Source organism: Cupressus sempervirens, chromosome 3 (assembly GCF_028749045.1).
Source record: "Cupressus sempervirens isolate cs-2001-9-10 chromosome 3, ASM2874904v1, whole genome shotgun sequence".
NCBI classification, from domain to species: Eukaryota; Viridiplantae; Streptophyta; class Pinopsida; order Cupressales; family Cupressaceae; genus Cupressus; species Cupressus sempervirens.
This window is the reverse complement of record NC_143120.1, coordinates 412,637,406-412,709,494: the sequence shown is the minus strand read 5'-3', so window position 1 is coordinate 412,709,494 and position 72,089 is coordinate 412,637,406. Positions and strand designations below refer to the sequence as shown.

The 72,089-nt window shown below is 35.1% G+C and overlaps 3 protein-coding genes across 3 annotated transcripts; all 3 read right to left on the bottom strand.

Moving 5' to 3' along the window:
* Positions 1 to 13,561: 13,561 nt before the first annotated feature.
* On the bottom strand, positions 13,562 to 14,908 carry LOC149566768 (BURP domain-containing protein 3-like). Its single transcript, XM_089820092.1, has 2 exons — positions 14,841 to 14,908; positions 13,562 to 14,718 (listed from the first exon to the last, which is right to left on the bottom strand). Exons 1-2 carry the CDS (start codon positions 14,871 to 14,873, stop codon positions 13,780 to 13,782), a joined length of 972 nt encoding a protein of 323 aa, XP_089676218.1. The 5' UTR covers positions 14,874 to 14,908; the 3' UTR covers positions 13,562 to 13,779.
* A 27,826-nt stretch (positions 14,909 to 42,734) lies between these two features.
* On the bottom strand, positions 42,735 to 44,081 carry LOC149566767 (BURP domain-containing protein 3-like). The gene is made up of 2 exons (XM_089820091.1): positions 44,014 to 44,081; positions 42,735 to 43,891 (listed from the first exon to the last, which is right to left on the bottom strand). The coding sequence occupies exons 1-2, from the start codon at positions 44,044 to 44,046 to the stop codon at positions 42,953 to 42,955; spliced, it is 972 nt and encodes a 323-aa protein (XP_089676217.1). The 5' UTR covers positions 44,047 to 44,081; the 3' UTR covers positions 42,735 to 42,952.
* Positions 44,082 to 68,924: 24,843 nt separating this feature from the next.
* LOC149566766 (BURP domain-containing protein 3-like) lies at positions 68,925 to 70,271 on the bottom strand. The gene is made up of 2 exons (XM_089820090.1): positions 70,204 to 70,271; positions 68,925 to 70,081 (listed from the first exon to the last, which is right to left on the bottom strand). The coding sequence occupies exons 1-2, from the start codon at positions 70,234 to 70,236 to the stop codon at positions 69,143 to 69,145; spliced, it is 972 nt and encodes a 323-aa protein (XP_089676216.1). The 5' UTR covers positions 70,237 to 70,271; the 3' UTR covers positions 68,925 to 69,142.
* Positions 70,272 to 72,089: the final 1,818 nt, after the last annotated feature.

Sequence of the window (72,089 nt, the reverse complement as noted above, 5' to 3'; positions counted from 1 at the left end):
AGGGGGCAAAGTGTCAAACTATATATGGAAATAGGTAGACATAATTCAACTTCTTTAGATCAGCCTCCATATAGTATGAAATATTTTCAGTATAGGCAAATACTTTAGCATTTGAGGAAGTAAAAGAGATAAGATAGTGACTAAGTTATCTTTAAAAGGTTGATAATGTACATAAGCAATACTAGCCAATACTTATGACATAATAGGTCTAGATAGTAAAAAGAAAATTTTGAGGAAAAAAAAAAGTTTGTTAAACAAATGGAACATAAAGATTCATGATTGTTACAATGAAAATGAGGCACTAAAATATCTATCATGAAAATAAAATAAATAATTAAAGTTCCATGTAGACTATAATTTAGGTCAAACTCTTAACCATAAGGACTAAGGAAATAGCAAAAAGAATATTTTATTTGAATTTTAGATCAGAGAAATCAAATTAGCACCTTTAGATAGAGTTAAGGATGTTGAGTTCATTTACTAGGATGTCAAACAATAAAAATAATTTCCACCTCGAACAGTTTAGGATGTTTAGATTGCAGTGAATGTAGTCTTTTACAAATAATACTAGGTAAGATTCCAATATTGTCCTTGTGGGATCCAAATTAACTAGTTTGATAATAGCTTATAAACCACCCCAAGAATATGGAAAAATGGACTTTATTTCTATTTCCAAGGTTCCAAGTGATCTTATCTTGGATGATAAATCTATATTCTAGAATAAAGTTCCAAATTGTTGATTCTTAGGGAGATTTCATAGTCCTTAAAAGTCCCACTAGGAAATAATACTATACATATTCCCTTAGTTCTATACATATTTCATCTTGAAGGTCAACAACAAGAATATTTTATTTGAATTTTAGATAAGAGCAACCAAATTAGTATCTTTAGATAGAGTTAAGGATGTTGAGTTCATTTACAAGGATATCAAACATTAAAAATAATTTCCACCTTGAACCTTTCAGGATTTTTAGATTGCAGTGAATGTAGTCTTTTGCAAATAATACTAGGTAAGATTCCAAGATTATCCTTGTAGAATCCAAATAAAATATCTTGATAATAGCTTATTAAACACCCCAAGAATATGGAATTCCAAGGTTCCCAGTGATCTTATCTTGGATGATAAATCTATATTGTAGAGAAAAGTTAAAAATTCTTTATTCTCAAGGAGGGTTTGTAGTCCTTAAAGTCCCACTAGTAAAGGGTTCTAGTAATGTTGGGAAACTCCAGCTTCTCTCGAGCTCCCTGCAAGGCATCCCAATGTATTTCCTATCCACTTTCAAAATCCCGAGCAAGTTCAAAGACATTATTGATAAAATCCAACTGAACTTCTTGTGTTCTAGAAGTAAAGATAAGTCAAGAATGAATTTGGTTAGCTAGGAGAAAGTCTGTCGACCAAAAGCTCTTGGTGGTATGAATTTAAGAGGAACAGGGAACTTGAACAAGGCCTTGTTAACCAAAATTGGCTAGAATTTGGTTAGCTCTCAAGGTAGCTGGTGCAACATAATTAAGGCTAAATACCTTGGGGGATTGTCTCCTCACCAATTCACTTGCGCATGTGATCTCCCCCAAGGCTCCAAGATCTAGAACTATGGTTAATAGTAGAAAGATCCTAAAAAAGGGGTGCCACTAGATTAGCAGGAATAGTAATTCTATTAATTTATGGGAGGAACAATGGATTCATGATAGTCCTCTCATGCACACTAAGTTCCTAGCTCTATAGGAGAAGTGCACCAAATAATATGGCCCTTGGATTCAAAACTTCATCACCCCTAAAAGGCAATGGGTCACTTTTTGGAACCTTGAGCCTGTTGGTTTGGGAATTGCTCCGAAGCTACAGGACCTTCTTCATACCTATAGGATCCCCCTTGGTTAGATTGAGGACTCCTTGGTGTGGACACTCACACCCTCGAGAGATTTTATGGTTAAGTCTTCTTATCTATGATGAATGGGGGAGATGGTTTCCCAGGCTGATTAGATGATTGGATCCTACCAATTATAAACTTCTTTTGGTGGGCATCTTTGCATGGATTGATCCTCACTGCAGATAAACTACAATGTAGAGGCTACCAACTCACCAACTACTATATTTTATGTCGTCAAGATGTAGAATCTATTCCACACCTTATCTAGTGCCCCTTTTCCACTATTGTGTGGAGGGAAGTTCTTGCCCTATGGGAAGTCCAATGGTGTATGGAGAATGAATTAAAATAGTTTATTCATTGAAATAGGCTAGCGATACATCCTTATCTCATAAACTTATGGTTGATTATCTCCCCATATGTTACTTGGCATATCTAGAAGAAACAAAATAATAGGATCTTCAGGGAACAAGCCAATACTAGTGTGGGGGTGGCCCACAAGGTTATTAGGATCATAAAAGAATGTAGTAGGATTTGGCATTGGAAACCCCCCAAATCCGTTGGGTGGTCTAAACATAGGATGAATTTTTGTCTTCCAAGAAACTTTGCGAAATTATGATGAATATGCAATGCTTTTTCATTTTTATCATTCAAGCTTCTCATTTTATATTTCATACCTGCAAAGAGGCTATGTCATCTAAAGATTTGGTTGTTGACCTGGGTGAAGACATGAGTGTTAGTGATCACATAGAACTAGTTTTTGTGGAGAAGGGCATCCATAGTAGTTAGGTAGTCATCGTCTACTTGTGGGAAGGTGACCTCTTACCATATATGGAGGGAATCAAGAAGCATGACAAGATTGTCTCAATGCAATTCTTCTAGACTTGGAAGGACATAAAGGTGACTGTCAATGGTATTGAATTTGAAATCTCTGAGGAAACCATTGTGAGGACTAGAGATTTTACTACAAAAGGAAAGAAATGGCAAAGGTGGGCTAAGGTTAATGAGGAGCCCAGTTTGTGAAAAAATTTCAATCTCAAGGAGGAACTAATGTAAATGTGCGAAAGATTTTCACGGGAAGCCCTCCCTAAGCCTTGGGACACCATCTGCTATGGGATTATGCGGTATATCACCCTTTAGGACTACTTTCAAGTAATCTATTATTACCACTTCCCTATTTTGAATCACTTCAAGAATATTGACCACATTTCCTTCATGTTTCTATTATTTCATTCACTAGAAGATTTTATTTTTAAGGCTAGCAGGAAACATGAGGAGGGTAAAACTTTCTACCTTATCCACCAAGGGCTTATGAACAAGTTGTATATCCAGCACGTAGCCCAGAGCCATCCTCTTTTGGTTAATCCTCTGGCCTTGGTGACCCGCCAAGTCTCCTTGGGCAATGGACTTGGGCCTAGCCATAAGAAGTTACAGAAAACCCATGGTCTGAAAGTCAAAATCAGCCTAATAGAGTCAGATTGGGATACTAAGAAGGGTATAAAGAGCACTAGGAGAACCAGTAAGTACCTCCAGTTAGATAAATTCATGTCCCCCCCTACTCGAAACCAAGATTCCACCTCTTAGTCTTCTGACAGTGATGCCAAACCCATGAGAAAGAAGAGATTACCTCAGTCTGCCCCCGTCCCTCTCAACCCTTCCCATTTCTATGAAACCCTAGAGGCTACCTCAGATAGAAGTGGGGGGAAGACATCACTTCCCCTAAGAAAGAACTCAACAAAGACACTAGGAAGAAAGGGAAGCACAACCATAGTAAGGCTTGACTAGAATGGCAAGAACATTGCATGACATACCTAGCTAATAATCAAACTAGTATTTGCCAGTGATTTGAAACGTTGGTGGAGTTTTCTACCAAAGTCATGCACTCTATAGCCACAACCTTATACTTCCTGCAAGCTAAAAAGGAGAAGAAGAATCTAGGAAAAGCTACTAAAACCACCCAATCCATCTATGGTTTTAAGGTAGAGGACTCGCTAAAGACAATCCTAGACAAACCATTTAAGGGGGAGGGGGAGAATGTGGCCAGGGATTCTATTGAGGAAAAGAAAGAGGACAAGCAAGGGAAAGAAGAGGGAAATCAGCCCTAGTTTTGGTGTTTTTTATGTGTAGTTTCTCATGAGTAGTGCTCTGAACTTGATACCCCATGGGGTTTTAGCTTTTAACATTATGTTGATTAAGATAAGCATTTTGTATAGGAGTTGCTAGTACATTTTAAGTTCTTTTATGGATATTAGTCTAAGGTATGATAGTACCATTAATAATGTTGTGCACTGATGTAGAGGGTTTATGGGATTCAATAAAACTCTCTATAGCACTACCAAGATCATCCAATGATCTAAATATAGTTTCCAATCCGTTAGACCTCCTAGGCCTAACCCCAAGGCTTGCCTCCTAGGTATAGCCTTACTTCCCTTGAAATCCCACAAACCTTGATATTGGATCATCACCATAGATGCCATGAATTTTCACTCCAATAAGTCCTCTTCATGTTCTTTAATGATCTATGCTTTCCATACAACTTTCTTGAGTCTTGCCAAAATTTCAAACAAGCTCTTTTATGCCTCTAGATAGACCCATACATAGACAGATGTAACTTTCGAAAAAGATCTAAAATTATCAATCCCACTGTTGATAATGAGAAACATTTGGTTTTCACCAACATAATAAAATTTCAGAAAGATCCAACCATTTAAAGAGTTTCTAGACTTCCACGACAGATTTTAAGTTTATGCTTCAAATGCTTCACCAGTCAGCATATATTTATAAACACCATACACCATTGGAAAGAGGACTCAAATAACTTTCCATAAAATATACCTATTGGTGTCTTTCTTTACACAAAAAATCTAAACCAAATAGATTTTCCCTCTCCGCAAGCTCATCCAACCACGGGGATCAGCCTAGGGCATCACCATAACTTTGCTTGAAAGCTCTGTAGAAACAAAATGAAGAATATAATACAATGTAAAAACTCCATTACCACTTCCCACCAGATATCAAGAAATTTCAATCATGGGAAGTGGCAATAGAGTCCTCTTTTTTGCAAGGCAATGCTGAAAATCAAGATTCTAAACTAGATGATAGTAATTTGCTATAACTTTTCAACCAGATTGATTCAAAGCATGAGACCAAGTGAAAATGAAAGGTAATTCAGAGAACTAATTAAATATTACAACAAGAAATAAAAAAACCTCAGTACACTATCTATACAATGCATCAAAACTCATAAAAACCTCAGAAAACAAGTTGTGACAGCACTTGTTTTGTACTTTCAATGATGGATTTATTCATTAATGCCAACCAACCAATGAAAAAATTATTCCTTGACTTATACAAGCCTTAGCACGTGTGTCTATGGTAACCAAATCCTCTTATCCTTTTAAAAATGCTAAGTATCCTTGCAAAATACTAAGTTGTTGACATCCTAGGAAATGCGGATCAGCACATTAGCATGTTTCTCACATTTTTAATACTAATGACTCTTAACCTAAACTAGATAAACCATCAATGAACTTGAGGTGGAATATATCAACCCCTTACACAAGCCAAAATAAGGTCCTAAGAGCATTTTTTACATAGTAGCTCAATTAGGCCTATTACAAACAAAATGGACTATGACAAGTCCTTTATTACAAACAAATAAACTTATGAGATTAACTAACTCATCTCAACGCAACTAAGCATAATTAAAATTAGAACTCAATTCAAACTCACTAATTAGACTTAACTATCCATTTATAGTGAGGTGTTCTGGACCATATACTCCCCTTAGATGAAAAACTAAAGTTCCTTGAGTTACTAGGTCAGCCAAGCGGTTGCCATGCTTCAAAATATCAACTTCAGTCATCCATACGGCCTCTTATTCAAGTTGGCCTGTACACTTGACAAGATACTCCTTGTATACTCCTTTCCTTTTCTTCTTGAGAACCTTGGAATCAAGAATGCATTCCAATGTGACAGGCTGAGGTGTGGGTAAGTCTTTGACCCAAGAGTGTCTTCATCTATTATACCCTTGAAAGGGTAAAGGTCTCCAACATCAAATATGGGAGAGATGCCCAAATTCGGAGGTAACTCCACCTCATAAGCATTGTTTCCATACTTGTGCAATATCTTGAGAGGTCCAATCTTTTTCATCAACAACTTGTGTGGGGTGCCTTTAGGAAGCCTTACCTTCCTAAGATATGCTAGGACTAAGTTACCCACCTTAAATTGAAGGTCTCTCTTCCCTTGATCAGCCCTTTCTTTGTACTTTTCACTTTGCTGTTGTAAATGTCTCCTTACTTTGTCATGAAGTGACTTGATATGGTCAGCAAACACTTCTCCTTGAGCACTTGTTTTGTCTTGCAAAGAAAGGTCTCTAAGCTAAAGAATGCCTCTAGGATGAGCACCATAAACTATTTCAAAAGGGCTTTTACCTGTACTTCTATTGCATGAATCATTATATGCATACTCCGCTTGCCCAAGAATAAGATCCCATGACTACCCATGCTGTTTGGTTAAGCATCTAAGAAGATTTCCCAAACTTCTGTTAACTACCTCTGTTTGGCCATCAGTTTGAGGATGATAGGCTGAAGAGAATGATAAGTTAGTTCCCAAATTCTTCCAAAGTGTCCTCCAAAAATGACCAACAAACTTTCTATCTTGATCACTAACAATGCTGATTGGTAACCCATGAAGTCTAACCAATTCCTTGAAGAATATACCTGCAACAAGGGAAGCATCATTTGTGTTCTTACAAGGGATAAAATGAGACATTTTACTGAACCTATCCACCACTACATAGACACTATCATAGCCTCTTGGGGTCTTAGGCAATCCCAATACAAAATCCATACTCACACATTCCCAAGGTCATTGTGGAATGGGTAGTGGCTGGTATAGTCCTTCATTACTTCTTGTTCCCTTAGCTCTTTTACATATGCTACATTACTCAACAAACTTTCTGAATTCAGCTTGTACCTTTGGCCAATAATAATATCGGGTCACTCTTTCTAATGTCTTATCAAGCCCAAAATGACCTCCCAAACTACCTTGATGTTTCTTCCTAATGATGTTCTCCCTCATAGAACTCCAAGGTATGCAAAGCAATGGTCCTTTGAATAATAAACCTTCCTACAACATATAATCAACATGATCAACTTTGAATGCCTACAAATATTGCTGACAAGTATTATAGATTTCTTTGAAATCTTTGTCTTCTTGGTAGAGTCCCTTGATATCTTCCATGCCTACACTTTGTAATCTAATTTCTTGGAGTGCCAAAACTCTCCTACTTAATGCATCTGCCACCTTATTTTTGACCCCTTTCTTATGTTTTATGGTAAAGGTATAGGCTTGCAAGTATTCAACCCACTTAAGGTGTCTTTGATTCAACTTATCCTGTCCATTCAAGAAACTAAGTGCATGGTTATCTGTGAACACAACAAACTCTTTTGGAAGAAATTAATGCCTCAATTTTTTGAGAGCTTGTACCATAGCATATAGTTCCAAATCATATGTGGAATACTTTTGTTTGGCATCATTCAAAATTTTAGAAAAAAAATCAATTGGATGGCCTTCTTGACTCAAAACTGCCCTAATAGCCCTTGGGCTAGCATCACACTCAATAGTAAACAACTGATTAAAATTAGGTAGCCTAAGTGTAGGTAACTCTGCTATTTTAGTTTTCAGTAACTCAAACCCCTTATTAGCCTCTTCTGTCCACTTGAACTTGCATTTCATTCCCCCCTTTATAGTATTAAGAATAGGTGCACACACATGGCTGAAATTTCTCACAAACTTCCTATAGGATGAAGCCATTCCATGAAAACTTCTAACATCTCCTATGCTTTGGGGATTTGGCCAATTCAAGATTGCATCAACTTTACTAGGGTCCATCTTTAAGTAACCTTGAGAAATAACAAAACCAAGGTAAACTAGTTCAGTTTTACAAAACTCACACTTTACAAGATTGATTTTCAACTTGGCCTCCTTCAACTTCTTCAACACTAGCTCTACATGCTTGAGATGATCTTCTTTGGACTTGCTAAATATTAAAATATCATCAAGATATACAATTACAAACTTACCAATGAACTCAACTAGAACTTCATTCATGATCCTTTGGAAGGTACTAGGTGCATTTGTGAGCCCAAAGGACATCACCAACCATTTGTAGAGCCCTACATTTTTCCTAAATGCTATCTTCCACTCATCCCCAGGTTTTATTCTAATATGATGGTACCCTGATTTCAAATCTAGTTTGCAATAACAAGCTCCTCCCAAGTTGTCCAATAGATCCTCTATTCTAGGCATTGGGAAACAATATCTTATTGTAATCTTGTTAATGGCCCTTGAGTCTGTACACATTCGCCATTTCCCTCCTTTCTTAGGTACCAACACTATTGGAACAGCACAAGGACTTAAGCTTTTCCTTGTGAAGCCCTTATCCATCAGCTCTTGCACTTGTTTACCAATTTCTTCATTTTGACTAGGAGTCATTTTGTAAGCAGCTTTATTGGGCAGATTAGATCCAGGTATGAGATCAATTTGATGATTAATATCCCTCATAGGTGGTAATGAGTCTAGTTTATCATCCCCTATAACTTCTTCATATTGTTTTACCAACTCTTGTGCTTCTTGTGGAATGCCCTTCATGAAATTTGGTTTTGCCTCTTCTTTTGGTTTTAGGATAATTGCATATCCTTTCTCTCCTACATGTTTAAATATTTGTAGAAATTATTTCCCACTCAACATCATGACACTAGAACCCACTTGTTTCTCTTCATGCTCATCAGGTAAATGATCCATTTGATACTTCTTTCCATCTTTGATAATAATGTAGCTATTCTTCTCCCCATCATGTGTAGACTTCACATCATGCTGCCATGGTCGTCCCAAAAGCAGATGGCATGCATCCATAGGAAGGATGTCACATAAGACTCTATCCTTGTACTCTCCAATCTCAAATTCTACCCATTGTTGTTCATCTACCAACACATGTTGTCCATTATTTAACCAAGACACCTAATATGGAGTAAGGTGTGGTAATCTCTTGAGCTTTAATTTCTCCACCATTTCAACAGAGACAATATTTTATGTAGACCCTAAATCCACTATTACTTTGCAGATCTTCCCATGTGACTTACATGTTGTTCTAAAAAAACTCTTCCTTTGTGGTGGTTCTTTCCTTTGAGGCATTTTTAACAAGGTTCTTTTCACCATGAGATTCTCTCCATCCATTGTAGGTCCTGCCTTACCAATGGTTATCATGGGTGATATTGTATCTTCCTCTTGAACTAAATGGGTTCTTCTTTCTCCAACATGTGAACTTGAGGCTCTCTCTGGACATCTACTGATGGAGTGGCCCACTTGGTTACAATGATAGCATCTGCCTATAAATACTGGGGTATTTCTGCCTCCTTGTCCCCATCTACCTCTAAAATTACTCCTTCCCCTATATGTGCCTCTAAAGGATCCTCTTGATGAGTCTCCATGTCCTTCAAATGGACTATTCTCCTCTGTTTTTGTAGCATTGGGACCTCTTCCAAATGTGCCCCTTCCTCTGAAACTCCTACCTCCTCTTTGCTTTTGTCGCTGCTCATGTCTTCTCTTGAACTTTTCTTTTGCCCTTAAGGACAACTGAAAACATTTGTGTTCACTATCAGGAGTGAGAATGCTGATCTCATCTTGGATATTGGTTCTAAGACCATTCATGTACCTTGCCAACTTTTCCACTTCATTCTCATGCTTCTTGGCTCTCAAACTCAGTTTATGAAACTCTTCTGTGTAGGAGCTTACATCTAACTCCTTTGTTTCAAATTATGAAGTTGTACTTCATAGCCTTTTGGAAGGAATTGTGCCTTGAGTTTGATTTTCATCCTTTCCCAAGAAACTATCTTCTTCTTTCCCTCTTGCAATCTTTCTTCTTGCATCATGTTCCACCAAACTAATGCTCACCCCTTTAGCCTCGACTTGGCTACATTGAACCTCTTTTCTTCTACCACCTCTTTGTAATCAAAATGGTTGCTCAAAGCATCTATCCACTCCAATAGCTCTTCCCCATTTAAGTTACCACCATAGCTAGGTATACCGTCCATGTTATCCCTAGAAATTGATTTAAATGCATCCATCATTACTTTTTGATCAGGAGCAAGTACTTCTTTCTCTTCCTTAGCTTCCTCTTCCTCTTCATCTGTCTCATCACCCCACTCTGTTTTCACTTTCATTTTATCTTTCTTGGGACTTCATTTTTTCTCTTTATCTTTTTCTTGGGTCTTCATTTCCTCCAACATTTGTGTCACCAGTTGCCTTACAGCATCCTGGTTCATTGCCTTAGGAGGCATTGAACTACCTTCAGATTCTTCTATGTCTGACATACACCACTTCTAGCCAATATCTGGCTCTGATACCACTCTGATGCAGAGGGTTTATGGCATTCAATAAAACTCTCTATAGCACTACCAAGATCATCCAATTATCTAAATATAGTTTCCAATCTGTTAGACCTCCTAGGCCTAACCCCAAGGCTTGCCTCCTAGGTATAGCCTTACTTCCCTTGAAATCCCACAACCCTTGCTATTGGATCATCACCCTAGATGCCATGGATTTTCACTCCCATAAGTCCTCTTCATTTTCTTTAATGATCTATGCTTTCTGTACAACTTTCTTGAGTCTTGCTGAAATTTTAAACAAGCTCTTTTATGCCTCTAGATAGACCCCTACACAAATAGATGTAAATTTTGAAAAAGGACCAAAATTATCAATCTCACCATTGATAATGAGAAAAATTAGGGTTTCACCAACATAATAAAATTTCAGAAAGATCCAACGGTTGGGTAAAACGATAGGGGCTCCACACTGAGCTGCATTTTAAGAGTTTCTAGACTTCCAGGACAGATTTTAAGTTTATGCTTCAAATGCTTCACCAGTCAGCATATATTTATAAACCCCATACACCATTGGAAAGAGGAATCAAATAAATTTCCATAACATATACCTATTGGTGTCTTTGTTTACACAAAAACTCTAAACCAAACAGATTTTCCCTCTCCACAAGCTCATCCAACCATGGGGATCAGCCTAGGGCATCACCATAACTTTGCTTGAAAGCTCTGTAGAAAAGAAATTTAGAATATAATACAATATAAAACCTCCATTACCACTTCCCACCAGATATCAAGAATTTTCAATCATGGGAAGTGGCAATAGAGTCCTCTTTTTGCATGGCAATGCTGAAAATCAGGATTCTAGACTAGTTGATAGTAATTTGCTTATAACTTTTCAACTAGATCGATTCAAAGCATGAGACCAAGTGCAAATGAAAGGTGATTCAGAGAAATAATTAAATATTACAAGAATAAATTGAAAAACCTCAGTACACTATCCATACAATTCATCAAAACTCATAAAAAACTTAGAAAGCGAGTTGTGACAGCACTTGTTTTGTACTTTCAATGATGGATTTCTTCATTAATGCCAACCAACCAATGAACAAAGAATTATTTGACTTGTATAAGCCTTAGCACGTGTGTCTATGGTAACCAACTCCTCTTATCCTTTCAAAAATGATAAGTATCCTTGCCAAATACTAAGTTGTTGACAAACTAAGAAATGCGGATCAGCACATTAGCATGTCTGTCACATTTTTAATACTAATGACTCTTAACCTAAACTAGATAAACCATCAATGAACTTGAGGTGGAATATATCAACCCCTTACACAAGCCAAAATAAGGTCCTAAGAGCATTTTTTACATAGTAGCTCAATTAGGCCTATTACAAACAAAATGGACTATGACAAGTCCTTTATTACAAACAAATAAACTTATGAGATTAACTAACTCATCTCAACACAACTAAGCATAATTAAAATTAGAACTCAATTCAAACTCACTAATTAGACTTAACTATCTATTTATAGTGAGGGTGCTTTGCACCATTCACATATTTTGTTTTTTGAAGTTTAAAGATGGCATAGTATCGATATACAACTAGGAGGTTATCTCTGGCTGATTGTTCATCCAATTTATTGCTTGGGGTCAGCCCCCTGTTCTTTTTTGGCTGCTATCTAATACTTCAACAATGTAGGTCGAAAAGGGCTAAATACATTCAATACTTTTACCTAAATTAGGTTCATGTATATAAATAATATTTAGGTGAAGGTATCAAAGAAAAAATAATCTATTATTTGTATAATTGTGGACAAGATCAAATTATCTCAGTTACAAGACAAGTAGATAGAGAATGCCAAAAAAGTTATAGTAGAGAAAGTTTGCATGTTTCGTAGGATGTGTGACTTTAAGAGAAAATAATACTTTGATATTCATTTTCTTTATAAAATCATCTTGAAGGTCAACAACAAGAATATGTTATTTGAATTTTAGATAAGAGCAACCAAATTAGTATCTTTAGATAGAGTTAAGGATGTAGAGTTCATTTACTAGGATGTCAAACATGAAAAATAATTTCCACCTCAAACATTTTAGGATGTTTAGATTGTAGTAAGTGTAGTCTTTTAGAAATAATACTAGGTAAGAGTCCAAGATTGTCCTTGTGGGATCCAAATTAACTAGTTTGATAATAGCTTATTAACCACCCCAACAATATGGAAAAATGGACTTTATGTCCATTTCCAAGGTTCCAAGTGATCTTAATTTTGAACAAGTTACCTAAGAAAAGATTAGGATAGAAATAAAAGATGAAATGATTAGTGATAAGATAACAAAGTGAAGCAAATATTTGTAAAATTCCATTTCCACAAAAACTTTGACATTCGTTGAGGCAATAAATCTTCCTCAAGGCCCCTCAAATTTCTTAAAAGACCACCTATCCTTTCCTTGTATGACTCGCGAAGTTCAATCAATTTTTTTGAAATCGAAATCCACTTCAACACATCAACATTATTAGAAAAGGCTATTTCAAAATAGGGAGCCCATCGAATGAATTTGTGGTGGTGGCCCTAAAAAATGGGAGGATTCCATAAAGCAATTTTTTGCGAAGATCGCAATCTGCAATCTAAGAACAAAATGTCCTAATCAAGGAAAGAGATACTAAATGGTTACTAAAGGAATCCTCCAACTACTTCCAAACTTTGGTACTCGAAGAAGCATTCTCATACCATCTCGTAAAGAGGCCATCTGAATGCAATAATCCTAAAAGCCTTCTAAGAAGGCAGTATTCACAATTGGGGTTTAAAGCCCTGCAGGCGCATAGTGGGGTTCTTCTGAAGCCACTAGATGAAGAATTTCAAAGGGAAAACTTGACAACGAAATTAGATATAGATGCGATGGAGGTCTCCTTTGAGCCTAAAAAAATTGGGAAGGGGGAGATCAGGATGATCGGGTAGCTGAGGGATCACAAGGTTGGGGTTTTCGTGGAAGAATCTTATTAGCTCACGTAGCTAGCAGAAAATTATCTCAACTAGTGGAAAACCCCTTAGTTTATCCTTTCGAGCAACTTTCCCCATACAACCCTCGAATCTATGGCGTCAAACTTACCATCCTCATTACACAAGGTTGAAGGGTTCCAGAGATTCCACCTTTTGGATCCTGAGAAATCGCCCATCAAAGCAGACTGGAGATGAGGGTTTACCATCGAGAATTTGCTGAAACAATTGCTTGAAGATATTTGCTTTGCCAAATAAAGTGGTAAAATAAACGTTGCTAGTTTATAGTTGCTGGTTGCTAGTTGAGAATGATAAATAGACACTAATAATAGATTTTTATAGTTTATAAACACAACATGCTGGTTCTCACTACAAACGACAGTACTAAAAGACAGAAAGAGAGTTACTGTGCCTCCTCGTGACAACAAACAAACTTGAAGCTAAGCATGTTCATCCTGCTCCCCCTAACGCTGCAAGTTATTAATTTATTTATACATATATAGCAAGTGTAGTTGCGCGGAGGCGTAGATCTGATCAGGCAACTTTGAGCCACAAAACATCACCTTGGGAAGCGAAGTGACAAATAGAAGTGGCATGACCAGGCTTTACGTTCAGGATCTTGAATGAAGCGTGGTCCGGATTCCATGAACTGGTGTCCATGTGACAGATGGCCGCCGCCTCTACCGTCTTCCCTGCATCTTCGCCCCTCACCGTAACTCTCGCCACCCTCGCCCCTCGCAGCTCGTGGCACAGATACACCGCGTACGGATACTCTTCGCTGTGGCAGTAATACACTGGCGCCGCCTCCTCCTTCCCCTCGTCTTTCACTCGCATTATCGTATACTCCTGCTTCACAGATTTTGACCTCTTCGAAACTTTTGTTGAAAGAACGGATAAACGGTCGTTCCCCATCTTTGACGTGATGAAGTCGATCATCGACTCCAACGACGTTGCGCAGAATTTGGTTTCGCCCTTCCCAGCAGGTCTCTCGCAGGCTTGTAATGTCTCATTCATGGCCACAGCCGCGAGGGAATCGGGCGCTACGTTGAGTTCCTTCAACGCCAGGGAGAGCTTGTCGGAGGAGAAAGGGAGTTTGTCCGCGGCGATGCGTGGAATAAAATGCCTGGGAATGCTTGCGGCCTGCACGAAGGTGAGTGACACTTTGGTTCCGACCACCAAGTCCTTCTCCAGCAGAAACATGCACAGCGATGGGTTTCTCAGCATTTGCGCCGTAGCTGCAGCATAAACATTGAGCTGGATAGTGCAGTGTGGCAAAACCTCCTCAACGCCTTTTCCCTTTTCATTATTTGTCCCAACGTACTTCACTGCTACTTTCTCATATGAGATGAGTTCCTTCAGAGTTTGTGGAATGGGTGTCGTGGGCAGTTTCTCCTGCCAGTACGCCATGCTTGGACTAGTCGGAGATAAAACCTTTTCACCTTGCAAATGCGCCGCACTCATTGCTGCTACTGCCTGTCAATTCCAAACAACCGAAACTCATAATTAGCAAAGCTAGCAAAATAAATTATAGTTACAAACTACGTGAACTATCTTGATAATAATTTTAAAAAAGAAAAATAAAAATAAAACCTTACAAAGAAAAGAATGAAACTAGTTAAACTCCCCATCCTGTGAAAGGCGGTAATTTCAGTGTTTCAGAGATACCAAGTGAAAGAGGTTCTCCGTCATATAAATATACTGAGCTTACGACTAGGGAAGCCGCGCGCCATCGTAGACGTAGGCACAGCATGCATGTCAAATCTCATATTACTTATATCATCTTGTTTTTAGTGGGGGACACTGCTGATATTTTCTAGACATATTTCAAACGCGGATATCAGATGAGATCGTACGCACTACAATCATATCTCGGCAACGTTAAAAGTATCAGAGTCGTTAGCAAATCCACTTTGAAAAGCTCTACAATCGTATCAGCTGGCGGAGTGGGTCATAAGGCTAGAATTCACTTGTTAAAGTGAGAAGTAAAGCTATCAAAGTTAAATTTCAATATTCGAGTAAGACTAATGGCAAACTATCTGAATTTTCTTTTTATTAGTCTACATAATGAGACCCCGTGACTCTCTTGTGAAAGACAGCCGGTTGCAGTGCTCGGGAGATACAATTGAAGGATATGAGATCACCTCAACTTGCGAAAATAGACGATAGCAGGTCAGATCGTGAGCACTTTCGTTAGAAGCTTCAATGCACAAAATTTAAAACCTATCAAGGTCAGCTTTGTCGTTGTTGCAGGCCGATATCAGATAAAACAAAGCATAATTAGAATTTTGGAGTTTTATAATCGTATTGGCATTTGCTGGGGGCGCCACCATATCAATTATGTAATCGACTCATAAAAATTTGATCCGCTACAATGCAATTTGATGGGATTTATCCGCTACTATACCGTATCTAGATTTCCTATGAGATAATTGTTTGAACTTGGGAAAACCCAAGTAATGCTACAGTGAATGGTTGGTTTTGTCAGAATGGAAAGACTATATCTAAACAAGAGCTGTGCGAGCTAAAGTCCCTGCCTAAGATCGGACATGAGGAGAATGTGTGTGACCTGGATATTCTTTTGGATTTTTTTAAAGATGGAGATACCATCTAGCCTAATCATTTAAACTAAAGTTATAGAATTGGTATCTCAACTAAAAGCTACCCAAACAAAATAAGTCACCAAAATAAATTATAAAGTAAAAGGTCACTATTGTACATACTATATGTAGGAATGAGAAGGAACTTGTATGCATACAAACAATTTAATTTCATATGTGTGGGCTGGAAGATAATTTCATTGCGTACATGTAGGTTGGACCAATTTTGACTTTTAAAATGGTGTTGCAATGAGTTCGAGGGCTAGAAAGAGCAAAAGAGTAGATACCATGTATTATTTGGCATGTAGAATGCATTTTTCAAATGATCACATAGAAAAATGATAATAGATCAATATGAATATGTTCAAGGTTAACTGGATTTGAGTCTAATGTCATGCATTAGTACACTATTGTTTATAATGGGGTTACTCAAGATTTTCATTATATAATTAATTTGGTTTTGTGCTTAATGAAATAGATAGCAAAATAAGCACTCAAAGTTCCATTAATTTCAATTTCCCATGATTCCTTGGCCCTATCTCTTCTTAAATATCAAAATCATTGCTAGCCGTGCTAACCCAACTTGCATGTGAACATTAAGGAAAATTTTAGTTTTTTAACATGAAGGAGATATTTTAAAGTACTTCTAATATGGCCAAGAGGCACCTTTGCAAAATAATACAGAATTCTATATATCTAGGTTGTAATGACAATAGTATAAAATTGAATTTTTTAAAGAAAATTAGAATTATTTATTCAATTTTTAGAATGTAATAATATAGAAGTTATATGTTGACAAATTTTAGAAATTAGATAGCAATTTTAAAGAAATCTAAATAACTTGCAAGTGGAAAATGTATTCAAGAGTATGTATAATATGTATTAGTGCATTATAAAAATTAAATATCTATTTTAAACAAAATCAAAAGAAAATATTAATAGATAGAATGTTTAAGAGTTTTCAAAAATTCTTGTTTATAGAGAGTTTTACACTAACGAAGAACAAGAAAATAAGATGATGTGGAGTCCAACTATGGAAACATGAAAAAAAGTTGCTCCATATTAATAAGCATGAAAATCAATTTTACAACAATAATGAAAGAACTTGAAGTTGGTTCCTATTGTTGAAAACGTGGACAATGAACTTGGACACGTAGGAAATGTGTTCTCCTTATTAATTTCATCTAACTATAAACATTTCTATAAGAATGGAGGAGAATAAATTAGTTTAGTGCAACACACTTACTTTTTCTTGCTAAAGAAAATTGTTGTTCCTGATGCCTCCCACATCATATTTGTCTTTGTCAAAATGTGTAAAAACATTTTCTCCTCTAAATTTAATGACACCAATGTCATAAAACTTAGTTACCTCATCTTTAAAAACACCTGTTGAAAATATTATAATATGACTTGAGAATGATGTGCTAACTAAAGCTTCCCAGATACATTTGTTTGTCAAACATCCCAATCCTAGCCTACTACCTTCCATCACTATTATGTTTGCCAAGCTAAATCGTGGATTCTTATAGCTACATTAGGCCAATGTTGGATTTTGATATTATCCATTTTTTCTTAGCAGAATGTAAATTAATTTCATCTTTCACATTAATATAACTTTGATGAACAAAATTATGAAATACAAAGGATGACACTCTGTAGTAGTTTGCTTTACTTGTACAAAATTCACTACTATTCTTGGAAAACTAACATTTGATTAGATTTTGATGAAAAGAAAAAAATTGAATATTCGAAAATAAGAATTCATTTCAATATTGGATCATTTCAATTATTGTCTACTTTCTAGAATTTATAAACAATGGTAAGAGACAAACAATGGTAGAATTTATAGACAATGGTAAGAGACAAAGGAGAAAAATAATAAAGGAGAACATTAAACAACCTAGAAGCATAGATAAAATAGAGATGAACACAAAAATGAAAAAAAAAAATTAGTAAGTTTTAAAATAAAAGCACAATTATCTGATACATAACATAAAGTTCTCTTTTCTGTTTTGAAAATATAGTATAAAAGAAAGTTTTATTCTTAAAATATGTCTTGTTGTTGCTACATCAATACAACCTACCGCACTATTCCTCCTTTTCTTTCTATATCTACATTTTTGCAACAAGAAGTTTATCAATAAAGGAGAATCCAAATTTTCTTTGACATTGGTATTGACATCAATTTAATCCATCAGATCATATGGAAACTACAAGAAAAAAAAAAAGATTAAATCAAAAAAAAAAAATCATCTGTGAAATGAGGAAGAGGATAGGGCAAGGTGGAAGAGTGAATTAGTGTACGTTAGAATGATGAAGAGGTCTACAGTGAAATAACTAAGATAGTTAGAAATTAACTCCAACAATTCATGCTCAATATGAATGGATTGAAAATATTATATACAAAGATTATATATTGTATAAAAAAAGTTAAAAAGTAATTTGTACAAATATTTCAAACTAAAAAATTATACTTTTATGTTCTATAATTTATAATAAATTTAATTAAATATTAGGTTGGCCTCTATGAAGCTAGTTGTGAACTATTATAGATTATTTGTAATAGTGAAGAACTCTAATACTGATGTGTTTCTCTAGATCTGCTCTAGATATACTTGCCCAACTCTAGTCTTTGTATAGACATGAGGAAAATTAATTGGCTCTTTATAAATTTGATACATTCTTTATCTAAAATGTTTTATGTTTCCTTCAACTCTTTCTCATAGTTCTCTATCTACATTTGGTATAGATTTTTTTTTTTTTAAATTATATAAAAATCATAAATAGAAAATTATTTACAAAGGCTGAATTATAGCACACCGCTAAGCATTTATACTAGAAAGCTAAATGTTATGCAATTTTAGCATGTTTGGCATTTAATGAGAGAATGTAACATGTATTCTTAGAGGAAAGATAATTTGACCAAGTAGAATATAGTTGAATCTCCTAGAAAATTATACTAGAAAGTTTGTTGGAGATGAAGGACCTTGATACTTGAGAGCCATTGGATCATAAGGTTTGACTCTTTTTTTTCTCCTCATCATATCTACTTGCATTACATTAATGGACAATCCTATTATAGACAACAACTGCACAAAGAGTAATAATATCATTTAATGCATGTGTGAAAACCATGTTAAAAGAATTTACTCATCGAGATAATTAGTATCATGTAAGAATTAACCTAATTACTAAATATACACTTTTAAGAAGGAACTATTTTATAATGTTTATGAAGAGAATAAAACTATAATGGAGATCTTGTTACAAAACGTAACCCACTTCATAGAAAAATCCATGAAAGAAATTTTAGAGATTTTCCTATAAAGCATTCGATGCATTGTAATAACTTTGTAAACATGCATGATTTTCTTTTTTAATCCTTGGGGTTACAACCATCTCTTTTTATCCTTAGGGGTACAACCATCTTTTGGTCAATCATTGTCCCATAATTAAGTAGTCATTGTCTTCATTTTTTCCAATCATTGTTCTATTGCACAGAGTACTCATTTTCCTTCATAATATTACTCCAAACTAAAATTTTATTTTATTCCATTTAAATATATCTTTATATAAGATTAAATATCAAAAAACCTTATAACTTCGCGGTAAGCAATATTGGGCATGCTTTTGGGATCCATCAAGTTCCTTCTATTGGATTCCACATCTTAGCAACTACCACTGATAAATATAAATAATAAATAAAAATGCCTAATTCAAATTAGAATACATTTTTTATTTCCATTGATATCAGCATTAAAAAAAGCCTAGTTAGAATGGTGTACTGCTGACAATCTCAATGAAAACTATTAACTAGCCGTCATGATATGAAAATATTCTCACACACATCTCATCTTAAATAATCAAATGAAATGAGGTCTTCACAAGGATCTCAAACTTGTAACAATTGAAAAATCGTAACTTAGTGAAACAAAGATATCATCATTAAAGAAAGTCTAGTCAGAATGGTGAAACACTAACAATCTCAAAATATTCTCACACATATGTCATCTTAAATAATTAAATGAAATGAGGTCTTCACAAGGATCTCAAACTTCTTGTAACAATTGAACAATCATAAGTCAGTGAAACAAAGAGAGGCCAAGGATTTAACCAAAAATACAAAAGACAAATCAAATGGGCTAGACCATAATAGAAAGAACACTCAAAAGAATAGGAATGACAATAATAAACAAATATTTAATGAAATTAATAATAAAATTATTGATTTGAGAGGGGAAAAGGATAAAGATTTTACAATAAAGCCTCCCCAAAAGGTTTTTGCTCAATGGACCTAATGAGCAGTAAACAGTAAAAAAAAATAATGCAAAATTAATTTAGGAGTTGGATAAAACTATTAATGAACTATTAAGAGTGGGGACTAGGAATGAACTAATTTAAAATTTTAATATAAATTAATTCATGGTATGGAATGAACTATTAATGATGAAATATACAAAATGTCAAGTTCTTTATATGGTGTATGTTTTACACTTGCAAAGCATGGATTTTATGACTTTGAAACATCAAAAGAAAGAAAACACTATGACATTATCTAAGCTCTGGCACCTTTTTCTTTTGATTCCAAATGAATAGAAACTTTAGAAAGGTGAACACATGGCATTACATTTAGTAGGTCTTTGGTAATACTTTCCAAAATATAGCTATTGACATGTATGGTCTGAAAGATAGTTGCCCACAAGTTGATCAAAATGACATTGCTTGAATGGTGAAATAATCTTCAAGAAAGCTTCAGGGTCATCAAAACAAGTTGCATCTTGGGTTGAACATAACATATAAGTACCAAAGGGTCTATATGGGCTTCCAAATCTAGGTTCCCTTGGGTAATTATTTTCTATTGTAGATGTGCATTGTAGGATCTTTTTGTAAGCCAGTGATATAGAAACTTATATTGTAGCAACATAGTCAATTCCCATTATGGTAACAAGAGGGGCACAAGTGCACTCAAAGGCTCGAAAAATGATTCAATTTGGACAAGAAGCATATTAGCTACAATAAGTTTGAGAACTAGTGGAGGTACATAAAAAAATGTTTCTTGGGTCTTTCAATTTTAAAGATTGAAATGGATAAAATTGTTTAGCCATTTCCATTCTAAATTTAATGGTGTTTAGGAAGTGCAAGTATTGAAGTTACGTTGTACAATATATTAAAGTTTTTGGAATCACTAAGTTTGGTAACAAAGTTTTAAACTTTTCAATTATGTAAATGGCTAAAGTTGTTAGTGTTCATTAGTAGAGTATATCTTTCATCATAATTGATCTTAGTTGATGGATTCAATATGTTCAATTTTCTATCTTTTCTCTAAGGTAAAAACACATGTAGTGCCTGCCCCTAGTTTACATTTTTGCTACTCTTTTAGGCTAGTTTTATGTTTGATGATTAGTAGCATTATTTTGAGATTATCAGATATTCTTTTAGATTCAATTGATATATGGTGAGATTACTTGATACTCTATACTCCATGTATGCATGATGATTATTACAATGTTTTCAGTTATTGATGATGTATAGTTAGATGGATTATCATATATGTTTTATTTTGGATACTTATCCCATACTACATGTGTATGGTGTGCGTATATGTTTTCTTTATGTATGAAATTTCTGACGTGGTTGAGGAAGGGAGTCATAGTCACCTGCTAGTCGGGATTTATGCACCACTTCCTGTCATTGCCTATTTAGCTTAGAATATTGTGTATATACATGCATGGATTTTATGTAGGTTGCAAGTACCAAGTATTGACTTCCCTGAATTGCCAAGATGAGCATACCCTATCGCATTATCTCAATGGCAAGAGAGGGGAGATAAATTCTTAAGTCCAAATCCTAAACCTTTAAGCCATTTGTCCTAGAAAATTAGGACAAGTATCTAAGTTGTTTACCTTTTGAATACATCAAATGTCATTAATTCATGATTCTAACCCTTTAGTTTGATTTCGTATGTGTTTTTCTATGATGGGTTTTCATAGTTTATTTTATGAGTCTTTGGTGAATTTTCTATTAATTGAGTCTAATTAAAAGATTAAATTAAATGAGAAATTATTATGATATTTTAATATTTTATTTTATTTAATTAATTAGAAAATTAATTAAATAAAAAAATTAAATGTAAAGATAAAAGTTATAAGAATAAATTTAAAATGTGATAATATTAATTTAATTTAATAATAATATATTTAGTGTTTTTTTTAAAATAAATGATAAGTAATATTATTATTTAAGTTAATAAATATTTTATCAATTAAGTTTCAAAAATAAATTAGAAAGTGACAATATATTAATTTATTAAAAGTTGTTAGATTGCATGATGTCTACACCAGATGAAAATATAAGAAATTAATTTAAAAAGATAAAACAAGTGAATTTAATAAAGATATTTTAATTGCATGATGGTGTATGAGATTAAAATTTAATTAATTAATTGAATAGTGAAGTTAAGTAAAAAGTAAATAAAGTTATTTTATAATTTAATAAACATGCATGGAAAAGATAAAGGGAGATAAAGAAAAGTTAATTTAGAGTTGAAGTCTAGAGAGCAAAGAGTTTTGTCAGGTGATCGAACAATTAGTGCCCTGGCTTTAGGAGAGAACTCCTTATCAGTAATTGAGGGTTCATTTTTTGGGGGACCACAAAGTTTGGAGGAAAATTTTTGGAAGAGGATTTTCAAGAAGGAGAAGGTTTTGAGAGGAGAAATTTCTCTCATGAATCTTTTTGGGCATTGCATTGTTAGCATTAGAATCTAGTTAGATTCTTGTGTTTTACTTTGCATAGTAAATTACATTCTCTATTCTTCCCATCTTCTTCATGATTGTGAACTATTTTTCCGTATTTCCCTATGACAAATCCTTCAATATTATATTTTGGATTTACTAGAATGCTTGTGGGTTTCTTCTGTATACGTGGAGATTAAAATATCGTTAAAACCCTCTTTCAGTAGATGTAAAATTGTAAATTAAATTGGGAAGGGTTTATAATGAAATCAAAATTTTAGCAAACGAATTTGATAGGTTGGTCATCTTTCTTCTATCAGGATACCACTAGAACTTTTATAAGAAATAATACTATTTATTAAAATTCTTAAATGGGGGGGGGGGGGGGGGGGGGGTGGCAGATGGGAGGGTGGTGGAGGTTTGTTTAAAACAAATCTTATAAAATTTAAATTAAAACACACACACACACACACACACACACTCTTTCAGTAGATGTAAAATTGTAAACTAGATTGGGAAGGGTTTGGAATGAAATCAAAATTTTAACAAATAAATTTGATGGGTTGGTCATTTTTCTTCTATCAGAATACCACTACAACTTTTATTAAAAAAATATGTATTTATTAAAATTCTTAAATGGGGAGCGAGGGAGGTTTTTTTAAAACAAATCTTATAAAATTTAAATTAAATACACACACACACACACAAAGATCGAGCTACTCGGCCAACACTAAACCCAAAAGTGATCGACCACCACTCCTTTGACTGAATACTAGTCCAAGCACCCTCCAAAGAAACTAATGAGCTTCCTCCCATGAGCTCCAAAGTAGTTACTAGGAAAACCCAAGATGCGCTTGCATTAGACTCTCCATGTACATAGAAAAGTGTGTCCCACTCTTTGACTTCCTAGTTAAATAGAAAAGGAATCTTGTAGAACTATTATTGTAATTGTTGTTGTATTTGGTCATAACTTGAAAGACCTTACATTGGAACTAGAGATTTTAACCTCTTGCATACAAAGGAAATCAAGATTAGCAAGTCTATGACAGGTATCCCAAACATAGTACTTTCTGGAGAGGTCTGCAAGACTTAGCACATTCCATGATAAAAAAAATTATGGAAAATCTTCCATATCTGTTTCATCCTAAAGGGATGAGTAGTTATTTTGCAAGAAGGTATAAAATGAGTTGAAACTAGGGAGAAACCCTTTGGGAGAGATGACTCATCACTTCTCTTCCGATTTCCCAGATGCTCAGGAGGGCTGCAAGAATGTTGCAAATTCTATGTCTCAATGGAGGATGTTGTAAGCAGAGTGTCAACCACTATAGGAATGGTAGCCCTTGCAACTACCTTGATCCCTTGTAAAATAATATGGCTTGAAACCTATGAAACAACAATAAGTGACTCCTTTGAAATCGCCATCAACCCTGCAAAGGTTGAGGTTTGTGCTCCATCATACATAGGAGGAGTAGAAGCTAATGCAACATTCAACTATTTGGGGGTCGAGGAAGGTTTTCCCTTGCATCCAAGAGTGGTCCATGCCTCCTTTTGGTTTCTTTTTCCTATCTTGACAGGAGCATCCTTGGGCTAGGGTTTAACCTTAGGCACTAGCAAAGGAAAATCCTTGATCTTGTGTTCTGTTGACTAACACCTATAATAGGTGTTTGGTAGGCTCAAATAAAGCACCTTTTGGGAGAAGGTGTGGGAACCAACTTGACTCTCCATAGAATCCTTGAGATCCCTAGAGAGATCAACCTCAATGCAAATACATTTATGAGGATGAGCATTGAGAAACTTGTCATGCTCCTTAGTAACAACTTTTCCAAGGATGTTGGTAATGGACTCAATAAATGACCAACAAGGTAGGGGGAGACCAAGGAACTCAACCCAAACCAGAACCCTAAACTTTTTTAATCAAAGACTATAAAGTCTTGAGACCACCATTGAAACTCAAAATGAACTCACTAAGGGCCATTGGTAAAGACCACATTGGCCTGGGACATGTTAGTGAAGCAGAATAAAAAAATAAACTTTGATAAGGTTTTACACAACATTAAGGCAGACTCCATGAGGAGTCCAACTATTGGCAACCCATTTTCTTAGCATAGCTTCAGGAGAAGTCCTACCCACAAAATACCATATCAAAGTATGTTGTTCTAACCATTCACATGCAACATCAAATTCTTGCAAAGGAAAAATAATATCAAGATTACCTCATGGAAAACCTTTAGGATGAACTTGCGAGGACATTTGTTGAAAGGAGGCGTCAATTTGATCTGAAGCAGCACGAGCACCAATATCAACTATTGGGTTGTAGCTGGCTGGAGCTATTATAAACTAGCCATAAAAAATGCCACACTAAATGTAGTATGACAGATGGAGAATGCATGTAGAGAGCTCAGACAAAGAGCTTAGGCAGAGAGCCATTCAGAAGAGATGTATGAAATCCTAGCCGAAAATCTTCGTGTTGGTGCAATCAATTACAAACTTTTAAGAGAATTGATCTTATTAGATTTAAGAGAGACAAATTAATAATATCACTTAAAACAAAATGATACTCAAACTTCATGGTGAATGATGAAGCCGTAGCAGACATAGAGTCACAAATCATATGACCTAATTTTAAATGTCGATTTAAGAATCTTAATAGTAATGTGCCTACTTTATGTACTATCTGTTTCACACATTTTTAATTTAAAATAAGAAAGATAATTATTTCGAAATATGCCACATGCCCTAATAATTCATACGCAGAAATTTCAGAAATAATACTTCGTCCGTGAACGTAATTTTGTATCTGAGCTTGACATGAATGGAATATTGGACTAGAAACATCATTTCTCTGCTATATTGTTGCGCAATGTGGACTGTATCTGACGTCTTTGAGACCACATAGAGTGGAAGACATTACATGAAACAGACTTTTATCTGATATTTAGAGATTTATTTACTAGTTAAAGACGTCAAAATTGGTTGAAACAGTTGGCTGCATAGGGGCTTTCTTTGGGAATGTCTATTCTTGAAATTGAATGATTTATAAAGAGCACATAGTAGATTGAGTTTTACTGAGTGGAAGATCCCAACATCTAAAAAGAGAAAGAGATGAGGTTGGATAGTACCCCTAGGAAAATTTTGGAATGGATAGGCCCACTCAATTTTTTAACAAAAAGAAATGCTAAGTCTCCGTAAAAAATTCAACAGAACGAGCAATTAGATTTTAAAAACTATGGAACATTGAACCCATTTTCAGCTACGGACTACCTTAAGGATATGTTTCCACGAGATCTCAGACTTGTCAAAAATTACAGAGGATGTGGACCCATTTTTAGCAACATTATACTGTATTCAACGTCTTTGAGATGACTTAAAGTCGAAGAGATTACATAAAACAAGGCTTTATCAGCTTCTCAAAGATTTTTCTAGATATGTGATTAAAATCCATTTAATTTTTTCAAATCAAATTAAGGATAGATCTTAGCGTAGCATACAAATATTCATGAGGACTTTTTATATTGTTATAGATAATAAAAAATACTTATGGACAATCTATTGTATGCATTCTAAATTTATCACAGGAAAAATTATTTCTGATCAATACATTTAATTTTTTTAACCAAATTAAGGATAGACCTTAGCGTAGTGTACAAATATTCGTGAGGAATTTTTATAGTGTTATAGATAATAAAAAATACTTATGGACAATTTATTGTATGCATTCTAAATTTATCATAGGACAAATTATTCCTAATCAATACATTTAATTTTTTTAAATCAAGGATAGATCTTAGCGTAACATACAAATATTCGTGAGGTATTTTATAGTGTTATAGATAATAAAAAATACTTATGTACAGTCAATTTATGATGAGGAGCAATCACAATAATGTCAATCAAACAATAAATGATACAATTTAAAAGGGAACCATATGGCAGACTCCTCCTAGCACTTCTTACTCTTGAACTAGGGCTTTCTCAATCACTTGATTACACACACTTCCAATCCCAACTCTCAATGAATTCACCTTCACATGTACATTGTTTAATGTCTCCAATCAGCAAATAAACCCCTTGTTTGGGTAGAATCCCTATCTTGTTTAATTTTGCACGTGCTTGGTTAGTAATCTATCATACATGTTAGAATAACTCTTTCCATGAGTATCAGGCCTTAATCCTCATGGAAAGATCTTTATTTCCTTAAAATCTACTGCAACAAATAAATAATTAAAAAAAATCTACTGGTTTTGCAACAGGCGTAACAACAAACCTATAATAACATGAAACTTATCAACAAAGTACTTGGAATGATGAAGGAAACCTTATTAATGCACTTGTAGAGCCAACCAATCGGTTTGCAAACCTCAATAAGGAATTTGAGTTGCAGAATATCTAAGTTTTAATATTGCTATTCACCAGTCCGTACATACTAGTCTTTCAATATTTTTTCCCTCCTCTTTACGTCAGAGACTCTTTCCAATTTATAAGACACCCTATAATAACTGACTCCAACCAACTATCATCGTTGAGTTGGGTATTTAAAAATTATTACAAACTAAACTTCCCTCTAAACCAATCATTACCTTTTTTATTTAATGTTTGAACTTGAAAAACCATACAATTGTTTTATTAAACATTAAACTCATTTCTATACCTAAACCTATCTTGAAGACCTAATATTATTTTAGCATCATGATAGGTTCCAAGACTACCCAATTGATTTGATGACCTTGTTTATACATTCCTTCCTTCTGATTTGTTTCAAGGATCTTTGCGATCTTTATAATCTTCAACTGTGGCTTGAACATTTGAGGTGCTCCTGCACCATACTCTCCACCATAAAAAGAACTCTTGCCCCAATAGTTGACCTGTGATCTATTGTTCCTTACTCCCATCTGCTTCTGTTGAGGGGTGAAATTATTCTCCAATGTGATCTGCTCCTTCATCCTAGTTCCTGCAGTCACACACCTAGATTTAGATACATAAATATTTGGATTAGACTACCCTCGTGCTTGATAGTATTGCTGCTACACATTAGACTACTGGAAAGTCTTTATTTGTCTCTGCTCTATCACCATATCATCTTCATCTATCTGCCCTCTTAGAGGACACTTCATTGCTCCAACCAAAACAAAAGGTTGTTCAACCAGCCCTGCCACCTGTCGATTGTCCTACCTCTTAGCCTAGCATTGCTTCCAACCAGTATCATAATGTGGAGTACCCTAATCCTACACTGGAATATCTCTACCAAAACACATCAATATAGTTTCAAGGTCAAGGTTGACCTAGCCTCAAAATGATACATTGTTTCTAGGTTTTCTTCATTTTGACATTCCCAGTTGAGAATAGGTTGCAGAATTTCCCAAAATTGTACCCAAGCATTAGAAAATAGTTATTTTTAGATTAATTCCATCAAGAGGTATGTATCTTATTTTTTTAAATCTTAAGCATTTCTAAATTTACATCACTTATTCAATATTAACTTCAAAACAATAAATGAATAGTGGTGAATGTTAGAGGCATTATTAAAGATCCATTTTTACCCTATTTAGCTACAAACATTTATGGGTTTCAAAATAAATTTTTGAATGGTAAGTTGTTGTCTTTGAACCCCACATAAAAGGAATCATTAATATTGTTATTTAGATATATTTGTCAATAAATTAGACAACTAGTATGGTAATTAACTTATTTAAAGTTAGGTATATAAATAGTCCATCTAACCACCACAAAAATATGGTGAACCTCATTTTTGGAAAATTATTAATGAAGATGATAAAACATATAGTTAATAGTTGCATAGGAGTGAAGAAAATAAGACAAGAGAGAAAGAAGGTGTTAAACCTAGACATTCTCTGATTGACCATAGCATAACTCTTTAATTTTTTGATAAAGAAAATATTAGATAATTAAGGAGAAGAAGCACACATCTTTTGTGTACACTTGAAATTGTAAATGTTATAGTATCTAAGCCCAAGTAATTGAGTATCCCTTACAAGTATAGGGTGGTGGTACATTGATTATATGACATGGCTAGACAAAATATTAGAACTAGTAGAGAGATGTTTGAATATTTTTGAAGTAGTATTGGTGTTAGGAAAGGATGTTCATTATACCACATCCTATTTTGACTATACATTAATAAATTATAAATTTAAAAAAAGAATAGGATGGATAAGGAATTTAATTGCAAGGGAAGTTGTTGAAGCTTCTTTTATATGTTGGTGATGTTATCTCCATATCAAAAATATCTCAAAATTTAAGAAATCATTTAAGGCCCTCATAGACATTTGGTTATGACATAGGCGTGCAAGAAAACCTTAACAAAACCAAGATCACTAGTTTATCTTCAAAGAAGAAAGAAAAATGTATTGCCTTCACTATTTAAGGTTAGCCATTGCAAATTATGAAACAATTAAAATTTCATGGGATTGACTTTCACTATAAGCTTAATTAGGATACTTTTTGTATTGAAAAATATTTAGGGGATAAAACATGTCATAACTACTTAAAAATAATTGCAAAAAAGACAAAATTTAGGAAACGAAAACCAAGAAATCTCCTTTGTTTAGTCCTAGTGATGACTATATATTGCCAAAAACTTCTAGGGGGCAAAGTGTCAAACTATATATGGAAATAGGTAGACATAATTCAACTTCTTTAGATCAGCCTCCATATAGTATGAAATATTTTCAGTATAGGCAAATACTTTAGCATTTGAGGAAGTAAAAGAGATAAGATAGTGACTAAGTTATCTTTAAAAGGTTGATAATGTACATAAGCAATACTAGCCAATACTTATGACATAATAGGTCTAGATAGTAAAAAGAAAATTTTGAGGAAAAAAAAAAGTTTGTTAAACAAATGGAACATAAAGATTCATGATTGTTACAATGAAAATGAGGCACTAAAATATCTATCATGAAAATAAAATAAATAATTAAAGTTCCATGTAGACTATAATTTAGGTCAAACTCTTAACCATAAGGACTAAGGAAATAGCAAAAAGAATATTTTATTTGAATTTTAGATCAGAGAAATCAAATTAGCACCTTTAGATAGAGTTAAGGATGTTGAGTTCATTTACTAGGATGTCAAACAATAAAAATAATTTCCACCTCGAACAGTTTAGGATGTTTAGATTGCAGTGAATGTAGTCTTTTACAAATAATACTAGGTAAGATTCCAATATTGTCCTTGTGGGATCCAAATTAACTAGTTTGATAATAGCTTATAAACCACCCCAAGAATATGGAAAAATGGACTTTATTTCTATTTCCAAGGTTCCAAGTGATCTTATCTTGGATGATAAATCTATATTCTAGAATAAAGTTCCAAATTGTTGATTCTTAGGGAGATTTCATAGTCCTTAAAAGTCCCACTAGGAAATCATACTATACATATTCCCTTAGTTCTATACATATTTCATCTTGAAGGTCAACAACAAGAATATTTTATTTGAATTTTAGATAAGAGCAACCAAATTAGTATCTTTAGATAGAGTTAAGGATGTTGAGTTCATTTACAAGGATATCAAACATTAAAAATAATTTCCACCTTGAACCTTTCAGGATTTTTAGATTGCAGTGAATGTAGTCTTTTGCAAATAATACTAGGTAAGATTCCAAGATTATCCTTGTAGAATCCAAATAAAATATCTTGATAATAGCTTATTAAACACCCCAAGAATATGGAATTCCAAGGTTCCCAGTGATCTTATCTTGGATGATAAATCTATATTGTAGAGAAAAGTTAAAAATTCTTTATTCTCAAGGAGGGTTTGTAGTCCTTAAAGTCCCACTAGTAAAGGGTTCTAGTAATGTTGGGAAACTCCAGCTTCTCTCGAGCTCCCTGCAAGGCATCCCAATGTATTTCCTATCCACTTTCAAAATCCCGAGCAAGTTCAAAGACATTATTGATAAAATCCAACTGAACTTCTTGTGTTCTAGAAGTAAAGAGAAGTCAAGAATGAATTTGGTTAGCTAGGAGAAAGTCTGTCGACCAAAAGCTCTTGGTGGTATGAATTTAAGAGGAACAGGGAACTTGAACAAGGCCTTGTTAACCAAAATTGGCTAGAATTTGGTTAGCTCTCAAGGTAGCTGGTGCAACATAATTAAGGCTAAATACCTTGGGGGATTGTCTCCTCACCAATTCACTTGCGCATGTGATCTCCCCCAAGGCTCCAAGATCTAGAACTATGGTTAATAGTAGAAAGATCCTAAAAAAGGGGTGCCACTAGATTAGCAGGAATAGTAATTCTATTAATTTATGGGAGGAACAATGGATTCATGATAGTCCTCTCATGCACACTAAGTTCCTAGCTCTATAGGAGAAGTGCACCAAATAATATGGCCCTTGGATTCAAAACTTCATCACCCCTAAAAGGCAATGGGTCACTTTTTGGAACCTTGAGCCTGTTGGTTTGGGAATTGCTCCGAAGCTACAGGACCTTCTTCATACCTATAGGATCCCCCTTGGTTAGATTGAGGACTCCTTGGTGTGGACACTCACACCCTCGAGAGATTTTATGGTTAAGTCTTCTTATCTATGATGAATGGGGGAGATGGTTTCCCAGGCTGATTAGATGATTGGATCCTACCAATTATAAACTTCTTTTGGTGGGCATCTTTGCATGGATTGATCCTCACTGCAGATAAACTACAATGTAGAGGCTACCAACTCACCAACTACTATATTTTATGTCGTCAAGATGTAGAATCTATTCCACACCTTATCTAGTGCCCCTTTTCCACTATTGTGTGGAGGGAAGTTCTTGCCCTATGGGAAGTCCAATGGTGTATGGAGAATGAATTAAAATAGTTTATTCATTGAAATAGGCTAGCGATACATCCTTATCTCATAAACTTATGGTTGATTATCTCCCCATATGTTACTTGGCATATCTAGAAGAAACAAAATAATAGGATCTTCAGGGAACAAGCCAATACTAGTGTGGGGGTGGCCCACAAGGTTATTAGGATCATAAAAGAATGTAGTAGGATTTGGCATTGGAAACCCCCCAAATCCGTTGGGTGGTCTAAACATAGGATGAATTTTTGTCTTCCAAGAAACTTTGCGAAATTATGATGAATATGCAATGCTTTTTCATTTTTATCATTCAAGCTTCTCATTTTATATTTCATACCTGCAAAGAGGCTATGTCATCTAAAGATTTGGTTGTTGACCTGGGTGAAGACATGAGTGTTAGTGATCACATAGAACTAGTTTTTGTGGAGAAGGGCATCCATAGTAGTTAGGTAGTCATCGTCTACTTGTGGGAAGGTGACCTCTTACCATATATGGAGGGAATCAAGAAGCATGACAAGATTGTCTCAATGCAATTCTTCTAGACTTGGAAGGACATAAAGGTGACTGTCAATGGTATTGAATTTGAAATCTCTGAGGAAACCATTGTGAGGACTAGAGATTTTACTACAAAAGGAAAGAAATGGCAAAGGTGGGCTAAGGTTAATGAGGAGCCCAGTTTGTGAAAAAATTTCAATCTCAAGGAGGAACTAATGTAAATGTGCGAAAGATTTTCACGGGAAGCCCTCCCTAAGCCTTGGGACACCATCTGCTATGGGATTATGCGGTATATCACCCTTTAGGACTACTTTCAAGTAATCTATTATTACCACTTCCCTATTTTGAATCACTTCAAGAATATTGACCACATTTCCTTCATGTTTCTATTATTTCATTCACTAGAAGATTTTATTTTTAAGGCTAGCAGGAAACATGAGGAGGGTAAAACTTTCTACCTTATCCACCAAGGGCTTATGAACAAGTTGTATATCCAGCACATAGCCCAGAGCCATCCTCTTTTGGTTAATCCTCTGGCCTTGGTGACCCGCCAAGTCTCCTTGGGCAATGGACTTGGGCCTAGCCATAAGAAGTTACAGAAAACCCATGGTCTGAAAGTCAAAATCAGCCTAATAGAGTCAGATTGGGATACTAAGAAGGGTATAAAGAGCACTAGGAGAACCATTAAGTACCTCCAGTTAGATAAATTCATGTCCCCCCCTACTCGAAACCAAGATTCCACCTCTTAGTCTTCTGACAGTGATGCCAAACCCATGAGAAAGAAGAGATTACCTCAGTCTGCCCCCGTCCCTCTCAACCCTTCCCATTTCTATGAAACCCTAGAGGCTACCTCAGATAGAAGTGGGGGGAAGACATCACTTCCCCTAAGAAAGAACTCAACAAAGACACTAGGAAGAAAGGGAAGCACAACCATAGTAAGGCTTGACTAGAATGGCAAGAACATTGCATGACATACCTAGCTAATAATCAAACTAGTATTTGCCAGTGATTTGAAACGTTGGTGGAGTTTTCTACCAAAGTCATGCACTCTATAGCCACAACCTTATACTTCCTGCAAGCTAAAAAGGAGAAGAAGAATCTAGGAAAAGCTACTAAAACCACCCAATCCATCTATGGTTTTAAGGTAGAGGACTCGCTAAAGACAATCCTAGACAAACCATTTAAGGGGGAGGGGGAGAATGTGGCCAGGGATTCTATTGAGGAAAAGAAAGAGGACAAGCAAGGGAAAGAAGAGGGAAATCAGCCCTAGTTTTGGTGTTTTTTATGTGTAGTTTCTCATGAGTAGTGCTCTGAACTTGATACCCCATGGGGTTTTAGCTTTTAACATTATGTTGATTAAGATAAGCATTTTGTATAGGAGTTGCTAGTACATTTTAAGTTCTTTTATGGATATTAGTCTAAGGTATGATAGTACCATTAATAATGTTGTGCACTGATGTAGAGGGTTTATGGGATTCAATAAAACTCTCTATAGCACTACCAAGATCATCCAATGATCTAAATATAGTTTCCAATCCGTTAGACCTCCTAGGCCTAACCCCAAGGCTTGCCTCCTAGGTATAGCCTTACTTCCCTTGAAATCCCACAAACCTTGATATTGGATCATCACCATAGATGCCATGAATTTTCACTCCAATAAGTCCTCTTCATGTTCTTTAATGATCTATGCTTTCCATACAACTTTCTTGAGTCTTGCCAAAATTTCAAACAAGCTCTTTTATGCCTCTAGATAGACCCATACATAGACAGATGTAACTTTCGAAAAAGATCTAAAATTATCAATCCCACCGTTGATAATGAGAAACATTTGGTTTTCACCAACATAATAAAATTTCAGAAAGATCCAACCATTTAAAGAGTTTCTAGACTTCCACGACAGATTTTAAGTTTATGCTTCAAATGCTTCACCAGTCAGCATATATTTATAAACACCATACACCATTGGAAAGAGGACTCAAATAACTTTCCATAAAATATACCTATTGGTGTCTTTCTTTACACAAAAAATCTAAACCAAATAGATTTTCCCTCTCCGCAAGCTCATCCAACCACGGGGATCAGCCTAGGGCATCACCATAACTTTGCTTGAAAGCTCTGTAGAAACAAAATGAAGAATATAATACAATGTAAAAACTCCATTACCACTTCCCACCAGATATCAAGAAATTTCAATCATGGGAAGTGGCAATAGAGTCCTCTTTTTTGCAAGGCAATGCTGAAAATCAAGATTCTAAACTAGATGATAGTAATTTGCTATAACTTTTCAACCAGATTGATTCAAAGCATGAGACCAAGTGAAAATGAAAGGTAATTCAGAGAACTAATTAAATATTACAACAAGAAATAAAAAAACCTCAGTACACTATCTATACAATGCATCAAAACTCATAAAAACCTCAGAAAACAAGTTGTGACAGCACTTGTTTTGTACTTTCAATGATGGATTTATTCATTAATGCCAACCAACCAATGAAAAAATTATTCCTTGACTTATACAAGCCTTAGCACGTGTGTCTATGGTAACCAAATCCTCTTATCCTTTTAAAAATGCTAAGTATCCTTGCAAAATACTAAGTTGTTGACATCCTAGGAAATGCGGATCAGCACATTAGCATGTTTCTCACATTTTTAATACTAATGACTCTTAACCTAAACTAGATAAACCATCAATGAACTTGAGGTGGAATATATCAACCCCTTACACAAGCCAAAATAAGGTCCTAAGAGCATTTTTTACATAGTAGCTCAATTAGGCCTATTACAAACAAAATGGACTATGACAAGTCCTTTATTACAAACAAATAAACTTATGAGATTAACTAACTCATCTCAACGCAACTAAGCATAATTAAAATTAGAACTCAATTCAAACTCACTAATTAGACTTAACTATCCATTTATAGTGAGGTGTTCTGGACCATATACTCCCCTTAGATGAAAAACTAAAGTTCCTTGAGTTACTAGGTCAGCCAAGCGGTTGCCATGCTTCAAAATATCAACTTCAGTCATCCATACGGCCTCTTATTCAAGTTGGCCTGTACACTTGACAAGATACTCCTTGTATACTCCTTTCCTTTTCTTCTTGAGAACCTTGGAATCAAGAATGCATTCCAATGTGACAGGCTGAGGTGTGGGTAAGTCTTTGACCCAAGAGTGTCTTCATCTATTATACCCTTGAAAGGGTAAAGGTCTCCAACATCAAATATGGGAGAGATGCCCAAATTCGGAGGTAACTCCACCTCATAAGCATTGTTTCCATACTTGTGCAATATCTTGAGAGGTCCAATCTTTTTCATCAACAACTTGTGTGGGGTGCCTTTAGGAAGCCTTACCTTCCTAAGATATGCTAGGACTAAGTTACCCACCTTAAATTGAAGGTCTCTCTTCCCTTGATCAGCCCTTTCTTTGTACTTTTCACTTTGCTGTTGTAAATGTCTCCTTACTTTGTCATGAAGTGACTTGATATGGTCAGCAAACACTTCTCCTTGAGCACTTGTTTTGTCTTGCAAAGAAAGGTCTCTAAGCTAAAGAATGCCTCTAGGATGAGCACCATAAACTATTTCAAAAGGGCTTTTACCTGTACTTCTATTGCATGAATCATTATATGCATACTCCGCTTGCCCAAGAATAAGATCCCATGACTACCCATGCTGTTTGGTTAAGCATCTAAGAAGATTTCCCAAACTTCTGTTAACTACCTCTGTTTGGCCATCAGTTTGAGGATGATAGGCTGAAGAGAATGATAAGTTAGTTCCCAAATTCTTCCAAAGTGTCCTCCAAAAATGACCAACAAACTTTCTATCTTGATCACTAACAATGCTGATTGGTAACCCATGAAGTCTAACCAATTCCTTGAAGAATATACCTGCAACAAGGGAAGCATCATTTGTGTTCTTACAAGGGATAAAATGAGACATTTTACTGAACCTATCCACCACTACATAGACACTATCATAGCCTCTTGGGGTCTTAGGCAATCCCAATACAAAATCCATACTCACACATTCCCAAGGTCATTGTGGAATGGGTAGTGGCTGGTATAGTCCTTCATTACTTCTTGTTCCCTTAGCTCTTTTACATATGCTACATTACTCAACAAACTTTCTGAATTCAGCTTGTACCTTTGGCCAATAATAATATCGGGTCACTCTTTCTAATGTCTTATCAAGCCCAAAATGACCTCCCAAACTACCTTGATGTTTCTTCCTAATGATGTTCTCCCTCATAGAACTCCAAGGTATGCAAAGCAATGGTCCTTTGAATAATAAACCTTCCTACAACATATAATCAACATGATCAACTTTGAATGCCTACAAATATTGCTGACAAGTATTATAGATTTCTTTGAAATCTTTGTCTTCTTGGTAGAGTCCCTTGATATCTTCCATGCCTACACTTTGTAATCTAATTTCTTGGAGTGCCAAAACTCTCCTACTTAATGCATCTGCCACCTTATTTTTGACCCCTTTCTTATGTTTTATGGTAAAGGTATAGGCTTGCAAGTATTCAACCCACTTAAGGTGTCTTTGATTCAACTTATCCTGTCCATTCAAGAAACTAAGTGCATGGTTATCTGTGAACACAACAAACTCTTTTGGAAGAAATTAATGCCTCAATTTTTTGAGAGCTTGTACCATAGCATATAGTTCCAAATCATATGTGGAATACTTTTGTTTGGCATCATTCAAAATTTTAGAAAAAAAATCAATTGGATGGCCTTCTTGACTCAAAACTGCCCTAATAGCCCTTGGGCTAGCATCACACTCAATAGTAAACAACTGATTAAAATTAGGTAGCCTAAGTGTAGGTAACTCTGCTATTTTAGTTTTCAGTAACTCAAACCCCTTATTAGCCTCTTCTGTCCACTTGAACTTGCATTTCATTCCCCCCTTTATAGTATTAAGAATAGGTGCACACACATGGCTGAAATTTCTCACAAACTTCCTATAGGATGAAGCCATTCCATGAAAACTTCTAACATCTCCTATGCTTTGGGGATTTGGCCAATTCAAGATTGCATCAACTTTACTAGGGTCCATCTTTAAGTAACCTTGAGAAATAACAAAACCAAGGTAAACTAGTTCAGTTTTACAAAACTCACACTTTACAAGATTGATTTTCAACTTGGCCTCCTTCAACTTCTTCAACACTAGCTCTACATGCTTGAGATGATCTTCTTTGGACTTGCTAAATATTAAAATATCATCAAGATATACAATTACAAACTTACCAATGAACTCAACTAGAACTTCATTCATGATCCTTTGGAAGGTACTAGGTGCATTTGTGAGCCCAAAGGACATCACCAACCATTTGTAGAGCCCTACATTTTTCCTAAATGCTATCTTCCACTCATCCCCAGGTTTTATTCTAATATGATGGTACCCTGATTTCAAATCTAGTTTGCAATAACAAGCTCCTCCCAAGTTGTCCAATAGATCCTCTATTCTAGGCATTGGGAAACAATATCTTATTGTAATCTTGTTAATGGCCCTTGAGTCTGTACACATTCGCCATTTCCCTCCTTTCTTAGGTACCAACACTATTGGAACAGCACAAGGACTTAAGCTTTTCCTTGTGAAGCCCTTATCCATCAGCTCTTGCACTTGTTTACCAATTTCTTCATTTTGACTAGGAGTCATTTTGTAAGCAGCTTTATTGGGCAGATTAGATCCAGGTATGAGATCAATTTGATGATTAATATCCCTCATAGGTGGTAATGAGTCTAGTTTATCATCCCCTATAACTTCTTCATATTGTTTTACCAACTCTTGTGCTTCTTGTGGAATGCCCTTCATGAAATTTGGTTTTGCCTCTTCTTTTGGTTTTAGGATAATTGCATATCCTTTCTCTCCTACATGTTTAAATATTTGTAGAAATTATTTCCCACTCAACATCATGACACTAGAACCCACTTGTTTCTCTTCATGCTCATCAGGTAAATGATCCATTTGATACTTCTTTCCATCTTTGATAATAATGTAGCTATTCTTCTCCCCATCATGTGTAGACTTCACATCATGCTGCCATGGTCGTCCCAAAAGCAGATGGCATGCATCCATAGGAAGGATGTAACATAAGACTCTATCCTTGTACTCTCCAATCTCAAATTCTACCCATTGTTGTTCATCTACCAACACATGTTGTCCATTATTTAACCAAGACACCTAATATGGAGTAAGGTGTGGTAATCTCTTGAGCTTTAATTTCTCCACCATTTCAACAGAGACAATATTTTCTGTATACCCTAAATCCACTATTACTTTGCAGATCTTCCCATGTGACTTACATGTTGTTCTAAAAAAACTCTTCCTTTGTGGTGGTTCTTTCCTTTGAGGCATTTTTAACAAGGTTCTTTTCACCATGAGATTCTCTCCATCCATTGTAGGTCCTGCCTTACCAATGGTTATCATGGGTGATATTGTATCTTCCTCTTGAACTAAATGGGTTCTTCTTTCTCCAACATGTGAACTTGAGGCTCTCTCTGGACATCTACTGATGGAGTGGCCCACTTGGTTACAATGATAGCATCTGCCTATAAATACTGGGGTATTTCTGCCTCCTTGTCCCCATCTACCTCTAAAATTACTCCTTCCCCTATATGTGCCTCTAAAGGATCCTCTTGATGAGTCTCCATGTCCTTCAAATGGACTATTCTCCTCTGTTTTTGTAGCATTGGGACCTCTTCCAAATGTGCCCCTTCCTCTGAAACTCCTACCTCCTCTTTGCTTTTGTCGCTGCTCATGTCTTCTCTTGAACTTTTCTTTTGCCCTTAAGGACAACTGAAAACATTTGTGTTCACTATCAGGAGTGAGAATGCTGATCTCATCTTGGATATTGGTTCTAAGACCATTCATGTACCTTGCCAACTTTTCCACTTCATTCTCATGCTTCTTGGCTCTCAAACTCAGTTTATGAAACTCTTCTGTGTAGGAGCTTACATCTAACTCCTTTGTTTCAAATTATGAAGTTGTACTTCATAGCCTTTTGGAAGGAATTGTGCCTTGAGTTTGATTTTCATCCTTTCCCAAGAAACTATCTTCTTCTTTCCCTCTTGCAATCTTTCTTCTTGCATCATGTTCCACCAAACTAATGCTCACCCCTTTAGCCTCGACTTGGCTACATTGAACCTCTTTTCTTCTACCACCTCTTTGTAATCAAAATGGTTGCTCAAAGCATCTATCCACTCCAATAGCTCTTCCCCATTTAAGTTACCACCATAGCTAGGTATACCGTCCATGCTATCCCTAGAAATTGATTTAAATGCATCCATCATTACTTTTTGATCAGGAGCAAGTACTTCTTTCTCTTCCTTAGCTTCCTCTTCCTCTTCATCTGTCTCATCACCCCACTCTGTTTTCACTTTCATTTTATCTTTCTTGGGACTTCATTTTTTCTCTTTATCTTTTTCTTGGGTCTTCATTTCCTCCAACATTTGTGTCACCAGTTGCCTTACAGCATCCTGGTTCATTGCCTTAGGAGGCATTGAACTACCTTCAGATTCTTCTATGTCTGACATACACCACTTCTAGCCAATATCTGGCTCTGATACCACTCTGATGCAGAGGGTTTATGGCATTCAATAAAACTCTCTATAGCACTACCAAGATCATCCAATTATCGAAATATAGTTTCCAATCTGTTAGACCTCCTAGGCCTAACCCCAAGGCTTGCCTCCTAGGTATAGCCTTACTTCCCTTGAAATCCCACAACCCTTGCTATTGGATCATCACCCTAGATGCCATGGATTTTCACTCCCATAAGTCCTCTTCATTTTCTTTAATGATCTATGCTTTCTGTACAACTTTCTTGAGTCTTGCTGAAATTTTAAACAAGCTCTTTTATGCCTCTAGATAGACCCCTACACAAATAGATGTAAATTTTGAAAAAGGACCAAAATTATCAATCTCACCATTGATAATGAGAAAAATTAGGGTTTCACCAACATAATAAAATTTCAGAAAGATCCAACGGTTGGGTAAAACGATAGGGGCTCCACACTGAGCTGCATTTTAAGAGTTTCTAGACTTCCAGGACAGATTTTAAGTTTATGCTTCAAATGCTTCACCAGTCAGCATATATTTATAAACCCCATACACCATTGGAAAGAGGAATCAAATAAATTTCCATAACATATACCTATTGGTGTCTTTGTTTACACAAAAACTCTAAACCAAACAGATTTTCCCTCTCCACAAGCTCATCCAACCATGGGGATCAGCCTAGGGCATCACCATAACTTTGCTTGAAAGCTCTGTAGAAAAGAAATTTAGAATATAATACAATATAAAACCTCCATTACCACTTCCCACCAGATATCAAGAATTTTCAATCATGGGAAGTGGCAATAGAGTCCTCTTTTTGCATGGCAATGCTGAAAATCAGGATTCTAGACTAGTTGATAGTAATTTGCTTATAACTTTTCAACTAGATCGATTCAAAGCATGAGACCAAGTGCAAATGAAAGGTGATTCAGAGAAATAATTAAATATTACAAGAATAAATTGAAAAACCTCAGTACACTATCCATACAATTCATCAAAACTCATAAAAAACTTAGAAAGCGAGTTGTGACAGCACTTGTTTTGTACTTTCAATGATGGATTTCTTCATTAATGCCAACCAACCAATGAACAAAGAATTATTTGACTTGTATAAGCCTTAGCACGTGTGTCTATGGTAACCAACTCCTCTTATCCTTTCAAAAATGATAAGTATCCTTGCCAAATACTAAGTTGTTGACAAACTAAGAAATGCGGATCAGCACATTAGCATGTCTGTCACATTTTTAATACTAATGACTCTTAACCTAAACTAGATAAACCATCAATGAACTTGAGGTGGAATATATCAACCCCTTACACAAGCCAAAATAAGGTCCTAAGAGCATTTTTTACATAGTAGCTCAATTAGGCCTATTACAAACAAAATGGACTATGACAAGTCCTTTATTACAAACAAATAAACTTATGAGATTAACTAACTCATCTCAACACAACTAAGCATAATTAAAATTAGAACTCAATTCAAACTCACTAATTAGACTTAACTATCTATTTATAGTGAGGGTGCTTTGCACCATTCACATATTTTGTTTTTTGAAGTTTAAAGATGGCATAGTATCGATATACAACTAGGAGGTTATCTCTGGCTGATTGTTCATCCAATTTATTGCTTGGGGTCAGCCCCCTGTTCTTTTTTGGCTGCTATCTAATACTTCAACAATGTAGGTCGAAAAGGGCTAAATACATTCAATACTTTTACCTAAATTAGGTTCATGTATATAAATAATATTTAGGTGAAGGTATCAAAGAAAAAATAATCTATTATTTGTATAATTGTGGACAAGATCAAATTATCTCAGTTACAAGACAAGTAGATAGAGAATGCCAAAAAAGTTATAGTAGAGAAAGTTTGCATGTTTCGTAGGATGTGTGACTTTAAGAGAAAATAATACTTTGATATTCATTTTCTTTATAAAATCATCTTGAAGGTCAACAACAAGAATATGTTATTTGAATTTTAGATAAGAGCAACCAAATTAGTATCTTTAGATAGAGTTAAGGATGTAGAGTTCATTTACTAGGATGTCAAACATGAAAAATAATTTCCACCTCAAACATTTTAGGATGTTTAGATTGTAGTAAGTGTAGTCTTTTAGAAATAATACTAGGTAAGAGTCCAAGATTGTCCTTGTGGGATCCAAATTAACTAGTTTGATAATAGCTTATTAACCACCCCAACAATATGGAAAAATGGACTTTATGTCCATTTCCAAGGTTCCAAGTGATCTTAATTTTGAACAAGTTACCTAAGAAAAGATTAGGATAGAAATAAAAGATGAAATGATTAGTGATAAGATAACAAAGTGAAGCAAATATTTGTAAAATTCCATTTCCACAAAAACTTTGACATTCGTTGAGGCAATAAATCTTCCTCAAGGCCCCTCAAATTTCTTAAAAGACCACCTATCCTTTCCTTGTATGACTCGCGAAGTTCAATCAATTTTTTTGAAATCGAAATCCACTTCAACACATCAACATTATTAGAAAAGGCTATTTCAAAATAGGGAGCCCATCGAATGAATTTGTGGTGGTGGCCCTAAAAAATGGGAGGATTCCATAAAGCAATTTTTTGCGAAGATCGCAATCTGCAATCTAAGAACAAAATGTCCTAATCAAGGAAAGAGATACTAAATGGTTACTAAAGGAATCCTCCAACTACTTCCAAACTTTGGTACTCGAAGAAGCATTCTCATACCATCTCGTAAAGAGGCCATCTGAATGCAATAATCCTAAAAGCCTTCTAAGAAGGCGGTATTCACAATTGGGGTTTAAAGCCCTGCAGGCGCATAGTGGGGTTCTTCTGAAGCCACTAGATGAAGAATTTCAAAGGGAAAACTTGACAACGAAATTAGATATAGATGCGATGGAGGTCTCCTTTGAGCCTAAAAAAATTGGGAAGGGGGAGATCAGGATGATCGGGTAGCTGAGGGATCACAAGGTTGGGGTTTTCGTGGAAGAATCTTATTAGCTCACGTAGCTAGCAGAAAATTATCTCAACTAGTGGAAAACCCCTTAGTTTATCCTTTCGAGCAACTTTCCCCATACAACCCTCGAATCTATGGCGTCAAACTTACCATCCTCATTACACAAGGTTGAAGGGTTCCAGAGATTCCACCTTTTGGATCCTGAGAAATCGCCCATCAAAGCAGACTGGAGATGAGGGTTTACCATCGAGAATTTGCTGAAACAATTGCTTGAAGATATTTGCTTTGCCAAATAAAGTGGTAAAATAAACGTTGCTAGTTTATAGTTGCTGGTTGCTAGTTGAGAATGATAAATAGACACTAATAATAGATTTTTATAGTTTATAAACACAACATGCTGGTTCTCACTACAAACGACAGTACTAAAAGACAGAAAGAGAGTTACTGTGCCTCCTCGTGACAACAAACAAACTTGAAGCTAAGCATGTTCATCCTGCTCCCCCTAACGCTGCAAGTTATTAATTTATTTATACATATATAGCAAGTGTAGTTGCGCGGAGGCGTAGATCTGATCAGGCAACTTTGAGCCACAAAACATCACCTTGGGAAGCGAAGTGACAAATAGAAGTGGCATGACCAGGCTTTACGTTCAGGATCTTGAATGAAGCGTGGTCCGGATTCCATGAACTGGTGTCCATGTGACAGATGGCCGCCGCCTCTACCGTCTTCCCTGCATCTTCGCCCCTCACCGTAACTCTCGCCACCCTCGCCCCTCGCAGCTCGTGGCACAGATACACCGCGTACGGATACTCTTCGCTGTGGCAGTAATACACTGGCGCCGCCTCCTCCTTCCCCTCGTCTTTCACTCGCATTATCGTATACTCCTGCTTCACAGATTTTGACCTCTTCGAAACTTTTGTTGAAAGAACGGATAAACGGTCGTTCCCCATCTTTGACGTGATGAAGTCGATCATCGACTCCAACGACGTTGCGCAGAATTTGGTTTCGCCCTTCCCAGCAGGTCTCTCGCAGGCTTGTAATGTCTCATTCATGGCCACAGCCGCGAGGGAATCGGGCGCTACGTTGAGTTCCTTCAACGCCAGGGAGAGCTTGTCGGAGGAGAAAGGGAGTTTGTCCGCGGCGATGCGTGGAATAAAATGCCTGGGAATGCTTGCGGCCTGCACGAAGGTGAGTGACACTTTGGTTCCGACCACCAAGTCCTTCTCCAGCAGAAACATGCACAGCGATGGGTTTCTCAGCATTTGCGCCGTAGCTGCAGCATAAACATTGAGCTGGATAGTGCAGTGTGGCAAAACCTCCTCAACGCCTTTTCCCTTTTCATTATTTGTCCCAACGTACTTCACTGCTACTTTCTCATATGAGATGAGTTCCTTCAGAGTTTGTGGAATGGGTGTCGTGGGCAGTTTCTCCTGCCAGTACGCCATGCTTGGACTAGTCGGAGATAAAACCTTTTCACCTTGCAAATGCGCCGCACTCATTGCTGCTACTGCCTGTCAATTCCAAACAACCGAAACTCATAATTAGCAAAGCTAGCAAAATAAATTATAGTTACAAACTACGTGAACTATCTTGATAATAATTTTTAAAAAGAAAAATAAAAATAAAACCTTACAAAGAAAAGAATGAAACTAGTTAAACTCCCCATCCTGTGAAAGGCGGTAATTTCAGTGTTTCAGAGATACCAAGTGAAAGAGGTTCTCCGTCATATAAATATACTGAGCTTACGACTAGGGAAGCCGCGCGCCATCGTAGACGTAGGCACAGCATGCATGTCAAATCTCATATTACTTATATCATCTTGTTTTTAGTGGGGGACACTGCTGATATTTTCTAGACATATTTCAAACGCGGATATCAGATGAGATCGTACGCACTACAATCATATCTCGGCAACGTTAAAAGTATCAGAGTCGTTAGCAAATCCACTTTGAAAAGCTCTACAATCGTATCAGCTGGCGGAGTGGGTCATAAGGCTAGAATTCACTTGTTAAAGTGAGAAGTAAAGCTATCAAAGTTAAATTTCAATATTCGAGTAAGACTAATGGCAAACTATCTGAATTTTCTTTTTATTAGTCTACATAATGAGACCCCGTGACTCTCTTGTGAAAGACAGCCGGTTGCAGTGCTCGGGAGATACAATTGAAGGATATGAGATCACCTCAACTTGCGAAAATAGACGATAGCAGGTCAGATCGTGAGCACTTTCGTTAGAAGCTTCAATGCACAAAATTTAAAACCTATCAAGGTCAGCTTTGTCGTTGTTGCAGGCCGATATCAGATAAAACAAAGCATAATTAGAATTTTGGAGTTTTATAATCGTATTGGCATTTGCTGGGGGCGCCACCATATCAATTATGTAATCGACTCATAAAAATTTGATCCGCTACAATGCAATTTGATGGGATTTATCCGCTACTATACCGTATCTAGATTTCCTATGAGATAATTGTTTGAACTTGGGAAAACCCAAGTAATGCTACAGTGAATGGTTGGTTTTGTCAGAATGGAAAGACTATATCTAAACAAGAGCTGTGCGAGCTAAAGTCCCTGCCTAAGATCGGACATGAGGAGAATGTGTGTGACCTGGATATTCTTTTGGATTTTTTTAAAGATGGAGATACCATCTAGCCTAATCATTTAAACTAAAGTTATAGAATTGGTATCTCAACTAAAAGCTACCCAAACAAAATAAGTCACCAAAATAAATTATAAAGTAAAAGGTCACTATTGTACATACTATATGTAGGAATGAGAAGGAACTTGTATGCATACAAACAATTTAATTTCATATGTGTGGGCTGGAAGATAATTTCATTGCGTACATGTAGGTTGGACCAATTTTGACTTTTAAAATGGTGTTGCAATGAGTTCGAGGGCTAGAAAGAGCAAAAGAGTAGATACCATGTATTATTTGGCATGTAGAATGCATTTTTCAAATGATCACATAGAAAAATGATAATAGATCAATATGAATATGTTCAAGGTTAACTGGATTTGAGTCTAATGTCATGCATTAGTACACTATTGTTTATAATGGGGTTACTCAAGATTTTCATTATATAATTAATTTGGTTTTGTGCTTAATGAAATAGATAGCAAAATAAGCACTCAAAGTTCCATTAATTTCAATTTCCCATGATTCCTTGGCCCTATCTCTTCTTAAATATCAAAATCATTGCTAGCCGTGCTAACCCAACTTGCATGTGAACATTAAGGAAAATTTTAGTTTTTTAACATGAAGGAGATATTTTAAAGTACTTCTAATATGGCCAAGAGGCACCTTTGCAAAATAATACAGAATTCTATATATCTAGGTTGTAATGACAATAGTATAAAATTGAATTTTTTAAAGAAAATTAGAATTATTTATTCAATTTTTAGAATGTAATAATATAGAAGTTATATGTTGACAAATTTTAGAAATTAGATAGCAATTTTAAAGAAATCTAAATAACTTGCAAGTGGAAAATGTATTCAAGAGTATGTATAATATGTATTAGTGCATTATAAAAATTAAATATCTATTTTAAACAAAATCAAAAGAAAATATTAATAGATAGAATGTTTAAGAGTTTTCAAAAATTCTTGTTTATAGAGAGTTTTACACTAACGAAGAACAAGAAAATAAGATGATGTGGAGTCCAACTATGGAAACATGAAAAAAAGTTGCTCCATATTAATAAGCATGAAAATCAATTTTACAACAATAATGAAAGAACTTGAAGTTGGTTCCTATTGTTGAAAACGTGGACAATGAACTTGGACACGTAGGAAATGTGTTCTCCTTATTAATTTCATCTAACTATAAACATTTCTATAAGAATGGAGGAGAATAAATTAGTTTAGTGCAACACACTTACTTTTTCTTGCTAAAGAAAATTGTTGTTCCTGATGCCTCCCACAGCATATTTGTCTTTGTCAAAATGTGTAAAAACATTTTCTCCTCTAAATTTAATGACACCAATGTCATAAAACTTAGTTACCTCATCTTTAAAAACACCTGTTGAAAATATTATAATATGACTTGAGAATGATGTGCTAACTAAAGCTTCCCAGATACATTTGTTTGTCAAACATCCCAATCCTAGCCTACTACCTTCCATCACTATTATGTTTGCCAAGCTAAATCGTGGATTCTTATAGCTACATTAGGCCAATGTTGGATTTTGATATTATCCATTTTTTCTTAGCAGAATGTAAATTAATTTCACCTTTCACATTAATATAACTTTGATGAACAAAATTATGAAATACAAAGGATGACACTCTGTAGTAGTTTGCTTTACTTGTACAAAATTCACTACTATTCTTGGAAAACTAACATTTGATTAGATTTTGATGAAAAGAAAAAAATTGAATATTCGAAAATAAGAATTCATTTCAATATTGGATCATTTCAATTATTGTCTACTTTCTAGAATTTATAAACAATGGTAAGAGACAAACAATGGTAGAATTTATAGACAATGGTAAGAGACAAAGGAGAAAAATAATAAAGGAGAACATTAAACAACCTAGAAGCATAGATAAAATAGAGATGAACACAAAAATGAAAAAAAAAAATTAGTAAGTTTTAAAATAAAAGCACAATTATCTGATACATAACATAAAGTTCTCTTTTCTGTTTTGAAAATATAGTATAAAAGAAAGTTTTATTCTTAAAATATGTCTTGTTGTTGCTACATCAATACAACCTACCGCACTATTCCTCCTTTTCTTTCTATATCTACATTTTTGCAACAAGAAGTTTATCAATAAAGGAGAATCCAAATTTTCTTTGACATTGGTATTGACATCAATTTAATCCATCAGATCATATGGAAACTACAAGAAAAAAAAAAAGATTAAATCAAAAAAAAAAAATCATCTGTGAAATGAGGAAGAGGATAGGGCAAGGTGGAAGAGTGAATTAGTGTACGTTAGAATGATGAAGAGGTCTACAGTGAAATAACTAAGATAGTTAGAAATTAACTCCAACAATTCATGCTCAATATGAATGGATTGAAAATATTATATACAAAGATTATATATTGTATAAAAAAAGTTAAAAAGTAATTTGTACAAATATTTCAAACTAAAAAATTATACTTTTATGTTCTATAATTTATAATAAATTTAATTAAATATTAGGTTGGCCTCTATGAAGCTAGTTGTGAACTATTATAGATTATTTGTAATAGTGAAGAACTCTAATACTGATGTGTTTCTCTAGATCTGCTCTAGATATACTTGCCCAACTCTAGTCTTTGTATAGACATGAGGAAAATTAATTGGCTCTTTATAAATTTGATACATTCTTTATCTAAAATGTTTTATGTTTCCTTCAACTCTTTCTCATAGTTCTCTATCTACATTTGGTATAGATTTTTTTTTTTTTTAAATTATATAAAAATCATAAATAGAAAATTATTTACAAAGGCTGAATTATAGCACACCGCTAAGCATTTATACTAGAAAGCTAAATGTTATGCAATTTTAGCATGTTTGGCATTTAATGAGAGAATGTAACATGTATTCTTAGAGGAAAGATAATTTGACCAAGTAGAATATAGTTGAATCTCCTAGAAAATTATACTAGAAAGTTTGTTGGAGATGAAGGACCTTGATACTTGAGAGCCATTGGATCATAAGGTTTGACTCTTTTTTTTCTCCTCATCATATCTACTTGCATTACATTAATGGACAATCCTATTATAGACAACAACTGCACAAAGAGTAATAATATCATTTAATGCATGTGTGAAAACCATGTTAAAAGAATTTACTCATCGAGATAATTAGTATCATGTAAGAATTAACCTAATTACTAAATATACACTTTTAAGAAGGAACTATTTTATAATGTTTATGAAGAGAATAAAACTATAATGGAGATCTTGTTACAAAACGTAACCCACTTCATAGAAAAATCCATGAAAGAAATTTTAGAGATTTTCCTATAAAGCATTCGATGCATTGTAATAACTTTGTAAACATGCATGATTTTCTTTTTTAATCCTTGGGGTTACAACCATCTCTTTTTATCCTTAGGGGTACAACCATCTTTTGGTCAATCATTGTCCCATAATTAAGTAGTCATTGTCTTCATTTTTTCCAATCATTGTTCTATTGCACAGAGTACTCATTTTCCTTCATAATATTACTCCAAACTAAAATTTTATTTTATTCCATTTAAATATATCTTTATATAAGATTAAATATCAAAAAACCTTATAACTTCGCGGTAAGCAATATTGGGCATGCTTTTGGGATCCATCAAGTTCCTTCTATTGGATTCCACATCTTAGCAACTACCACTGATAAATATAAATAATAAATAAAAATGCCTAATTCAAATTAGAATACATTTTTTATTTCCATTGATATCAGCATTAAAAAAAGCCTAGTTAGAATGGTGTACTGCTGACAATCTCAATGAAAACTATTAACTAGCCGTCATGATATGAAAATATTCTCACACACATCTCATCTTAAATAATCAAATGAAATGAGGTCTTCACAAGGATCTCAAACTTGTAACAATTGAAAAATCGTAACTTAGTGAAACAAAGATATCATCATTAAAGAAAGTCTAGTCAGAATGGTGAAACACTAACAATCTCAAAATATTCTCACACATATGTCATCTTAAATAATTAAATGAAATGAGGTCTTCACAAGGATCTCAAACTTCTTGTAACAATTGAACAATCATAAGTCAGTGAAACAAAGAGAGGCCAAGGATTTAACCAAAAATACAAAAGACAAATCAAATGGGCTAGACCATAATAGAAAGAACACTCAAAAGAATAGGAATGACAATAATAAACAAATATTTAATGAAATTAATAATAAAATTATTGATTTGAGAGGGGAAAAGGATAAAGATTTTACAATAAAGCCTCCCCAAAAGGTTTTTGCTCAATGGACCTAATGAGCAGTAAACAGTAAAAAAAAATAATGCAAAATTAATTTAGGAGTTGGATAAAACTATTAATGAACTATTAAGAGTGGGGACTAGGAATGAACTAATTTAAAATTTTAATATAAATTAATTCATGGTATGGAATGAACTATTAATGATGAAATATACAAAATGTCAAGTTCTTTATATGGTGTATGTTTTACACTTGCAAAGCATGGATTTTATGACTTTGAAACATCAAAAGAAAGAAAACACTATGACATTATCTAAGCTCTGGCACCTTTTTCTTTTGATTCCAAATGAATAGAAACTTTAGAAAGGTGAACACATGGCATTACATTTAGTAGGTCTTTGGTAATACTTTCCAAAATATAGCTATTGACATGTATGGTCTGAAAGATAGTTGCCCACAAGTTGATCAAAATGACATTGCTTGAATGGTGAAATAATCTTCAAGAAAGCTTCAGGGTCATCAAAACAAGTTGCATCTTGGGTTGAACATAACATATAAGTACCAAAGGGTCTATATGGGCTTCCAAATCTAGGTTCCCTTGGGTAATTATTTTCTATTGTAGATGTGCATTGTAGGATCTTTTTGTAAGCCAGTGATATAGAAACTTATATTGTAGCAACATAGTCAATTCCCATTATGGTAACAAGAGGGGCACAAGTGCACTCAAAGGCTCGAAAAATGATTCAATTTGGACAAGAAGCATATTAGCTACAATAAGTTTGAGAACTAGTGGAGGTACATAAAAAAATGTTTCTTGGGTCTTTCAATTTTAAAGATTGAAATGGATAAAATTGTTTAGCCATTTCCATTCTAAATTTAATGGTGTTTAGGAAGTGCAAGTATTGAAGTTACGTTGTACAATATATTAAAGTTTTTGGAATCACTAAGTTTGGTAACAAAGTTTTAAACTTTTCAATTATGTAAATGGCTAAAGTTGTTAGTGTTCATTAGTAGAGTATATCTTTCATCATAATTGATCTTAGTTGATGGATTCAATATGTTCAATTTTCTATCTTTTCTCTAAGGTAAAAACACATGTAGTGCCTGCCCCTAGTTTACATTTTTGCTACTCTTTTAGGCTAGTTTTATGTTTGATGATTAGTAGCATTATTTTGAGATTATCAGATATTCTTTTAGATTCAATTGATATATGGTGAGATTACTTGATACTCTATACTCCATGTATGCATGATGATTATTACAATGTTTTCAGTTATTGATGATGTATAGTTAGATGGATTATCATATATGTTTTATTTTGGATACTTATCCCATACTACATGTGTATGGTGTGCGTATATGTTTTCTTTATGTATGAAATTTCTGACGTGGTTGAGGAAGGGAGTCATAGTCACCTGCTAGTCGGGATTTATGCACCACTTCCTGTCATTGCCTATTTAGCTTAGAATATTGTGTATATACATGCATGGATTTTATGTAGGTTGCAAGTACCAAGTATTGACTTCCCTGAATTGCCAAGATGAGCATACCCTATCGCATTATCTCAATGGCAAGAGAGGGGAGATAAATTCTTAAGTCCAAATCCTAAACCTTTAAGCCATTTGTCCTAGAAAATTAGGACAAGTATCTAAGTTGTTTACCTTTTGAATACATCAAATGTCATTAATTCATGATTCTAACCCTTTAGTTTGATTTCGTATGTGTTTTTCTATGATGGGTTTTCATAGTTTATTTTATGAGTCTTTGGTGAATTTTCTATTAATTGAGTCTAATTAAAAGATTAAATTAAATGAGAAATTATTATGATATTTTAATATTTTATTTTATTTAATTAATTAGAAAATTAATTAAATAAAAAAATTAAATGTAAAGATAAAAGTTATAAGAATAAATTTAAAATGTGATAATATTAATTTAATTTAATAATAATATATTTAGTGTTTTTTTTAAAATAAATGATAAGTAATATTATTATTTAAGTTAATAAATATTTTATCAATTAAGTTTCAAAAATAAATTAGAAAGTGACAATATATTAATTTATTAAAAGTTGTTAGATTGCATGATGTCTACACCAGATGAAAATATAAGAAATTAATTTAAAAAGATAAAACAAGTGAATTTAATAAAGATATTTTAATTGCATGATGGTGTATGAGATTAAAATTTAATTAATTAATTGAATAGTGAAGTTAAGTAAAAAGTAAATAAAGTTATTTTATAATTTAATAAACATGCATGGAAAAGATAAAGGGAGATAAAGAAAAGTTAATTTAGAGTTGAAGTCTAGAGAGCAAAGAGTTTTGTCAGGTGATCGAACAATTAGTGCCCTGGCTTTAGGAGAGAACTCCTTATCAGTAATTGAGGGTTCATTTTTTGGGGGACCACAAAGTTTGGAGGAAAATTTTTGGAAGAGGATTTTCAAGAAGGAGAAGGTTTTGAGAGGAGAAATTTCTCTCATGAATCTTTTTGGGCATTGCATTGTTAGCATTAGAATCTAGTTAGATTCTTGTGTTTTACTTTGCATAGTAAATTACATTCTCTATTCTTCCCATCTTCTTCATGATTGTGAACTATTTTTCCGTATTTCCCTATGACAAATCCTTCAATATTATATTTTGGATTTACTAGAATGCTTGTGGGTTTCTTCTGTATACGTGGAGATTAAAATATCGTTAAAACCCTCTTTCAGTAGATGTAAAATTGTAAATTAAATTGGGAAGGGTTTATAATGAAATCAAAATTTTAGCAAACGAATTTGATAGGTTGGTCATCTTTCTTCTATCAGGATACCACTAGAACTTTTATAAGAAATAATACTATTTATTAAAATTCTTAAATGGGGGGGGGGGGGGGGGGGGGTGGCAGATGGGAGGGTGGTGGAGGTTTGTTTAAAACAAATCTTATAAAATTTAAATTAAAACACACACACACACACACACACACACTCTTTCAGTAGATGTAAAATTGTAAACTAGATTGGGAAGGGTTTGGAATGAAATCAAAATTTTAACAAATAAATTTGATGGGTTGGTCATTTTTCTTCTATCAGAATACCACTACAACTTTTATTAAAAAAATATGTATTTATTAAAATTCTTAAATGGGGAGCGAGGGAGGTTTTTTTAAAACAAATCTTATAAAATTTAAATTAAATACACACACACACACACAAAGATCGAGCTACTCGGCCAACACTAAACCCAAAAGTGATCGACCACCACTCCTTTGACTGAATACTAGTCCAAGCACCCTCCAAAGAAACTAATGAGCTTCCTCCCATGAGCTCCAAAGTAGTTACTAGGAAAACCCAAGATGCGCTTGCATTAGACTCTCCATGTACATAGAAAAGTGTGTCCCACTCTTTGACTTCCTAGTTAAATAGAAAAGGAATCTTGTAGAACTATTATTGTAATTGTTGTTGTATTTGGTCATAACTTGAAAGACCTTACATTGGAACTAGAGATTTTAACCTCTTGCATACAAAGGAAATCAAGATTAGCAAGTCTATGACAGGTATCCCAAACATAGTACTTTCTGGAGAGGTCTGCAAGACTTAGCACATTCCATGATAAAAAAAATTATGGAAAATCTTCCATATCTGTTTCATCCTAAAGGGATGAGTAGTTATTTTGCAAGAAGGTATAAAATGAGTTGAAACTAGGGAGAAACCCTTTGGGAGAGATGACTCATCACTTCTCTTCCGATTTCCCAGATGCTCAGGAGGGCTGCAAGAATGTTGCAAATTCTATGTCTCAATGGAGGATGTTGTAAGCAGAGTGTCAACCACTATAGGAATGGTAGCCCTTGCAACTACCTTGATCCCTTGTAAAATAATATGGCTTGAAACCTATGAAACAACAATAAGTGACTCCTTTGAAATCGCCATCAACCCTGCAAAGGTTGAGGTTTGTGCTCCATCATACATAGGAGGAGTAGAAGCTAATGCAACATTCAACTATTTGGGGGTCGAGGAAGGTTTTCCCTTGCATCCAAGAGTGGTCCATGCCTCCTTTTGGTTTCTTTTTCCTATCTTGACAGGAGCATCCTTGGGCTAGGGTTTAACCTTAGGCACTAGCAAAGGAAAATCCTTGATCTTGTGTTCTGTTGACTAACACCTATAATAGGTGTTTGGTAGGCTCAAATAAAGCACCTTTTGGGAGAAGGTGTGGGAACCAACTTGACTCTCCATAGAATCCTTGAGATCCCTAGAGAGATCAACCTCAATGCAAATACATTTATGAGGATGAGCATTGAGAAACTTGTCATGCTCCTTAGTAACAACTTTTCCAAGGATGTTGGTAATGGACTCAATAAATGACCAACAAGGTAGGGGGAGACCAAGGAACTCAACCCAAACCAGAACCCTAAACTTTTTTAATCAAAGACTATAAAGTCTTGAGACCACCATTGAAACTCAAAATGAACTCACTAAGGGCCATTGGTAAAGACCACATTGGCCTGGGACATGTTAGTGAAGCAGAATAAAAAAATAAACTTTGATAAGGTTTTACACAACATTAAGGCAGACTCCATGAGGAGTCCAACTATTGGCAACCCATTTTCTTAGCATAGCTTCAGGAGAAGTCCTACCCACAAAATACCATATCAAAGTATGTTGTTCTAACCATTCACATGCAACATCAAATTCTTGCAAAGGAAAAATAATATCAAGATTACCTCATGGAAAACCTTTAGGATGAACTTGCGAGGACATTTGTTGAAAGGAGGCGTCAATTTGATCTGAAGCAGCACGAGCACCAATATCAACTATTGGGTTGTAGCTGGCTGGAGCTATTATAAACTAGCCATAAAAAATGCCACACTAAATGTAGTATGACAGATGGAGAATGCATGTAGAGAGCTCAGACAAAGAGCTTAGGCAGAGAGCCATTCAGAAGAGATGTATGAAATCCTAGCCGAAAATCTTCGTGTTGGTGCAATCAATTACAAACTTTTAAGAGAATTGATCTTATTAGATTTAAGAGAGACAAATTAATAATATCACTTAAAACAAAATGATACTCAAACTTCATGGTGAATGATGAAGCCGTAGCAGACATAGAGTCACAAATCATATGACCTAATTTTAAATGTCGATTTAAGAATCTTAATAGTAATGTGCCTACTTTATGTACTATCTGTTTCACACATTTTTAATTTAAAATAAGAAAGATAATTATTTCGAAATATGCCACATGCCCTAATAATTCATACGCAGAAATTTCAGAAATAATACTTCGTCCGTGAACGTAATTTTGTATCTGAGCTTGACATGAATGGAATATTGGACTAGAAACATCATTTCTCTGCTATATTGTTGCGCAATGTGGACTGTATCTGACGTCTTTGAGACCACATAGAGTGGAAGACATTACATGAAACAGACTTTTATCTGATATTTAGAGATTTATTTACTAGTTAAAGACGTCAAAATTGGTTGAAACAGTTGGCTGCATAGGGGCTTTCTTTGGGAATGTCTATTCTTGAAATTGAATGATTTATAAAGAGCACATAGTAGATTGAGTTTTACTGAGTGGAAGATCCCAACATCTAAAAAGAGAAAGAGATGAGGTTGGATAGTACCCCTAGGAAAATTTTGGAATGGATAGGCCCACTCAATTTTTTAACAAAAAGAAATGCTAAGTCTCCGTAAAAAATTCAACAGAACGAGCAATTAGATTTTAAAAACTATGGAACATTGAACCCATTTTCAGCTACGGACTACCTTAAGGATATGTTTCCACGAGATCTCAGACTTGTCAAAAATTACAGAGGATGTGGACCCATTTTTAGCAACATTATACTGTATTCAACGTCTTTGAGATGACTTAAAGTCGAAGAGATTACATAAAACAAGGCTTTATCAGCTTCTCAAAGATTTTTCTAGATATGTGATTAAAATCCATTTAATTTTTTCAAATCAAATTAAGGATAGATCTTAGCGTAGCATACAAATATTCATGAGGACTTTTTATATTGTTATAGATAATAAAAAATACTTATGGACAATCTATTGTATGCATTCTAAATTTATCACAGGAAAAATTATTTCTGATCAATACATTTAATTTTTTTAACCAAATTAAGGATAGACCTTAGCGTAGTGTACAAATATTCGTGAGGAATTTTTATAGTGTTATAGATAATAAAAAATACTTATGGACAATTTATTGTATGCATTCTAAATTTATCATAGGACAAATTATTCCTAATCAATACATTTAATTTTTTTAAATCAAGGATAGATCTTAGCATAACATACAAATATTCGTGAGGTATTTTATAGTGTTATAGATAATAAAAAATACTTATGTACAGTCAATTTATGATGAGGAGCAATCACAATAATGTCAATCAAACAATAAATGATACAATTTAAAAGGGAACCATATGGCAGACTCCTCCTAGCACTTCTTACTCTTGAACTAGGGCTTTCTCAATCACTTGATTACACACACTTCCAATCCCAACTCTCAATGAATTCACCTTCACATGTACATTGTTTAATGTCTCCAATCAGCAAATAAACCCCTTGTTTGGGTAGAATCCCTATCTTGTTTAATTTTGCACGTGCTTGGTTAGTAATCTATCATACATGTTAGAATAACTCTTTCCATGAGTATCAGGCCTTAATCCTCATGGAAAGATCTTTATTTCCTTAAAATCTACTGCAACAAATAAATAATTAAAAAAAATCTACTGATTTTGCAACAGGCGTAACAACAAACCTATAATAACATGAAACTTATCAACAAAGTACTTGGAATGATGAAGGAAACCTTATTAATGCACTTGTAGAGCCAACCAATCGGTTTGCAAACCTCAATAAGGAATTTGAGTTGCAGAATATCTAAGTTTTAATATTGCTATTCACCAGTCCGTACATACCAGTCTTTCAATATCTTTTCCCTCCTCTTTACGTCAGAGACTCTTTCCAATTTATAAGACACCCTATAATAACTGACTCCAACCAACTATCATCGTTGAGTTGGGTATTTAAAAATTATTACAAACTAAACTTCCCTCTAAACCAATCATTACCTTTTTTATTTAATGTTTGAACTTGAAAAACCATACAATTGTTTTATTAAACATTAAACTCATTTCTATACCTAAACCTATCTTGAAGACCTAATATTATTTTAGCATCATGATAGGTTCCAAGACTACCCAATTGATTTGATGACCTTGTTTATACATTCCTTCCTTCTGATTTGTTTCAAGGATCTTTGCGATCTTTATAATCTTCAACTGTGGCTTGAACATTTGAGGTGCTCCTGCACCATACTCTCCACCATAAAAAGAACTCTTGCCCCAATAGTTGACCTGTGATCTATTGTTCCTTACTCCCATCTGCTTCTGTTGAGGGGTGAAATTATTCTCCAATGTGATCTGCTCCTTCATCCTAGTTCCTGCAGTCACACACCTAGATTTAGATACATAAATATTTGGATTAGACTACCCTCGTGCTTGATAGTATTGCTGCTACACATTAGACTACTGGAAAGTCTTTATTTGTCTCTGCTCTATCACCATATCATCTTCATCTATCTGCCCTCTTAGAGGACACTTCATTGCTCCAACCAAAACAAAAGGTTGTTCAACCAGCCCTGCCACCTGTCGATTGTCCTACCTCTTAGCCTAGCATTGCTTCCAACCAGTATCATAATGTGGAGTACCCTAATCCTACACTGGAATATCTCTACCAAAACACATCAATATAGTTTCAAGGTCAAGGTTGACCTAGCCTCAAAATGATACATTGTTTCTAGGTTTTCTTCATTTTGACATTCCCAGTTGAGAATAGGTTGCAGAATTTCCCAAAATTGTACCCAAGCATTAGAAAATAGTTATTTTTAGATTAATTCCATCAAGAGGTATGTATCTTATTTTTTTAAATCTTAAGCATTTCTAAATTTACATCACTTATTCAATATTAACTTCAAAACAATAAATGAATAGTGGTGAATGTTAGAGGCATTATTAAAGATCCATTTTTACCCTATTTAGCTACAAACATTTATGGGTTTCAAAATAAATTTTTGAATGGTAAGTTGTTGTCTTTGAACCCCACATAAAAGGAATCATTAATATTGTTATTTAGATATATTTGTCAATAAATTAGACAACTAGTATGGTAATTAACTTATTTAAAGTTAGGTATATAAATAGTCCATCTAACCACCACAAAAATATGGTGAACCTCATTTTTGGAAAATTATTAATGAAGATGATAAAACATATAGTTAATAGTTGCATAGGAGTGAAGAAAATAAGACAAGAGAGAAAGAAGGTGTTAAACCTAGACATTCTCTGATTGACCATAGCATAACTCTTTAATTTTTTGATAAAGAAAATATTAGATAATTAAGGAGAAGAAGCACACATCTTTTGTGTACACTTGAAATTGTAAATGTTATAGTATCTAAGCCCAATTAATTGAGTATCCCTTACAAGTATAGGGTGGTGGTACATTGATTATATGACATGGCTAGACAAAATATTAGAACTAGTAGAGAGATGTTTGAATATTTTTGAAGTAGTATTGGTGTTAGGAAAGGATGTTCATTATACCACATCCTATTTTGACTATACATTAATAAATTATAAATTTAAAAAAAGAATAGGATGGATAAGGAATTTAATTGCAAGGGAAGTTGTTGAAGCTTCTTTTATATGTTGGTGATGTTATCTCCATATCAAAAATATCTCAAAATTTAAGAAATCATTTAAGGCCCTCATAGACATTTGGTTATGACATAGGCGTGCAAGCAAACCTTAACAAAACCAAGATCACTAGTTTATCTTCAAAGAAGAAAGAAAAATGTATTGCCTTCACTATTTAAGGTTAGCCATTGCAAATTATGAAACAATTAAAATTTCATGGGATTGACTTTCACTATAAGCTTAATTAGGATACTTTTTGTATTGAAAAATATTTAGGGGATAAAACATGTCATAACTACTTAAAAATAATTGCAAAAAAGACAAAATTTAGGAAACGAAAACCAAGAAATCTCCTTTGTTTAGTCCTAGTGATGACTATATATTGCCAAAAACTTCTAGGGGGCAAAGTGTCAAACTATATATGGAAATAGGTAGACATAATTCAACTTCTTTAGATCAGCCTCCATATAGTATGAAATATTTTCAGTATAGGCAAATACTTTAGCATTTGAGGAAGTAAAAGAGATAAGATAGTGACTAAGTTATCTTTAAAAGGTTGATAATGTACATAAGCAATACTAGCCAATACTTATGACATAATAGGTCTAGATAGTAAAAAGAAAATTTTGAGGAAAAAAAAAAGTTTGTTAAACAAATGGAACATAAAGATTCATGATTGTTACAATGAAAATGAGGCACTAAAATATCTATCATGAAAATAAAATAAATAATTAAAGTTCCATGTAGACTATAATTTAGGTCAAACTCTTAACCATAAGGACTAAGGAAATAGCAAAAAGAATATTTTATTTGAATTTTAGATCAGAGAAATCAAATTAGCACCTTTAGATAGAGTTAAGGATGTTGAGTTCATTTACTAGGATGTCAAACAATAAAAATAATTTCCACCTCGAACAGTTTAGGATGTTTAGATTGCAGTGAATGTAGTCTTTTACAAATAATACTAGGTAAGATTCCAATATTGTCCTTGTGGGATCCAAATTAACTAGTTTGATAATAGCTTATAAACCACCCCAAGAATATGGAAAAATGGACTTTATTTCTATTTCCAAGGTTCCAAGTGATCTTATCTTGGATGATAAATCTATATTCTAGAATAAAGTTCCAAATTGTTGATTCTTAGGGAGATTTCATAGTCCTTAAAAGTCCCACTAGGAAATCATACTATACATATTCCCTTAGTTCTATACATATTTCATCTTGAAGGTCAACAACAAGAATATTTTATTTGAATTTTAGATAAGAGCAACCAAATTAGTATCTTTAGATAGAGTTAAGGATGTTGAGTTCATTTACAAGGATATCAAACATTAAAAATAATTTCCACCTTGAACCTTTCAGGATTTTTAGATTGCAGTGAATGTAGTCTTTTGCAAATAATACTAGGTAAGATTCCAAGATTATCCTTGTAGAATCCAAATAAAATATCTTGATAATAGCTTATTAAACACCCCAAGAATATGGAATTCCAAGGTTCCCAGTGATCTTATCTTGGATGATAAATCTATATTGTAGAGAAAAGTTAAAAATTCTTTATTCTCAAGGAGGGTTTGTAGTCCTTAAAGTCCCACTAGTAAAGGGTTCTAGTAATGTTGGGAAACTCCAGCTTCTCTCGAGCTCCCTGCAAGGCATCCCAATGTATTTCCTATCCACTTTCAAAATCCCGAGCAAGTTCAAAGACATTATTGATAAAATCCAACTGAACTTCTTGTGTTCTAGAAGTAAAGAGAAGTCAAGAATGAATTTGGTTAGCTAGGAGAAAGTCTGTCGACCAAAAGCTCTTGGTGGTATGAATTTAAGAGGAACAGGGAACTTGAACAAGGCCTTGTTAACCAAAATTGGCTAGAATTTGGTTAGCTCTCAAGGTAGCTGGTGCAACATAATTAAGGCTAAATACCTTGGGGGATTGTCTCCTCACCAATTCACTTGCGCATGTGATCTCCCCCAAGGCTCCAAGATCTAGAACTATGGTTAATAGTAGAAAGATCCTAAAAAAGGGGTGCCACTAGATTAGCAGGAATAGTAATTCTATTAATTTATGGGAGGAACAATGGATTCATGATAGTCCTCTCATGCACACTAAGTTCCTAGCTCTATAGGAGAAGTGCACCAAATAATATGGCCCTTGGATTCAAAACTTCATCACCCCTAAAAGGCAATGGGTCACTTTTTGGAACCTTGAGCCTGTTGGTTTGGGAATTGCTCCGAAGCTACAGGACCTTCTTCATACCTATAGGATCCCCCTTGGTTAGATTGAGGACTCCTTGGTGTGGACACTCACACCCTCGAGAGATTTTATGGTTAAGTCTTCTTATCTATGATGAATGGGGGAGATGGTTTCCCAGGCTGATTAGATGATTGGATCCTACCAATTATAAACTTCTTTTGGTGGGCATCTTTGCATGGATTGATCCTCACTGCAGATAATCTACAATGTAGAGGCTACCAACTCACCAACTACTATATTTTATGTCGTCAAGATGTAGAATCTATTCCACACCTTATCTAGTGCCCCTTTTCCACTATTGTGTGGAGGGAAGTTCTTGCCCTATGGGAAGTCCAATGGTGTATGGAGAATGAATTAAAATAGTTTATTCATTGAAATAGGCTAGCCTTAGCACGTGTGCCTATGGTAACCAACTCCTCTTATCCTTTTAAAAATGCTAAAGTATCCTTGCAAAATACTAAGTTGTTGACATCCTAGGAAATGCGGATCAGCACATTAGCATGTTTCTCACATTTTTAATACTAATGACTCTTAACCTAAACTAGATAAACCATCAATGAACTTGAGGTGGAATATATCAACCCCTTACACAAGCCAAAATAAGGTCCTAAGAGCATTTTTTACATAGTAGCTCAATTAGGCCTATTACAAACAAAATGGACTATGACAAGTCCTTTATTACAAACAAATAAACTTATGAGATTAACTAACTCATCTCAACGCAACTAAGCATAATTAAAATTAGAACTCAATTCAAACTCACTAATTAGACTTAACTATCCATTTATAGTGAGGTGTTCTGGACCATATACTCCCCTTAGATGAAAAACTAAAGTTCCTTGAGTTACTAGGTCAGCCAAGCGGTTGCCATGCTTCAAAATATCAGCTTCAGTCATCCATACGGCCTCTTATTCAAGTTGGCCTGTACACTTGACAAGATACTCCTTGTATACTCCTTTCCTTTTCTTCTTGAGAACCTTGGAATCAAGAATGCATTCCAATGTGACAGGCTGAGGTGTGGGTAAGTCTTTGACCCAAGAGTGTCTTCATCTATTATACCCTTGAAAGGGTAAAGGTCTCCAACATCAAATATGGGAGAGATGCCCAAATTCGGAGGTAACTCCACCTCATAAGCATTGTTTCCATACTTGTGCAATATCTTGAGAGGTCCAATCTTTTTCATCAACAACTTGTGTGGGGTGCCTTTAGGAAGCCTTACCTTCCTAAGATATGCTAGGACTAAGTTACCCACCTTAAATTGAAGGTCTCTCTTCCCTTGATCAGCCCTTTCTTTGTACTTTTCACTTTGCTGTTGTAAATGTCTCCTTACTTTGTCATGAAGTGACTTGATATGGTCAGCAAACACTTCTCCTTGAGCACTTGTTTTGTCTTGCAAAGAAAGGTCTCTAAGCTAAAGAATGCCTCTAGGATGAGCACCATAAACTATTTCAAAAGGGCTTTTACCTGTACTTCTATTGCATGAATCATTATATGCATACTCCGCTTGCCCAAGAATAAGATCCCATGACTACCCATGCTGTTTGGTTAAGCATCTAAGAAGATTTCCCAAACTTCTGTTAACTACCTCTGTTTGGCCATCAGTTTGAGGATGATAGGCTGAAGAGAATGATAAGTTAGTTCCCAAATTCTTCCAAAGTGTCCTCCAAAAATGACCAACAAACTTTCTATCTTGATCACTAACAATGCTGATTGGTAACCCATGAAGTCTAACCAATTCCTTGAAGAATATACCTGCAACAAGGGAAGCATCATTTGTGTTCTTACAAGGGATAAAATGAGACATTTTACTGAACCTATCCACCACTACATAGACACTATCATAGCCTCTTGGGGTCTTAGGCAATCCCAATACAAAATCCATACTCACACATTCCCAAGGTCATTGTGGAATGGGTAGTGGCTGGTATAGTCCTTCATTACTTCTTGTTCCCTTAGCTCTTTTACATATGCTACATTACTCAACAAACTTTCTGAATTCAGCTTGTACCTTTGGCCAATAATAATATCGGGTCACTCTTTCTAATGTCTTATCAAGCCCAAAATGACCTCCCAAACTACCTTGATGTTTCTTCCTAATGATGTTCTCCCTCATAGAACTCCAAGGTATGCAAAGCAATGGTCCTTTGAATAATAAACCTTCCTACAACATATAATCAACATGATCAACTTTGAATGCCTACAAATATTGCTGACAAGTATTATAGATTTCTTTGAAATCTTTGTCTTCTTGGTAGAGTCCCTTGATATCTTCCATGCCTACACTTTGTAATCTAATTTCTTGGAGTGCCAAAACTCTCCTACTTAATGCATCTGCCACCTTATTTCTGACCCCTTTCTTATGTTTTATGGTAAAGGTATAGGCTTGCAAGTATTCAACCCACTTAAGGTGTCTTTGATTCAACTTATCCTGTCCATTCAAGAAACTAAGTGCATGGTTATCTGTGAACACAACAAACTCTTTTGGAAGAAATTAATGCCTCAATTTTTTGAGAGCTTGTACCATAGCATATAGTTCCAAATCATATGTGGAATACTTTTGTTTGGCATCATTCAAAATTTTAGAAAAAAAATCAATTGGATGGCCTTCTTGACTCAAAACTGCCCTAATAGCCCTTGGGCTAGCATCACACTCAATAGTAAACAACTGATTAAAATTAGGTAGCCTAAGTGTAGGTAACTCTGCTATTTTAGTTTTCAGTAACTCAAACCCCTTATTAGCCTCTTCTGTCCACTTGAACTTGCATTTCATTCCCCCCTTTATAGTATTAAGAATAGGTGCACACACATGGCTGAAATTTCTCACAAACTTCCTATAGGATGAAGCCATTCCATGAAAACTTCTAACATCTCCTATGCTTTGGGGATTTGGCCAATTCAAGATTGCATCAACTTTACTAGGGTCCATCTTTAAGTAACCTTGAGAAATAACAAAACCAAGGTAAACTAGTTCAGTTTTACAAAACTCACACTTTACAAGATTGATTTTCAACTTGGCCTCCTTCAACTTCTTCAACACTAGCTCTACATGCTTGAGATGATCTTCTTTGGACTTGCTAAATATTAAAATATCATCAAGATATACAATTACAAACTTACCAATGAACTCAACTAGAACTTCATTCATGATCCTTTGGAAGGTACTAGGTGCATTTGTGAGCCCAAAGGACATCACCAACCATTTGTAGAGCCCTACATTTTTCCTAAATGCTATCTTCCACTCATCCCCAGGTTTTATTCTAATATGATGGTACCCTGATTTCAAATCTAGTTTGCAATAACAAGCTCCTCCCAAGTTGTCCAATAGATCCTCTATTCTAGGCATTGGGAAACAATATCTTATTGTAATCTTGTTAATGGCCCTTGAGTCTGTACACATTCGCCATTTCCCTCCTTTCTTAGGTACCAACACTATTGGAACAGCACAAGGACTTAAGCTTTTCCTTGTGAAGCCCTTATCCATCAGCTCTTGCACTTGTTTACCAATTTCTTCATTTTGACTAGGAGTCATTTTGTAAGCAGCTTTATTGGGCAGATTAGATCCAGGTATGAGATCAATTTGATGATTAATATCCCTCATAGGTGGTAATGAGTCTAGTTTATCATCCCCTATAACTTCTTCATATTGTTTTACCAACTCTTGTGCTTCTTGTGGAATGCCCTTCATGAAATTTGGTTTTGCCTCTTCTTTTGGTTTTAGGATAATTGCATATCCTTTCTCTCCTACATGTTTAAATATTTGTAGAAATTATTTCCCACTCAACATCATGACACTAGAACCCACTTGTTTCTCTTCATGCTCATCAGGTAAATGATCCATTTGATACTTCTTTCCATCTTTGATAATAATGTAGCTATTCTTCTCCCCATCATGTGTAGACTTCACATCATGCTGCCATGGTCGTCCCAAAAGTAGATGGCATGCATCCATAGGAAGGATGTCACATAAGACTCTATCCTTGTACTCTCCAATCTCAAATTCTACCCATTGTTGTTCATCTACCAACACATGTTGTCCATTATTTAACCAAGACACCTAATATGGAGTAAGGTGTGGTAATCTCTTGAGCTTTAATTTCTCCACCATTTCAACAGAGACAATATTTTCTGTAGACCCTAAATCCACTATTACTTTGCAGATCTTCCCATGTGACTTACATGTTGTTCTAAAAAAACTCTTCCTTTGTGGTGGTTCTTTCCTTTGAGGCATTTTTAACAAGGTTCTTTTCACCATGAGATTCTCTCCATCCATTGTAGGTCCTGCCTTACCAATGGTTATCATGGGTGATATTGTATCTTCCTCTTGAACTAAATGGGTTCTTTCTCCAACATGTGAACTTGAGGCTCTCTCTGGACATCTACTGATGGAGTGGCCCACTTGGTTACAATGATAGCATCTGCCTATAAATACTGGGGTATTTCTGCCTCCTTGTCCCCATCTACCTCTAAAATTACTCCTTCCCCTATATGTGCCTCTAAAGGATCCTCTTGATGAGTCTCCATGTCCTTCAAATGGACTATTCTCCTCTGTTTTTGTAGCATTGGGACCTCTTCCAAATGTGCCCCTTCCTCTGAAACTCCTACCTCCTCTTTGCTTTTGTCGCTGCTCATGTCTTCTCTTGAACTTTTCTTTTGCCCTTAAGGACAACTGAAAACATTTGTGTTCACTATCAGGAGTGAGAATGCTGATCTCATCTTGGATATTGGTTCTAAGACCATTCATGTACCTTGCCAACTTTTCCACTTCATTCTCATGCTTCTTGGCTCTCAAACTCAGTTTATGAAACTCTTCTGTGTAGGAGCTTACATCTAACTCCTTTGTTTCAAATTATGAAGTTGTACTTCATAGCCTTTTGGAAGGAATTGTGCCTTGAGTTTGATTTTCATCCTTTCCCAAGAAACTATCTTCTTCTTTCCCTCTTGCAATCTTTCTTCTTGCATCATGTTCCACCAAACTAATGCTCACCCCTTTAGCCTCGACTTGGCTACATTGAACCTCTTTTCTTCTACCACCTCTTTGTAATCAAAATGGTTGCTCAAAGCATCTATCCACTCCAATAGCTCTTCCCCATTTAAGTTACCACCATAGCTAGGTATACCGTCCATGTTATCCCTAGAAATTGATTTAAATGCATCCATCATTACTTTTTGATCAGGAGCAAGTACTTCTTTCTCTTCCTTAGCTTCCTCTTCCTCTTCATCTGTCTCATCACCCCACTCTGTTTTCACTTTCATTTTATCTTTCTTGGGACTTCATTTTTTCTCTTTATCTTTTTCTTGGGTCTTCATTTCCTCCAACATTTGTGTCACCAGTTGCCTTACAGCATCCTGGTTCATTGCCTTAGGAGGCATTGAACTACCTTCAGATTCTTCTATGTCTGACATACACCACTTCTAGCCAATATCTGGCTCTGATACCACTCTGATGCAGAGGGTTTATGGCATTCAATAAAACTCTCTATAGCACTACCAAGATCATCCAATTATCTAAATATAGTTTCCAATCTGTTAGACCTCCTAGGCCTAACCCCAAGGCTTGCCTCCTAGGTATAGCCTTACTTCCCTTGAAATCCCACAACCCTTGCTATTGGATCATCACCCTAGATGCAATGGATTTTCACTCCCATAAGTCCTCTTCATTTTCATTAATGATCTATGCTTTCTGTACAACTTTCTTGAGTCTTGCTGAAATTTTAAACAAGCTCTTTTATGCCTCTGGATAGACCCCTACACAAATAGATGTAAATTTTGAAAAAGGACCAAAATTATCAATCCCACCATTGATAATGAGAAAAATTAGGGTTTCACCAACATAATAAAATTTCAGAAAGATCCAACGGTTGGGTAAAAAGATAGGGGCTCCACACTGAGCTGCATTTTAAGAGTTTCTAGACTTCCAGGACAGATTTTAAGTTTATGCTTCAAATGCTTCACCAGTCAGCATATATTTATAAACCCCATACACCATTGGAAAGAGGACTCAAATAAATTTCCATAACATATACCTATTGGTGTCTTTGTTTACACAAAAACTCTAAACCAAACAGATTTTCCCTCTCCACAAGCTCATCCAACCATGGGGATCAGCCTAGGGCATCACCATAACTTTTCTTGAAAGCTCTGTAGAAAAGAAATTTAGAATATAATACAATATAAAACCTCCATTACCACTTCCCACCAGATATCAAGAATTTTCAATCATGGGAAGTGGCAATAGAGTCCTCTTTTTGCATGGCAATGCTGAAAATCAGGATTCTAGACTAGTTGATAGTAATTTGCTTATAACTTTTCAACTAGATCGATTCAAAGCATGAGACCAAGTGCAAATGAAAGGTGATTCAAAGAAATAATTAAATATTACAAGAATAAATTGAAAAACCTCAGTACACTATCCATAAAATTCATCAAAACTCATAAAAAACTTAGAAAGCGAGTTGTGACAGCACTTGTTTTGTACTTTCAATGATGGATTTCTTCATTAATGCCAACCAACCAATGAACAAAGAATTCTTTGACTTGTATAAGCCTTAGCACGTGTGTCTATGGTAACCAACTCCTCTTATCCTTTCAAAAATGCTAAGTATCCTTGCCAAATACTAAGTTGTTGACAAACTAAGAAATGCGGATCAGCACATTAGCATGTCTGTCACATTTTTAATACTAATGACTCTTAACCTAAACTAGATAAACCATCAATGAACTTGAGGTGGAATATATCAACCCCTTACACAAGCCAAAATAAGGTCCTAAGAGCATTTTTTACATAGTAGCTCAATTAGGCCTATTACAAACAAAATGGACTATGACAAGTCCTTTATTACAAACAAATAAACTTATGAGATTAACTAACTCATCTCAACACAACTAAGCATAATTAAAATTAGAACTCAATTCAAACTCACTAATTAGACTTAACTATCTATTTATAGTGAGGGTGCTTTGCACCATTCACATATTTTGTTTTTTGAAGTTTAAAGATGGCATAGTATCGATATACAACTAGGAGGTTATCTCTGGCTGATTGTTCATCCAATTTATTGCTTGGGGTCAGCCCCCTGTTCTTTTTTGGCTGCTATCTAATACTTCAACAATGTAGGTCGAAAAGGGCTAAATACATTCAATACTTTTACCTAAATTAGGTTCATGTATATAAATAATATTTAGGTGAAGGTATCAAAGAAAAAATAATCTATTATTTGTATAATTGTGGACAAGATCAAATTATCTCAGTTACAAGACAAGTAGATAGAGAATGCCAAAAAAGTTATAGTAGAGAAAGTTTGCATGTTTCGTAGGATGTGTGACTTTAAGAGAAAATAATACTTTGATATTCATTTTCTTTATAAAATCATCTTGAAGGTCAAAAACAAGAATATGTTATTTGAATTTTAGATAAGAGCAACCAAATTAGTATCTTTAGATAGAGTTAAGGATGTAGAGTTCATTTACTAGGATGTCAAACATGAAAAATAATTTCCACCTCAAACATTTTAGGATGTTTAGATTGTATTAAGTGTAGTCTTTTAGAAATAATACTAGGTAAGAGTCCAAGATTGTCCTTGTGGGATCCAAATTAACTAGTTTGATAATAGCTTATTAACCACCCCAACAATATGGAAAAATGGACTTTATGTCCATTTCCAAGGTTCCAAGTGATCTTAATTTTGAACAAGTTACCTAAGAAAAGCTTAGGATAGAAATAAAAGATGAAATGATTAGTGATAAGATAACAAAGTGAAGTAAATATTTGTAAAATTCCATTTCCACAAAAACTTTGACATTCGTTGAGGCAATAAATCTTCCTCAAGGCCCCTCAAATTTCTTAAAAGACCACCTATCCTTTCCTTGTATGACTCGCGAAGTTCAATCAATTTTTTTAAAATCGAAATCCACTTCAACACATCAACATTATTAGAAAAGGCTATTTCAAAATAGGGAGCCCATCGAATGAATTTGTGGTGGTGGCCCTAAAAAATGGGAGGATTCCATAAAGCAATTTTTTGCGAAGATCGCAATCTGCAATCTAAGAACAAAATGTCCTAATCAAGGAAAGAGATACTAAATGGTTACTAAAGGAATCCTCCAACTACTTCCAAACTTTGGTACTCGAAGAAGCATTCTCATACCATCTCGTAAAGAGGCCATCTGAATGCAATAATCCTAAAAGCCTTCTAAGAAGGCGGTATTCACAATTGGGGTTTAAAGCCCTGCAGGCGCATAGTGGGGTTCTTCTGAAGCCACTAGATGAAGAATTTCAAAGGGAAAACTTGACAACGAAATTAGATATAGATGCGATGGAGGTCTCCTTTGAGCCAAAAAAAATTGGGAAGGGGGAGATCAGGATGACCGGGTAGCTGAGGGATCACAAGGTTGGGGTTTTCGTGGAAGAATCTTATTAGCTCACGTAGCTAGCAGAAAATTATCTCAACTAGTGGAAAACCCCTTAGTTTATCCTTTCGAGCAACTTTCCCCATGCAACCCTCGAATCTATGGCGTCAAACTTACCATCCTCATTACACAAGGTTGAAGGGTTCCAGAGATTCCACCTTTTGGATCCTGAGAAATCGCCCATCAAAGCAGACTGGAGATGAGGGTTCACCATCGAGAATTTGCTGAAACAATTGCTTGAAGATATTTGCTTTGCCAAATAAAGTGGTAAAATAAACGTTGCTAGTTTATAGTTGCTGGTTGCTAGTTGAGAATGATAAATAGACACTAATAATAGATTTTTATAGTTTATAAACACAACATGCTGGTTCTCACTACAAACGACAGTACTAAAAGACAGAAAGAGAGTTACTGTGCCTCCTCGTGACAACAAACAAACTTGAAGCTAAGCATGTTCATCCTGCTCCCCCTAACGCTGCAAGTTATTAATTTATTTATACATATATAGCAAGTGTAGTTGCGCGGAGGCGTAGATCTGATCAGGCAACTTTGAGCCACAAAACATCACCTTGGGAAGCGAAGTGACAAATAGAAGTGGCATGACCAGGCTTTACGTTCAGGATCTTGAATGAAGCGTGGTCCGGATTCCATGAACTGGTGTCCATGTGACAGATGGCCGCCGCCTCTACCGTCTTCCCTGCATCTTCGCCCCTCACCGTAACTCTCGCCACCCTCGCCCCTCGCAGCTCGTGGCACAGATACACCGCGTACGGATACTCTTCGCTGTGGCAGTAATACACTGGCGCCGCCTCCTCCTTCCCCTCGTCTTTCACTCGCATTATCGTATACTCCTGCTTCACAGATTTTGACCTCTTCGAAACTTTTGTTGAAAGAACGGATAAACGGTCGTTCCCCATCTTTGACGTGATGAAGTCGATCATCGACTCCAACGACGTTGCGCAGAATTTGGTTTCGCCCTTCCCAGCAGGTCTCTCGCAGGCTTGTAATGTCTCATTCATGGCCACAGCCGCGAGGGAATCGGGCGCTACGTTGAGTTCCTTCAACGCCAGGGAGAGCTTGTCGGAGGAGAAAGGGAGTTTGTCCGCGGCGATGCGTGGAATAAAATGCCTGGGAATGCTTGCGGCCTGCACGAAGGTGAGTGACACTTTGGTTCCGACCACCAAGTCCTTCTCCAGCAGAAACATGCACAGCGATGGGTTTCTCAGCATTTGCGCCGTAGCTGCAGCATAAACATTGAGCTGGATAGTGCAGTGTGGCAAAACCTCCTCAACGCCTTTTCCCTTTTCATTATTTGTCCCAACGTACTTCACCGCTACTTTCTCATATGAGATGAGTTCCTTCAGAGTTTGTGGAATGGGTGTCGTGGGCAGTTTCTCCTGCCAGTACGCCATGCTTGGACTAGTCGGAGATAAAAGCTTTTCACCTTGCAAATGCGCCGCACTCATTGCTGCTACTGCCTGTCAATTCCAAACAACCGAAACTCATAATTAGCAAAGCTAGCAAAATAAATTATAGTTACAAACTACGTGAACTATCTTGATAATAATTTAAAAAAAGAAAAATAAAAATAAAACCTTACAAAGAAAAGAATGAAACTAGTTAAACTCCCCATCCTGTGAAAGGCGGTAATTTCAGTGTTTCAGAGATACCAAGTGAAAGAGGTTCTCCGTCATATAAATATACTGAGCTTACGACTAGGGAAGCCGCGCGCCATCGTAGACGTAGGCACAGCATGCATGTCAAATCTCATATTACTTATATCATCTTGTTTTTAGTGGGGGACACTGCTGATATTTTCTAGACATATTTCAAACGCGGATATCAGATGAGATCGTACGCACTACAATCATATCTCGGCAACGTTAAAAGTATCAAAGTCGTTAGCAAATCCACTTTGAAAAGCTCTACAATCGTATCAGCTGGCGGAGTGGGTCATAAGGCTAGAATTCACTTGTTAAAGTGAGAAGTAAAGCTATCAAAGTTAAATTTCAATATTCGAGTAAGACTAATGGCAAACTATCTGAATTTTCTTTTTATTAGTCTACATAATGAGACCCCGTGACTCTCTTGTGAAAGACAGCCGGTTGCAGTGCTCGGGAGATACAATTGAAGGATATGAGATCACCTCAACTTGCGAAAATAGACGATAGCAGGTCAGATCGTGAGCACTCTCGTTAGAAGCTTCAATGCACAAAATTTAAAACCTATCAAGGTCAGCTTTGTCGTTGTTGCAGGCCGATATCAGATAAAACAAAGCATAATTAGAATTTTGGAGTTTTATAATCGTATTGGCATTTGCTGGGGGCGCCACCATATCAATTATGTAATCGACTCATAAAAATTTGATCCGCTACAATGCAATTTGATGGGATTTATCCGCTACTATACCGTATCTAGATTTCCTATGAGATAATTGTTTGAACTTGGGAAAACCCAAGTAATGCTACAGTGAATGGTTGGTTTTGTCAGAATGGAAAGACTATATCTAAACAAGAGCTGTGCGAGCTAAAGTCCCTGCCTAAGATCGGACATGAGGAGAATGTGTGTGACCTGGATATTCTTTTGGATTTTTTTAAAGATGGAGATACCATCTAGCCTAATCATTTAAACTAAAGTTATAGAATTGGTATCTCAACTAAAAGCTACCCAAACAAAATAAGTCACCAAAATAAATTATAAAGTAAAAGGTCACTATTGTACATACTATATGTAGGAATGAGAAGGAACTTGTATGCATACAAACAATTTAATTTCATATGTGTGGGCTGGAAGATAATTTCATTGCGTACATGTAGGTTGGACCAATTTTGACTTTTAAAATGGTGTTGCAATGAGTTCGAGGGCTAGAAAGAGCAAAAGAGTAGATACCATGTATTATTTGGCATGTAGAATGCATTGTTCAAATGATCACATAGAAAAATGATAATAGATCAATATGAATATGTTCAAGGTTAACTGGATTTGAGTCTAATGTCATGCATTAGTACACTATTGTTTATAATGGGGTTACTCAAGATTTTCATTATATAATTAATATGGTTAAGTGCTTAATGAAATAGATAGCAAAATAAGCACTCAAAGTTCCATTAATTTCAATTTCCCATGATTCCTTGGCCCTATCTCTTCTTAAATATCAAAATCATTGCTAGCCGTGCTAACCCAACTTGCATGTGAACATTAAGGAAAATTTTAGTTTTTTAACATGAAGGAGATATTTTAAAGTACTTCTAATATGGCCAAGAGGCACCTTTGCAAAATAATACAGAATTCTATATATCTAGGTTGTAATGACAATAGTATAAAATTGAATTTTTTAAAGAAAATTAGAATTATTTATTCAATTTTTAGAATGTAATAATATAGAAGTTATATGTTGACAAATTTTAGAAATTAGATAGCAATTTTAAAGAAATCTAAATAACTTGCAAGTGGAAAATGTATTCAAGAGTATGTATAATATGTATT

Excerpts from the sequence above, each read along its gene's own strand:
- LOC149566768 (XM_089820092.1), bottom strand. The coding sequence starts at position 14,873 with ATGGGGAGTTTAACTAGTTTCATTCTTTTCTTT. Across the intron at positions 14,719-14,840 it reads CTAGTTTCATTCTTTTCTTT|GCAGTAGCAGCAATGAGTGC; the intron begins GTAAGGTTTTAT and ends TGGAATTGACAG.
- LOC149566767 (XM_089820091.1), bottom strand. The coding sequence starts at position 44,046 with ATGGGGAGTTTAACTAGTTTCATTCTTTTCTTT. Across the intron at positions 43,892-44,013 it reads CTAGTTTCATTCTTTTCTTT|GCAGTAGCAGCAATGAGTGC; the intron begins GTAAGGTTTTAT and ends TGGAATTGACAG.
- LOC149566766 (XM_089820090.1), bottom strand. The coding sequence starts at position 70,236 with ATGGGGAGTTTAACTAGTTTCATTCTTTTCTTT. Across the intron at positions 70,082-70,203 it reads CTAGTTTCATTCTTTTCTTT|GCAGTAGCAGCAATGAGTGC; the intron begins GTAAGGTTTTAT and ends TGGAATTGACAG.